A 57890-nucleotide genomic window follows, 5' to 3' on the forward strand; every position below is an offset into this window, starting at 1 on the left:
AAATCCACTCTGGAGGCCGTTTCAAAAGTTTGTATTTTAGGTCAGCTAAAACAGAATTTATGCTTAAACGAGAGGCCGAAATGCAACAATACTTCTGTGTTTCCTCCTTAAACTGTTGTCAGCCCCTTATACCATTTGCTTTCGGCGTATTGCAAGTAATGTTTTGTATAAGTCTCGACATTATAAATGTTACCTATTAAAACCTCATGCACAGGTTGAAGGACATTTGCCAAAGGTTCTGAACATTATTTTTCCAACAGTTCTGTTAATTTTTTTTTTCCATGTAGTAAGTGACTGGAAAAAAAAGGGAGATTCATCAAGATTTCCAGAATCTGTACTCTTGTTTGTGAATAACATCTTTGTGTGATGGGTGGTGTTGTCAATCTTGTTACTCTCCACACTCTGTAACAGGGGTCTGCAACTATCAAAGGAGCCATTTTGCTTCATCTCACTTGGATTCATGTCATTCTGGGGTCACAGAACCTACTTTATCTTCCCCAAAAGCCATAGACGTATAAAATTTTAAAACAAGTTAAAATATAGCAAATAATTCTCCAAACAAGAAGTGTTTTGAATTTCTGAAATTGTAGAACTACAAAAAGAAGACTTTAATTTGATAAGGTAGCCTAGGCATGTTTTAGGGTTAGGGTTAGGGTTTGCAAGTTTTAGGGTTAGGGTTAGGGTTTGTGTGTTTCAGGGTTAGGGTTAGGGTTAGGGTTTGCGAGTCTCAGGTTTAGGGTTAGGGTTCGTGTGTTTTAGGAATAGGGTTAGGGTCAGGGTTTGCAAGTTTCAGGGTTAGGGTTAGGGTTAGGGTTTTCGTGTTTTAGGGTTAGACCTAGGGTTAGGGTTTGTTTCTATCAGGGTTAGACTTAAGGTTAGGGTTTGCGCGTTTCAGGGATAGGGTCAGGGTTTGAGTGTTTCAGGGATAGGGTTAGGGTAAGTCAAAGAAAAAGTAGGCTTGTGGCTCCAGAACGGCATGAATTCAAGTGAGTTGAAGTAAAATGGCTCCTTTGATAGTAAAGGTTGCAGACTCTTTGCGCATGAGGCCCCCGAGCCATGGGTTTTAGACCCCTGCTCTATAAGAACAGTATAAGTACAAGTCAGTCCATTATAAGGCTGAACTCCCAGTTATTAAAATTACGACTATTTGTCCTATTCCATGGTCTACCAACCTTGTGTGACATTAGCTACTATGAGTAAGCTGCAGAGGACTGAACAGTTTGTAAGTGAAGCATGCTGGCTTGCTGCCATAACTGCTGGTAGTTTTAGCAGCATACTGTCAGGTTATGACGGTAAAAAAATGAACATGATTTTCTGCAGGTTCTGAGTATGTTTGTGTGTTGGCCATTCTTAACTTTGTATCAAAGACATGTTCTTCTCTGTGTTAGGTAGGTCAAAGGATGTGACTCATGAAAAGTTTTGCATAACAAAGCCATTACTCATTGCGACCATTAGTAAGACTAGTGCAGCTAGATCATCAGTCATAGTGGCTGGACAACTGATTGTGCCATGACATCTGGATTAGGCTACCCATTCATGTCAGAAACATTAGATCATAGTTTAAGCACAATGGGTGAAAGGGTGAGTTATGTTGATAGGTTTCTGCTTTTTGCTTTGGTGGGGTATAAACAGCAGTGTGACCAACAGATGTCTGGAACTGCTCTGAGAGCATTATTTTTTAAAACAGTATGTACTTTTTTTTTAATCTTTGTGAGATCAGTGAGTCAACATTAACAGATATTGCAGTTGATCAGTAAAATTGGCTTAAAATTGTGGTCTGAAGTTTCTGTAAATGTGCAAGTTTTTTGTTCTCTTTAACCTCCAGAGGAAACAGAAACCATCTTGTCCAAGAATCTTATGAAAGATTGGGTCACAAGTCTCACCATATTCATACAATCTTTAAGGCCAGTCTTAGCCAAACATTAAGACAAAAAAAGGTGTGCAATGGTTCAGCAAGGAAAAGAAGAGATGTTCAGTCAGTGCTGGGAGTGCAACATAAAAATGTAACGAGGTAAAACAGGAGGCAGGTGCAGAATTTGGCTGAGGTGTGAAAAAAATGTACTAGGATGGCCCCATTTCAGTTTTTCAGGTAAGGCTTCCTTTACCATCCTACATGATTCTGTGACCATACAGCCAACATAGCAACTTTAAAATGTATCCAGACATTGCAGGGAAACTTAACAACTACATGGCTAGCAGCATGAAGGGCAAGCTTCAGGAGTTCATAAGTCCCCAACAGCTACTATGTTAAGAGCTTTTGATGAAAAAAACACAGGAGAGAAAATCAGCTGGGTTGTGAAGCACTCAGGTGACTGCAAAGAGTCCAGAACCTGCAATGTGGTTTGAAGGAGGCATTAGAAAAGGAGTGAGAGAGAATCAGGTGTTAGTTGCAGGGTCACAGGAATACAGCTTGAGGGGTGGGAGAAGTAAAAGTCATTAATTAAAGAGTTGTCCAGAATGAGCTTACATGATATCTAAGCTCTTTCCTCTGGACCATACCCCTCCCAGTCCACCAAGAACTGGAATCCCTGACCCTGGAGCCTTATGTCAGGAAAATTGGAAGTGGTGAAGGCAGGGTGGTCATCGATGATCCAGGGGTGGGGGAACGGCTGGAAGGCTGAGGTTACTGGTGGCAACAGGCTTGAGGAGTGAGATGTGGGAAGTGGGGTGTGTCTTCAGGGTGGCAGGTAATTTGAGCTTCACAAAGGAGGGGTTAAAAATCTTGAGAATGGGAAAGGGGCCTGTGAAACATGGTACAAGCTTATGAGATTCAGTCTGAAGGGGTTGGTCACAGGAGAAAAGCCACACAAGCTGTCCTGGCTGGTAGTCTGGAGCTGAGGAGTGGTGGAGGTCAGCTAGCCACTTGTTCCTGTTGGTAATTTGGAGTAGAGTCGCCCTAGATTGCGAGGGTGGTGCACGCTCACCGACAGCACAGCCACGGTATGCCCCTGCGCCGTGAGCACAGATAGAGCAGGCGAGGACAAAGTCCATGATGTCTTTTACCATACCCAGCCAGCAAAAGTGCTGCTGGAGAAACTTCAGGGTTGGAATCAATCTGGGGTGGCATGTCGGCTTCAAGGAGTGCCCCCACTGGTCCGTCGATCCCTCCAACCAGTGCCTCCATTCCTGCAGAGCCCACACGACAGCCAACAACTCTATTTCCGACTTCATTTTTCTCTACAGCTGAGAAGTAGCGGGAGAAGAATGCACATGGGTGTATCCTTGCAGTGAGGGGATCTCGCTGAGAGAGTACTGCCCCAGTTCCAGTGTCTGAGGTATCCACATCCCTGATGAACATGAACTAATGAGAGGGGTCCAGATGTCTGAGGACAGGAGCACTCGTGAAGAGGGTCTTGAGGTGTCCAAATGCCTCCGCAGCTTCAGGGGTCCATGAGAAGGGTGAGGCGGTGGAGGAGGGATGGGTGAGAGTGCTGGCAACTTTACTGTAGTCTTACATGAATCTTCAGCAAAAGTTGGCGAAGCCCAGGAAGCACTGTTGCTCTTTGAGGGTGGAGGGAGTGAGCCAGATTGCAACTGCCTTGATCTTAGCAGGATCTGCCTGCAACTGACCTTGCGGGATGATTTATCCTAGGAAGCTCACAAATGGGGCATGGAATTCACACTTCTCAGACTTCACAAAGAGGCCATTCTACAGCATTGAAGGACCCGTTGCATATACTTCTTACGCTCAGGGAGTGAGCAAGAGAAGATAAATATATTATCAAGGTAAACAAACCACAAGTGGTTGAGCCTGTCACGGAGGAGGTCGTTCATAGTGGACTGGAAGATTGGTGAGCCCAAAAGGCACCACCTGATACTCAAAGTGCCCCATTGGGTGTGTTAAATTCGGTCTTCCATTCATGCCCCTCTAAGATGGTAAGCATTCTGGAGATCCAACTTGGTGAACACCTGGGCAGCTGAGCTTGCAGCAGGAACAGCAGAGTGAAGACATGAGCGTGGCAGAAAGCACTCCAGCTGGTCATGGAGAAGGTAGACCAGTCAATCTGTGGGTTGTGTTTCTTCAGCCAGGGATAGCCTTAAACCATCGGGGTAACAAGTGAGGAGATGACAAATGGCTGTATGGTCTCTCTGTGGTTGTCAGAAATCATAAGGGTGAAGGGTCCTGTTTGGTGAGTAACCATAGAGATGAGGCACCCATCCAGGGCAGTAACCTTCTTGGGTTCCACTGGAGGTACAAGGGGGATGTTTAGTTCCTTGACCAGGCCCATATGGATGAAATTGTCATCCACTCCTGAATCAATAAGGGCCAGGAGAGGCACCAGCATGCGCAGAGGAGGGCTCGAGGGGGTAAAGGTCTGGCTTACCATAGTGTCCTCACTTAATGTTAACCCTTCCCTTTTGGTGAAGAGGGACAGGTGGCGATGTAGTGACCCGCCTCTCCACAGTCAATGCACAGTTGCTTTTCCATGCACCTCTAAGGCTCCTGAGGACTCACACGAGCTCTGCTCAACTGCATGTGCTCCTCTGAGGCGTGGGTGGAGGCAGGTGGCATGCTGGGAGGTGGAGTCAAGGGAGATGTGTGAGCCGGGGGAGATACAGGGGGAAGCTAGCCTATTGACTCTACCTGTACGTTCCCTAGCCCCCTCTCTCAAAGGGTTATCTATTCTAATGGTGAGAGAAATTAACACCTCCAAAGTGGAGGGCTTGTCCCTGGAAGCTAGAACGTCTTTGAGGTGTTCTGGAAGCCCCTTATCATAAATGCCCATGAGCACAGGCTCATCCCATCCACATTCACCAGACAAAATCCTAAACTCAACTGAATAGTTAGCAGTGGACTTAAAGCCCTGAGAAATGGCTAAGAGGTGGCGGGCCTCCCTCCCCTTGACCAGGTGATCAAAGGCCCTGTGGAGTTCAGCAGAAAACGTCTCAAAAGAAGATAACACAGGTGAGGTGCTGCTCCACAGAGTAGTGGCCCACTTAAACCCTTCAGCAAATCAACCATAAAAGCTTTGTGTCCATGTGTCCATGGTCCATGTGTGCCAAGGGTAACTTAAAGGCTGCAGATCAAAAATGAGAGAACAACTTAAAATAAACTGGCTGCAGGAACCAAATTCGCCGGAATATGACTCAGGTGGAGAAACCAAAAGGCTCTTTGCCAGGAGTTGGCGACTGAGGGTGGCTAAAAGGCTCAGAGGATTTACTCACGGCAGAGGGCGCTGTTATTGCTGGCCTGAGCCTCCACCGGAGGAATCTGAGCTGTGAGGTTAATCAGCTGCTGGTGAAGGGACTGTAGTGACTCCATTATGCCATGAAGCATCTTATCGTGGCTTCTGATGAGTATACCTTGGTTACTGAGGGCCTCCATAACAGCCTCCAGTGTTGGGTCCATGTTGGCCAGTGTATTCTGTGACTGTTCAGAGGGACCAACTTGTTTTTAGGTGACCCAGAAGCAGGTGAAGGCAAAGAAGGCAGTTTTAAGGGATTTTTAATGACAGGTGGTAGATGAATGAATGTGTTGGAGTCCAGAGGAAGAGAGTTGTGGCTGTGTAGATGTTAGTTCAGGCTGCTGCAGGTTGACGAGAAGGCATTGGAAAAGGGGTAAGACAGAAGCAGGCGTTAGTCGCAGGGTAACAGGAATACAGCTTTAGAAATTCACTGGCAATACTTGTCACAAGGTCGAGCACTACTGCTGTAGTAGCTTCAATACACTGGCACGGGTCTTTACTCAGGCCAGAGCTCAAGGCCATGTCCACATGTAGTCGGGTATTTTCAAAAATTAACCCCCCCTTCATTTTTTAAAAATACTTTCGTCCACATGAAGCGGGCAAATCCGCAGATGAGGGCGGCTTGTGGCATTTCAAACCCATATTTGTCAGTGCTTTTCAGACCTAAAACCCGTGCCAGCCAATCAGAACGAGCCCCTGACATTCAGCTGCGATGTTTGTCAATCGAAAACTCTGTTTACCGGCATCTTCTCGAAACCATGAAACCAGAGTTTTCCAAAATTTTCACTTTGGCTGAAGTTTTCAGAAAACATTGTTTTCAGTGACATAAAGCTGATATTTTGTGTGGATAACAGGCATAAACGTATAAAAATATGTTTGCTTTCTCTATATCTAGATACCTGGCTACGTGTGGACATAGCCTAAGAGCCAGCATGACTTGATTGCACATGAGGCTCAAGTGAGCAGGAGCTCATCAGAGAGGCGAGGAGGAAGAAAGGGAGCAACACTCCACACAGGAAACAGAAAGCTTGAGTTATTGCATTTAAATTTTACATTATTGAGAGATGAATTGTAACAATCAGCATTTTTTGTTTTTGTTTATGCTTTTCTCTTTCTCTTTTGTCTTAAATGATTGGGCTGTTGAACAGTGATAGGAAACATGGGAAGACAACCCTGTTCACTTTTCTAGTTCTCCAAACAGAGTAAATTTTCATGACAGAAAATTGATTTGTTTCTTTGTTGGGTACCATGATATCTCAAAAACAGTCTTTAACCAATTTCAGTGAAAATTGTTTCAAAAAGAAAATTGCCAAGAACCAAGTTATTATTTTTCTGTTCAGCTAGTGCCCCCTATGGCTACTCATGAATCCCTTTATAATTTGGCTTAGAAACTGATAACCACAAGGTTATTTGGTGAAAATTGGATGAGTCCAAAATGTTGAAATTGTTTTTGGTAAATTTAATTGTACCCTTCAGGTAACATTAAAACCCAAGTGGTCCTTGAAGAGTGTTAGAGTGTTTCTGCTTCGCATTCCAAGAAATCAACAACTATTTTCTTGGCTTTTAACCCTTTAAACCCTAGGGATTTTGAGTCTCTGCTAGAAAATACTCACCAAAAAAAAAAAAAACAAATTTGTAAAGGGTATATCTCTGCCTCTACAAGGTCTGTTTGAATCATGCTGATGTCAGTTAAGGGAACACGTGTGAAATTTGTTTATTTGGTCAGTATCCTTATTTATGTCACTGGCTCAGAGAATTAACTCAAGAATTTCTTTGCCTTTTGAGCGACCTCAAAGTCCCCCAATTCGGGGGCCTTAGAGTTTAATGGGTGAAATTTGGGGAATTCAAATGTTGTGTCACTTCATGTCAAGGAATGAGACCATCCTGTGGACTCAAAATGAACAATAGGTGAACAATAACCTCAAGGCAAAATGACCTGACACATCAAAACAACATAGACACTTAGAAGAGTATAAGGTGGACTGATTGTTTGCATTTAACTGTCACTGTGATGTCTGTCTTTCAACTAAGAGTTTAATATGGAAACCATGATGATGAAAGTAGCCAAACATTTGCCAAGGACACACATTTACGAACAGTGATAGGTGTGTTAACCAACAACACAATGTTTTACATAACTAAATACTTTCTGCAAATAATGTCTTTAGCTTTCCACATCGGGGTGGTTTTCTTGACAAGCCAGCTGAAATTTAACTTGTACACTTCAAACAACAGATCCCAGTCTTGGGTTAATTATAGTATAAACTAAACATGAACTAACCTTAAACAAAGCAATTCCAAAATAACGAAAATCCAGTAAACTTCTTTAAGCCAAATAAAGTCCTGCTGTTGGTCCTGTTGATATTGGTATACTAGTCACACTGAAATCAGAAGTAGACCCATAAGACATTGTTTGACATGGTACCCCAGCCCTATTAAAAATTATATGACAATTCTACAACGTCATTTGGCAGTTTTGTTCGAACATGCCTTGATTGATTGGTGTAAAGATGAAATGTACTTTTCCCCCAGTGTTCAATGAGTGTGATACCGTAAAAGCATGTACAATTATGTTTAAGACATGGTATTGGGCTCAAAGAGATACAATTTGAAAAGTTTCCTGCTCTGAGATGCTTTGAGTAATTATCAGAAACTTGTATGAAAATCAAAGGTATTCAATGTCATAATTAAGTAAAAGTTGAATGACTTAATTAGGCACACCTGTCCAACTGCTCGTTTACCCTAATTTCTGATCAGCCAATCACATGGCAGCAACTCAATGCATTTGGACATGTAGACATGGTCAAGATGATCTGCTGCAGTTCAAACCGAGCATCAGAATGAGGAAGAAAGGTGATTTAAGTGACTTTGAACGTGGCATGGTTGTTGGTGCCAGACGGGCTGGTCTGAGTATTTCAGGAACTGCTGATCTACTGGGATTTTAACCCACAACCATCTCTAGGGTTTACAGAGAATGGTCCCAAAAAGAGAAAATATCCAGTGAGCAGCAGTTCTGTGGGCCAAAATGCCTTGATGATGCCAGAGGTCAGAGGAGAATGGACAGACTGGTTGGAGCTGATAGAAAGGCAACAGTAACTCAAATAACCACTGGTTACAACCGAGGTCTGCAGAAGAGCATCTCTGAACACACAACACGTCCAACCTTGAGGCAGATGGGCTACAGCAGCAGAAGACCACGCCAGGTGACCCTCCTGTCAGCTAAGAACTGGAAACTGAGGCTACAATTCACACAGGCTCACCAAAACTGGACAATAGAAGATTGGAAAAACGTTGCCTGGTCTGATGAGTCTGGATTTCTGCTCCACATTCAGATGGTAGGGTCAGAATTTGGCGTCAACAACATGAAATCATGGATCCATCCTGCCTTGTATCAACAGTTCAGGTTGCTGCTGCTGGTGTAATGGTGTGGGGGATATTTTCTTGGCTCACTTTGGGCTCCTTAGTACCAACTGAGCATGGTTTAAAGTCCACAGCCTACCTGAGTATTGTTGCTGACCATGTCCATCCCTTTATGAGCACAGTGTACCCATCTTCTGATGGCTACTTCCAGCAGGATAACGCTCCATGTCATAAAGCTGGAATCATCTCAGACTGGTTTCTTGAACATGACAATGAGTTCCCTGTACTCAAATGGTCTCCACAGTCCCCAGATCTCAATCCAATAGAGCACCTTTGGGATGTGGTGGAACGGGAGATTCTCATCATGGATGTTCAGCCGACAAATCTGCAGCAACTACGTGATGCTATCATGTCAATATGGACCAAACTCTCTGAGGAATGTTTCCAGTACCTTGTTGAATCTATGCCACCAAGGATTAAGGCAGTTCTGAAGGCAAAAGAGGGTCCACACAGGTACTAGCAAGGTGTACCTAATAAACTGGCCAGTGAGCGATAACAGTGAGTATACATGTTAACTTTAATACATTCTATTGAGATTCACTTTATCTTCAATTTATTGTACTTATTAATTCATGGAGGCATTCTCGTTGTGCTAATGACAATTCTCATCTACCTTTTGCAATCTCATGTCTGGATTTAATCATGAACACTGCTGACCATGTTTCAAAGATTAAAAGGTGGAAACAGAAAATCTGTCTCACCTACTAATGTAAGATGCCAGTTTAAATCAACAGGCAAGTCACAGATGCACCTGTCACAAGAGATAAAAAAAGGAACTGACTCCTCACTAATGACAGAGGAAACATCACTGTCACTAAGGGAAAAGAAAGCATTCATTTCCCCTTTTCACACATGAGCAGTACCTGCATATTAGACTGTGCACTGCAGACAAGCGTGTGTCTGTGCTGTGTCTGAGCCATAGAGTGAAACTTGACTGAGAAACTTCGACCAGAGTTTGTTGTTTTATGGCAGATGAAAGCACATTTTCCCAATACCCTACTGTCTCCTGAACTTCAGCAAACTGCAATCCATCCAGACGACACTTCCTGTTTAGTCATTTCCTCATCCTTCCCTCATATCAACAGAGTAAACTTCTCTGCATTCACCAAACAGACCAAAGGTGCTGTTTGTTTTAGAGCACCAATGCGACAGCTTTGAAATGTATGATTTCTCACCCTGTAGCCATGTTAGTTTAGCACTGTTGAGGAAAGTTTTCTACTTATTTCCAGCACACTTTCCATCCTCAGCTTAATGCTGCGCACTTTCAAGTCTACATATTAATCTTTCAGTGGAACATCCAGCTCTGCCTCGAAACAGACACTCAGATAAAAGTTCTGCTGTTTAAAAAATACTGTTTTCCCCTTGAGTAGACAATAAAAATAAATCAATTGCTATTATTAGAAATTATGACTTCTGTGTAATAATTATGCATAATTATTCTGCTTTGGGGCTTAATGAGAAATCTACCTTGCAGATGAACCCCTGTGTTGTTTTGTATTTATAGATGTAGAAACAGAAAGCAAATTCTGCTCAAAGGACACTGAGATGACAGATGTAAAATCAACCTTATCCCAAAAAGTTCTGAAAACTTTATAACCTTTATTTCTGCATTAAGGGGCTGCATCAACATAAGGAGGGTGAAACATAACTACAATTTTTTTAATCTACACTTGGTTCTTTACAGAGCTGGTGCTGAAAAATGTTCAGTGCAGCATTTTATTTCCCCTGCAAGCGAGAATGAATCACGTTAATATTAAATAAAGGGCAAAACAAAGCAACATTTTATCTTTCTGCTGGGATATCAGAAAGATGCTTTTAGGGTTTCTATCAGAGAAAAAGAAACTCAAACTTTCTAAAGTGTTTGCTTTGACAGTAATAGGTCAAAGGTACGATCTAGTGTGGCCTGGAGAAAAGCTGAACATCACCTGCGATGAGCTCCTTTCACCCAGAGCTCATCAATATTATGAAACAGACTGAGCTTGTTTCAGATTCATGCTCCAAGCTCAGGGATGGATGCAGAATGACCTCACATTGTTTTATACTTTCTTCATGGTTGAAGTTCCATTTAAAGTAAGAAATGGTGACTGAAAGTTGCTTGGATTGAAGTGTTTGAGCCTGTGTAATGTGGTGTAATGAAATGTAAAAAAAAAATAAAATGATGAAAAGGAATACATTTAATGATAATTATCAAATGATCTTTGAACATTTATATGTCTAACATGAGTATCATGCAAATAAATAAAGGGGTTCACCCAAATGTTTTACGTCGACTTGATAAAATTAAAGCACTTCATACAATGGGCAAAAAGATCAAGCCTACTCCTCGATCATTGATCATTAACAATGTTATGCTATAGGTTTAAAATAGGAGATATTTTGTGCACTAATATGCTCCCTTTCTTGTTATTATGTTCTTACTTTCCTCCCATTCTCCTATGGGCTGTTTTAAAGGTGGTCGAAGAAGATAAGTCCAGAAGTAAAATAATAACTATAAATCTATGTATACAGCGCCACAAGGTATATATATATATATATATATATATATATATATATATATATATATATATATATATATATATATATATATATAGATATATAGATATATAGATATAGATATAGATATATAGATAGATATATAGATAGATATACATATATATATAATTGAAATTCAAATCACATATTTTATTCTACTTTAAAACTGCTTTATTCAACAAAAAGTATGTTGTTTATTGAATTTTAGTTATTAATTGTAAATGTCAGAGACATTGTTTTTGCCATAACATATGTAACCATGGTTTTGCAGCTTACAATTGTCAGCACACTCTTTTATCACAATTAGCTGGAGGATTTGGGGTCTTGAATCTGGATGATTAACTTTAAATTAAGGTTAAATAAGGTCTTAAACTGACAGTGAAGTGGACAGGCAGAGTGGGTCGCCGACAGAGAACTGTCTCAGCTGGTGTCTCTGAGCACATCTAGCATATCATCTCCCGTGGAGTTGTTGGATTGCACGCGAGCTGAGCGGAGCAGGGCGCGTGCAGACCATCAGGCTGTGCATTCTTAGCTCCGGTCTAATTTTCAGTCCTGCACTTGGGTCTGAGTAAACAGCACCGCCCCGATGGTTGTTTGTTTTATGTGTGGAGCGATCCATCGCACAGCGCCGGGCTCGATTGACACTGTCTGCTGATCTGCTACTGCGGATTGCTCAGAATAACAAGGCTGCTCGCTAATTCCCGTCTATCGGGGCTTTCGCCGAAACACCGAGAGAGTAGGGTCCAAAAAAAGCCAACAAGGCAGGCAAGACCGCCGCGCTGCCGGAGTCCGCACCCCACAATGGCTTCAGGAGACCTTTACGAGGTAGGACAAAAGCGTGTCCACGGAAAAGCCTGTGTAATATTGACGAATAATGGAATTAGGAAGTAAAGGGGAGGGCGTCGCGTATGTAAAAAGCGGTGTACTAAGCCCTTTAACAGGCGAAACTAACCCCTCTGAAGCTTCGCGAAGACGAGGTCGCTTAATTTATGCGTTTACTTTGTGCCGCTTCTGGTGTACTTTGATATAATTCTCGCGGCTGTCGGAAATAGATAAGATGTATTTACGGGCTTAACTCGCCGAGTTGAAAGTCGTGGTAAAGTGACAGCAGCGCGAGCGGACGGACATGGTGAATAGCTACAGACGGAGTGATGGTCCTGAAGGTGCGCTTACATGCCAAAAGATATTTAGTCATCACAGCATTTACAGCGGTGTGACTGTTTCACAGCCTATCTGGCACTTTAGATGAGACACAGGTTTATTTTTATCGAGCAGCGTAAACAAGTCTGTGAGAGCTTCTTTCGTGTGTGGATCTGGGAAATTGGGACTCCGGAGCAGCAGTGTTGGGCGTAAAAGTTGTCCATATGGGGGGCAGGAAGGTCACGCTGCCCTCGTGCGCAACATCACTCTGGAACCGGTGCCAGAATTTGCATGAAGCCTGGTTTCCACAGCAGCTTTACTTACTGTCATTAGCCCCTGTTATGCTGACCTAGCATGAGATGTGTCAGTCCGTGGTGCTGACAGAGAGAGCTCAGGGAGATGTGGTGTCACAAGTGTGAATTTTCAAAGTTATCAGTTAAATCATGCCACACATCAATCTGAAGACAAACTTGGGATCATCCCGCGAGTTTTAAAGTGACAGTAGGGCCTGTCTGCTCACAGCACAGAGAGGCTGGATATTTGCATCAGGATGCCTGCTCTTGTTTATTTGTCAGTTGATATGTATTTTTAAATTAATTTTGCTCTTGACTCTTGAACCATTTTAGATTTTAAAAAGGGATGCTCATAAGCAACACATTCACATAAATGTAGATCTCTTTCATCTCCTCTTGTGTTGCTGTGTTTTTGTCTCATCTTTCCAAACACACACACTCTCTTTCACAGTACAATGCTGCAAAAGTTGTGCTTATTTAACTTAATTTGTGATGATGAGCTCTTTTCTTTTGTTAGCTTAAGAGAAACGTGTCTAAATGCTTGAAGACACACATTTTGAGCATCTCAGTTTTAGTTTTTTAATCCCCCAGTTCCACGAATACATAATCTAGCACTGAGAAATATCTACACTTCATTTTTTCAGCCTGTGTATTAGATTTAGACAGCTGTTTGTTTCTCACAGGTTAAGTCTCAGAAAGCTTGCGTCAGTTGCAGCAGCCTCTACTATCACCCCAGTTGCTGGAGGTTGATTAATTTTCTGTGATTGGCTGATCAGGTGGCTGTTTAATTATGATTCACCTCTGTAATAACAAGGCTTATTTTTTTTAACACACAATGTGTCGGCACCTTTTGCAGTGTGGTTCCTGCTCACATGTCAACATCTCTGTATGTTCACCTCAGAGTGGCAAGCATCATGAAGCTGACCAGAGTGTGCCGAGTCTGTAAAGCTTAATTTAAGAACCGTTCTAAAACAAAACAACCAAATAAAAATGTAAACTATGGAGAATGGTGCCTCTTGTTGTCAGGGTTTATGGCAAGTAATAACTCTGCTGAGTTTGTGCCTGCCAGAATAAACAGCTGATAATGTTGATGTGGTTTGTTTGTAGCAGGCTAGAGGACATAGATTAATAACTTCTGCTGCTTGTATTGTCATCTGACTGCCAGTGAGTATTGGAAATGTTGTTTCTTTTTATGAATCATTTGATGCGTATAGTAATTTGGATTAAGAAAGGGATAAAGAGAAAATACAGAGATGTACTGATAAAATCATATTATTTTGCATTTTTTTAAAAACAATATTTAAAAGTGTCATGATGTGGAAATCAAATAAATGCATGAAATGTACTGTATGATCTTGGTTTTTAGATAATTAATCAAATATATTTTGCACTACTACACAGGGTGGAATACTGATTTGTAGGAGAGAGTTTCATAGTCCCTGCATTGTGAAATATCAGGTTTAGTGTGATTTTCAAAGCATCAACTAATACACATTAAGAAATATGTAAAAAATATGTATGCTGTGCAGTTATTCTGAGATAATTTCGAACTCAATGACATCCAGTCATTCATGAATAGTCTGGCATTTAAGAGCTTCATTTCTTTCTCTGTTTCTTTGTTTCTGTTTCATCCTCAGGTCTGTAACTACTAAAGATAGCACTCTGCCTCCTTTTGTGATGGGGCTGCACCTGAATGCTTAGTTCATGAATGGTAACTCAAGCTTAAAGCTTTAATAACAGTGACGTTTTAATCTGTTTTACTTAAAGTATATTTACTTTTGATGTGTTAGCTGAGCTGTCAGTTTCGGAAGTGAAATGTGCCAACCAAGAGTGTAATTTGTTGTTATTTCCCATCAACAGGAGACACTTCAGCAGCTTAACTGCGGTGTCACATAGCATGCAATTGAAAAAAGTTTAACATAGTGATGTCAGACGTCAAAAATACAACCAGCTATGGAGGAAGAACACTGACACTTCACATTGTGGTTGCTCTGGCATTACACTCTTACAATACACTGTTGTTGTTTCGTAATGATTTAACATTATTTTTAGGGGGGTAATTTGGTTTTGAGATTGAATATTGTTGTACTACTCAACAACACCCGCGTTGTAGATATTTTAGGCAGTATTGGAGACCAGCATTAATTTCCTTAGGCCACACATACTGTCTGTCTTTCAAGCATTTTTAGATTTTCTTTAATGAAGAACATCTTGACATCACTCATAGGTTTATAAAAAGCCCATCTGAAGCCTGCGTGTGAGCTACTGGTCGTTTTCCCAGGTAGAAAATCATTTTTTGAACGTAGACATGAGTGTGAATGAGGTCAGGCCTGGACTGAAAGACTTTAGTATGTTAATCCGGTGACCTTCAGGACTGAGTGAGAAACTGGTCCAGTGTTGAGATTCAGTACTGTATTTAAAGCAGTTCAAAAGTGTGTGAGAATTACCTCTCCGATTTCAGAGGTGAGTCTGTACCTCAGGCTCCAGATGCAGTATTTATTAAATGCAAGGTTGTATGCTGTATGGATCAGATTTTTACTTTTCTATGTGGCAGAAGGATTTAACTAGCAAGCTGTGTTGAACAGATATGATGATATTAAGACATCTGAGAAGTTGTGTGTGGAGGTACTTTTGCAAACTCTTGGTTAAAGGTCAGGCTTTCTGTTGACTTTTCAAATAATGATGAGGCAGCAGATACACCACAAAGAAGAGACAGTGTCAGCTCTAAAAGGGTTGTCGAGAAAACTTTATGTTTGGGTAAGTTACCGCAGAGATGCACACTGCTCGTCCTTGAATAACTCCGAACATTCAACTCTCAGTCACATAAAAAGATCCCTATACTTGAGCCTTTTCTTCTATTGAATCCTCATGGATAAAAATGAAGTTTGAGGACCAAAAATATGTAAAGACCATGGGTTTCCAACTGCACTCATGCAAACTGATACAAAGTAGCATCTGCACAATGTAATTAGGGACCATTTAAGACTTCAGGATAAAGAACTATTGTTCTGAAACTTGGCCTTTCACGCTAAGTGATAAATAAATGGTTTAGTTCTGCTTGCTTAATGCAGGACATTGACTAAAAACTGAATTTTCTTGAAAGTCTTGGACTCGTCATCTTTATTCCCATCTGTAGTGATGCCTGAAAATGTTCTCCTGCATCCTGAAGCCAATGTTTGTATTTTTTTAAAAGATGGGATAGCTGTGCATCAGAAAGGCAGAAATAACAACACAACAAAAAAGAAACTTGTCTTAAATATTTTATCCAAGGGGTTGAGTGCATTTTTACATCGTTCAGATATGAGGTCAATTGATGTGTGATGGAGAGAACACAATGATCCATCTGAAAATGTACTTTCCTCTAGTGACTGTGTTGTGCTAACATTGTACAAATCCTCTAACTCACAGTTTAATAACAAGGGCATATGGTTGAATGAGTAAATACTGCTCTTCATACCAAGTGAAGTTGAAGAGATTTACATAGTTGAAGTGGTGGTCTCAATTAGTCTTACTTTTTTCTGCGTCTGCCACAAAGGCCGTCACAATAAAAGCCCTTTCACACATGCACCATCCTCAGGAAAATTTCCAAACATTGTGCCAGTGGTTTGATTTTGTCAATACAAACAGACAAACTTTTTCCAGACTTTTTCCTGCACTCCTTCTGGAAAAAAAGTCAGAAAAAGTTGGGGTGAGCTGATGTGAGATTGCCGCAGATAACTGTTCATGTTGCGTGAAGTTTTTTTTTTTTTTTTTTTTTTTTTTACACTTTAACTCTCCTCTCATTTGTCATTGTATGATTTTCTACAGTCAAGATGCAAAAAAATTACTTGATACATAACAAAGTGTTGCTTATGCAACAGTCACTGTCACAGAGGACTTAGTCTTCTTCCCTACCTGTACACCCTCTTCCTGTACACTCCCTTCCACCTAAACCCTGTTGGGTGTCTAAGTGATATGAGCCTGACACAGAAACTATGCACACGTAAGATGCTGGTGCAAAAGTCAAGTTCCTGAAAATATCTGGGCCTCAATTCTGAAATGATCAAGAACTGGACTTCATGCGCAAAAATGGCTTCAGATTAGGCATAAAAATATTTTCATTACACTGCAGGAGGGAGTGGAAAATATGTGCATGCATTTGCCATCAATCAGCCAAAATGAGTTGGGAAATAGCCACATATTGGAAATGAGCAAAACTCTAGCATCCTGCTTCCATGTGCCTGCCTCAGTGTTGGTCTGTTGCAGACACTTTGAAGCTCTACTTGAAGCAGCTTCTCCTTCAGCTTAATATTCACAGTGCCAGAACATTTATCCAAATGGGGGTGTTGATCCCTTGCCTTTTATCTTGTGGCAACATCAGTACAAAGTTTATCAAGTAAAATAGTTTAACATCTCTTTGACAAGTTTCCAACTTAACATTTTCTCTCTGGATTTGATCCTTGTAACAACTTCAATTAGATGCCTTGGAGACAGTCACATATTCCTCTGAGGATGTGTCTCTCCGGTCTGACCGTGTGATGGGAATTGGTGTGGACACTTCAGGCCAGATTTATCAAGGAAACAGCATTGCACAAATGCGCTCTGCAATCTGAGTCTGTGGCTGCAGTCTGTGTTCATCAGCTGAATGTGTTAGACGTCAGCTTATTGCGTGGTTAGCTCCTGTCTGTGTGTGACCAACAGCAAGAGGTGGACTTCAGCAGAGGGATTCACAGAGATCAGTGGACTCAGCAGAAAGGAGATGATAATGTTGTGCCATTGTGGTCTGTCAGTGATGTCATGACAGGTGTGTAATACACTCAATCAGCACCACGACATCACTTTTGGGTTTGGTTACAGGTGCATTAGAAGAAACCTATCGCCCCGTGCTCCACCGCCCAGAAGTTATTCTTGTACACGTTACACAGCTGTAACCTCTAACAGACCATTTTAATGCATCCAGCTGAAGGAGGACATCAGTTGCGGGTTTGAAGTTTGCAAATGTAAATTTTAAAAATGCACCTGTCTGCTTGAATCGTTATACTGGTGTCATTTATTACATCAAAGGGTTGAATTTAAAATCCTTATGTGATTAAGAGGAGAAATCAAAATATCAAGACGCATATTGTGTATCCAGAGATAGCTTAAAGATATCGTGATATTGGTTTCAGGGGGGGGCACGGTGGCACAACGGTTAGCGCTGCAGCCTCACAGCAAGAAGGTCACAGGTTTGATTCCCAGCTTGGCCAGTGGGTCTTTCTGTGTGGAGTTTGCATGTTGTCCCCTGTGCATGAGTGGGTTCTCTCCAGATTCTCTGGCCTCCTCCGACAGTCCAAAAACATGCTCATCAAGTTAATTGAACATTCTAAATTTTTTGGGTGTGAATGGTTGTCTGTCTCTGTGTCAGCCCTGTGATTGACTGGCGACCAGTCCAGGGTGTACCCTGCCTCTCCCCCAATGACAGCTGGGATAGGATCCAGCCACCCGTGACCCTGAACAGAATAAGTGGTTCAGAAAATGAGTGAATGAGTGGTTTTAGGCCATATGCAGCCCTATGTTGCCTCCTTACATGGGGCACATGACTTTTTAAATAATGATGAATGAAGTTGAAACATCCTCCCATTCTGACTGAACAAGTGTTTTTAAAGAAGTCCACTGTTAAAAAAAATAGAGTATTATTTTTTCCAAAAAAATTCTCTTTAAATTTCCTTCAAAGGTGTAAATGGTGCAGAAAGACTTGATGAAACTTAAAATATGGAAAATATTTATCATTTTTCTTCACCTTTACTAGAATATAAACTGATAGCAGAAATAGAAACTAAATGGGGAAACTGAAGAAAGAATATTACTATGTTAATACATGGTATTGAGTTCTCCCTTTAACCAAAAACACAAATTTTCATATTTTATTCAGTTCAGTTAGCTTAAGGACGAAAGCAGAGGCTGTAAGAGTGAAGACTCTCAGTTTATTTCTGCTTCAGTACATTTCTAACTAAGCTTTTGATGTGATCTTATTTCTAATGCTTTCTCCATCCTGTCTCTATCAGGAGTTTTCAGCTAACTGGACTTAGGAGACAGCTCATTTTTGTCTTCTTGTGACAACCTGTGAAAACAGATGTATCCTGGTTCAGTTTATAGCAGTGATTGGCATCAAGGCCGGTCAATACAGCCGTGTGCACATTAATAACTGTGTGACAGTGCTACAGACAATGCCTTGAAAGCAGATAAACTACACTGACGTCACATGGCTTCATTAAAAAGATCCATATGAAGTATGATCCTTCACCCTAAACCTTATCAGTGATGAGCTCAATACAGCAGCCCTGAAAGGAAAAACATGGTGATCACTGGTATGAGTGTTTCAGTTACTGTAATGTTGACATGCTAATGTACCTGCTTGTCTCCAATAGACTTTCTGTAATGGTAAAGATGATGGGGATTCACCAATGTTACTGAACATAACAGATGCATTCGTGGTAAGAAAAATGAAAGCTGGAAAGTGTCTGAACTCAGAGAGGTTCATCAGCTACAAAACATATGTTAAACATTGCAGAGAATTCCCATCACTTTTTTTCCTCAAGCTCTCTCTGAGCCCTTACACTTGGTTTAACTGAACCAAAATATGTCCAGCCCTGTGAAACTGTGATAGTTAAGTAAATAAATGAAATGTGGTTTCTACACTGGTCATCTCTCATGTTAATACTCCCAACTGCTACCATACCAGGAACCAATCTGGCACTGTTATCGAAAAAGATAAGGGAGGTCAGAGCATTATATGGAGACCTTTTGTTATCAATACCCTCTGTTGTTTCTTCTCTGACAGTTTTATGAAGAACTGAGTGTTTTGCTGGACCAAAGGTGCTGGCTGCCTGCGCTTTGTCACCCAAAGGCTTTACTGACATCATTGACTTAGAGAGACATCAAATGTCAGCAGTCTCTGTTGTACTAACTGTCACTGTTTGACTTGCTGAAAAGTGTCCCAGGTATTTCTGTCTCTACCTGTGAGGCTAAATATTTGGTGAGCTGGCCAAAGTTGCTTGGAGAGGTCAGCTTATCACCAGTGTGTGGGACATGTATTGCATGCTGCTCTACCCACACTGAGGTGCAGAAATGTTAAAGTCAGATCAGCAGTTTTATGTACATAAACCGGACAGCCTATAATGGAATGGTGAGTTCTTCATAAAGAAACCAATCACACAACAGCAGTGATGGATCAGTTACCCCTAGTTACACCTTTTTTTACCATCCTTATATTAGGGGTGGAAGAAAAAATTTCAATAAATCTTAGTATCAGGATTTTTTATTTAACAATTTTAAATGAGTTTTGGTTCATTTTCCCCCCCTCAAACTGAAGTCCTTCGTTATAGTCTTTGTTTATAAGCTGGAAAAAAGTTGAGGTGTCAGATCCCCTGAATAAACCTAAAAAACTGACTCACATGTGATGTGCATTTTTTGGGGGAATACGATATAGTATGTAGACAGCATCATCATCAATCAACCTTTTCACTTGGTCTGGTGTTAGAAAAGCAAACATAAAAATTGCACAAATCGAGACTATTAAAAAAATCACAATTTAAACCAGAACGGCACCCCAAAAATCGTAAAAGAATCTTAACAGGAGAAAAGGATGTTGTCCAAGCCCTAGCATGTATGGTTATCATTAGGCCAACGCAGCATTAGTAACCTTTGTATTTGCAATAACATTGTGCACAGTACTGGGATCAAGATATGGTGTGAGATTTACAGATACTGAGCTGCACACATTATAAGTACATTTCTTTGTCCCCTCTGCTGTGCTGCATGCTAAATCTATTCCGAAAAGAAGTGTTTGTTTTCTCAATCCAATGTCTCACATTCACCACATCAACTTATCTGTGCGTAACCTCAGTGATGTCATTCATTGGTTTCTGGAGGCTGAAGCTTAACAACGGAGGCTGTTAAAATCGCTGACTCAGCTTAACTTTACCAGCAAGAGGTGGAGCTGAGGCAGCCTCAAGCACCCCGGCAGACAACAACAGCACACCCACTTATCAGTCACCCCCCCCCTCCCTAATGCATAGGTCTCAGCTTTGATGTGGAAGTGATGAGAATAGATCAGTTATGTAAGAACTCAACCCGTATTTAGAGTGAAAATGTACAATAATGAGCTAAACAGATAACAGTGTTTTAGTTCATATATATATATATATATATATATATATATATATATATATATATATATATATATATATATATATATATATATATATATATATATATACATATTCTTTGGTTTTTGCAACCGTTCTCAAGTGGACAGCCATTTTTGCACTTATCTATTTGCCGATTTTTTGCCACTTGATGAATAGCTGACTGCCAGCTGGGCTTCATCTGATTGGTTATAAATACAATAATGAGCTAAACAGATAACAGTGTTTTAGTTCATATATATATATATATATATATATATATATATATATATATATATATATATATATACATATATATATACATATTCTTTGGTTTTTGCAACCGTTCTCAAGTGGACAGCCATTTTTGCACTTATCTATTTGCCGATTTTTTGCCACTTGATGAATAGCTGACTGCCAGCTGGGCTTCATCTGATTGGTTATAAATACAATAATGAGCTAAACAGATAACAGTGTTTTAGTTCATATATATATATATATATATATATATATATATATATATATATATATATATATATATATATATATATATATATATATATACATATATATATATACATATTCTTTGGTTTTTGCAACCGTTCTCAAGTGGACAGCCATTTTTGCACTTATCTATTTGCCGATTTTTTGCCACTTGATGAATAGCTGACTGCCAGCTGGGCTTCATCTGATTGGTTGAATGGATGCCTCGGGTGAACTGGCGGCTCCATTTCTGAGAGCAGTGTTCCCATACTGATTGACTGCACTATGCTTTTGTATGAAACTGCTTTCTTATTTATTGCTAAGGTGGCAACATTTTGTGGTGTTTATTGCTTATTTTGCAATGACATTGAAAATTCCAATTTCTCACTAAACATATAGCTTTCAGTCTGCCCTTCATTCGCTGACCCAAACTATGAGCCTGGAACACTCTCTGCAGAGTTAACTCTCAGGTATAATGTGTTTATTTGGCCACAAAACTGAGGTATATATACTGTTCTTTTTGCATCATAAAATAGTGTGTACAGCTACACTTCAATGGCCCAGTGTTTGTGTTTTTTTTGATAGCAAAAGAATGAATCTGTCTGAAATCTGTCTCACTGTGCACTCACTCTTTTCATTCTGATGTTAAGCGTACTGTAGGACAGGAAATAGTCTTGTGCCTGCTGTAAATCTGCAGTGTATTAAAGCATGATGATGTTAAATTAAATTGGATATGGAGTATGACATTCACACTGTGGTGCAGATGATCATTGCATTGTACTGAGTGTTTCCAGGCTCTGGTTGTGCTATAGCTTGTAAGCCCAGCTTTGACGTCCTTTCAGTGGACTTTGTTGGGCCGTTCTGGCGTGATGGAGTGGGTGGATGAGTATGTCCACACAAAGCTGTAAAAGCATCTTTCTCCTCTTCATCTTAGTGTCCTGTCCACTCTAAAAACATGTCATCTTGCCAAAAAGAGAAACTTTTGAACCGTGTAAGCAGTGAGGGGCATGGTCTGAATGAAAGGAAGGTTAAGAGGACACCTTTTTCAACTTGATTCCTTTACAACAGGTTCTTTGCATTGTTGGGGGTGCATATGTGCTCAGATCCAACATTTTTGCTGAATTTTTGCACGTTTGATTGTATTTTCTTGTAAAAACTATGTCATCCTTCACTTTTTACACCTTGACTTTTGCCCATGATGCTTCTTTTTTATGGTTTACCAGCCTCAAAGAAGGAAGAAAAGTTTCACCATTTTTCAGTTGTGCTGAAAGGACCCTGAGAGATGCATCTGGCACAAGTTATTTCACCGAAAAGAAGCATTTTACTGCTCAACAGATTAGTGTTTGGTCCTCATGTCAACATCTCTGCTGACGGTTTGTCAGAGTTTATACACAGCATGTGTTGAACACAGTACCTCATGGCTGATGTTGGAGGATATCATGCCCAACATTCACTGATTCTCCGCCAGCTCATACTTGAGCATCAAGTGTTTCTAAAGCTCTGGGGTCTGTGTACACAACTTTACCCCACGCTTTCTCTTCTTTTCTCTGTGTGTGTCTTTCTCAGCAGGGCTGTTAGGCGAGGTATTGTGAGGAACTGTAAGCAAAACTAATCCTCTCTTCATTTCTGTGACACCCCTGTGGCTCACCCATCAAAGGCTGTTTATTCCTGTTAATGTGAGCAGCACATCTGAGAAGATGATGAGTGGTTATTACCACAGCTGTAAGAGAGCCTCTGACGACACCTTCCAGCGTTTTCCATCAGTCTCTTTGCCCAAAACCATGCCTCTTCTAAATGCGCTGAATGTTATTTAACAGATTCCCTCTAAACGGTGCCTTATTTCGCATTCAGAGTCGTCCTTAGAATGACTGAAACAGACCGTGTGAACCCATGAAAGCCTGAAGATGTTTTGTGTGATCACTTTATAGTGCTCGTCATATGTTTGTGGGGATAAATGCCGCCTAATGCCAGGCAGTAATCCTGGGGTATGAATATCAATCCAACATCCCTGGTGCAGAGCTTATTTGTGGATTTAGCGAATGGATGATTCTGAAAGAAAGTGTGATTTTTTTTTTTTGTTCTGATGCGGTGTTGGTCTCTTGTCATTAGCTCCAGAAAATCGTTGCATTTATCTTGACCAGCCATAAGCCTGTATCTGTGGAAGTACTTCAAGGAGCGAGGGTGGAGAACGATGATTGGAATTAGTCCAGTCATGATACCCCCGAGGCAGTCACCTTACATTGTTGTTGGCGAATGTGTGAAACGCTGTTATTACATACCGTGTTTATAGTCATCAACTGACAGCTAAGGCATGCCCATCTCCCAGAGGCACAAGTTGAGGGATCGAGAATGTAAGGAGAGAACGCATCACCTCTGCTTGCGAGCATGTATGGGTTCTTGTAACAGAAATTAGAGCCGAAATGTTCTCGGGGTAGAATTTCTGAGTGACTTTTGTGATTCATAGAAAATGTTCACATGATACGTCTTTAAAAACTAAGGTTCACCATCAGAGTTTTAATTGTGAGCAGGAGACTTAAGGTTTTAGCAGCTGGCAGTTAACTCTGTATTATTGTTGAAGCAACCCAACCGAGCCTCCAGGTTTTGCAAATAGATCTGCTCGTATCACCCAAAGCAGAGTCTGATTTCAGAAACTGCCTACTGTGTACGACTTGCAGTTTGCTTTGCTGATTTTTGGCTTTGGTAGCAGAAGAGAAACTGATCACAAAATTGTAGCATCAACTTATGAGTTAAAAAAGTTTAAAAGGGGGGTTTTAATAGGGATGGGTAGCTTTCACATTTGAAACGATACGGTACAGATGCCCGGTACCTGGCAATCAGTACCGGTACTCAACGGTACCAATTTTCTGTACTTTATTGTGTTTATGTGGTAAAAAATGTTTTTTTAATGATAAAGTATAAAAGTTTTTCAACTTAATAAATGTATTCTTCAATATGTAACCTTGCAATGCTGTGTTCGTGTCTAGCATGGAAAATCACCTACTCTTCCACTTCCTCACAGTCACAAGGATGCATTTAGGTACCTAAACATGGTACCTTTTGGTTTTACCTGAATAGATACTCGGTACTTTTGACAGAATTTGGTCAGTACCTATAAAAGTACCTAATTCGGTACCCATCCCTAGTTTTTAAGGACCTTATTGTTTTTTTTTTGAGGAAATTAAGTTATCTGTAAGAGAGGTATCACCTCTGTGCTGACTAGAGGTAACAAGATTCACCAACAGTTTCTTTCGCATTAATCACAGTTATTGTAACAGACCATTAAACTTTAGTGTTTTAAGGAAAAGAATGAGTCATGACTTTAGAATATTCATATAATTGTTTTTGATTGTAAAAATAGAGCAGTTCAGAGAACTGCTATTTCATATAGTATTTTTGTCATGCTTTTACCAGCCCCTGTTTGTAATATGATACAGCCTTCAGACAGTGGCTGTAGGGCATTTGAAAGCTGTTTACTTTTTTGCCCTTACATAACAAAAATCTCCCATGATAACACAGAAATTTTGTAGATGACATGAGAAAAAAAGCATCCAGTTTCTGGTAAAATAGACAAAAACAAAAAATCAGGTTACATGCAAACTTTGTGGGGTAAAAGTCTCGGTCACAATCATTCATATACAGTGGGGAAAATAAGTATTGAACACGTCAACTTTGTTCTCACTACATTTATTTCCAAAGCTGCAATTCAAAAGAAATTTCTACCAGACATTGGGTATTATCTCAAATTATCCACACATGAGAAGAAATATCAACGTTTAGGTCCATAAATAATGATTATGTGGAATTAAGTACAATAACACAGGAAAAAAGTATTGAACACACCATGGAAAGGCTGTATACTTTGGCAAGGAAATGCAACATACCACCTGAAATCTGTCAGTAATTATTACTTGAACATCCAATTAATGCAAACCAACATCAGTTGGGCTAGAGCAAATTGATGGTCCTATAAAAAAGGTCGTTTTTTTCACCAAGCAGTTAAATACGACACACTTCATGATGGGTCATTGGGGTCATTATTCACAAGTAGAAGAGGCACCACCTTACCATCAACAGGCCACGCACAGGAGCTCCTAGCAGATTTCTGACCAGGGAGTCAGAAAGATAGTCAAAAGAGTACTCAACGAGCCAAGGACCACCCTGAAAGTCCTCCAGAAAGACTTGGAGGCAGCAGGTACAATTGTTACAGAGAAAACAATAGGCAGTGCACTCCACCACCATGGCCTCTATGGACCTGAACATTGTGATTTCTTTTCATGCGTGGATTATTTGAGTTAATATCAATGTCTGATAGAAATTTTGTTTGAATTGCATCTTTGGAAATAAATGTGACGAGAAAAAAGTGGACGCGGTCAATACTTATTTCCCCCACTGTATTATGATTGAGCAGCATATCCACAGCTTTAAGTCTGTCTTTCTTTATGTCTGCAGGGCTGGGAACAGTCAGAATAATTGGAAAACAGTTTACTAGGATCATCAAGTAGGGATTATGGTTGAAATATCTGTAACTTGCTGTAATATTGTAATAAAACTGAGAAGTCACCCTACTAACTTAGGTGCAATCTGTCATAAGAAGAAAATGACAAAGAAGAACATATAAAGATATAACATAAAAAATGGATACATAAAATTCATTTTATTATTTCTAGATGGCACTTACACAACCAAACGTTTGTCTGACAGTCATGAGTTGATATGCACCAAACCTGTATTAAGTATTCAGTGGCACTTGAGCCAATGTATGTTTAGTCAAGATAAAACATAAAATTCCTCTTAGAGTCTTAAGGATATGAAAAATGACGGACTTATTTCCCGGACATGTCACCTTGAATTCTCCAAGCTCTTTTTGAATTGCAAATTGAGCTGATTTCATTCAAACTGAAAAGCAAATGAATGATTCACACTCCCATTATTTGATTGGTAATTCACACTCAGGGTTGCATAGTGATGCTGTGGTTAGTTAGCGCTGCTGCCTAAGAGCAAGAAGCTTCCTCTAGTGTATCTCGAGTGTGCTCTTTCTGTGCAACGTCTATATGCCCTCCCTGTGTATGTGTGGGTGTCCTATGGGTCCTCCAGCTTCCCCCCACAGTACAAAGACATGCTAGGGTTAACTGGTCACTCTTAACTGTCTGTAGGTGTGACTTTGAGGCTCTCTGTTAGTCTTTGTGTGAGGTTTGTGACCTTTTAGGATGTTTCCTACCTCTGAGCTAGTGACAGTTGAGAGAGGCTCCAGCCCCCAAGACCCCAAACAGGATAAGCAGCGCACATAATATGTTGATGGATGGATAAGAACACACAAACATCAGTTTTTAGTGGACATCATATTTGTCAAACTCAAAGCATTTATGTAATTCCACTAAACTAAACGTATATGATTTTGCTTCACTGTCTGCTACAGTTGAAGATCCTTGGTTATTTGTTAGTCATGTAATTTTATTTACTGTTTTTAGCTGAATATAACTCACTGACCATAAGAAGCTTCAATAGTGTTCATGTGACCTAAAAAAGCTGTTTCTTGAGGATTCGTTACAACACCCTGCAGCTCTTCTGAACTCCACCCTGGTCTCTTATCTTTTTCCTACAGGGCATTAGCCCTTATCTTAAACCTGACAAATGTCACAAAATGCACATTTTTAACAATTTAACAGCCTCTGGCCCTGTCTGAAAATAAATCAAATCCAACCTTTAAAAAAAAGCAGAGTAAAATAAATGTATGTATGTTAAAAAAGATCAGGGTTCATCCTCTGAAAAATGTTTCGTTACTTTCATAGAAATCTGTTAAACTTCTGTTTTGGAAGCTTTCCAACACAAAATGTACAGCCAAAGTTTACCAATCTGGTAGAAAAAAACTTCAAGATGTATCCTGAAGGAGATCTTGTATGTGTTTTTTCAAAGTTAATTTTTGGGCCTCCTGTGCTTTTATTCAGAGAGGACAGAGCAGCGGATAGAGCCCCCTGGTTTGACTCATCTTATAAAACCAGATGTGATTACTTCAGCGTTGTGATTGTGTTCGAAAGTTTGGCCTCATGAATCTTTCCTGCCTTTGGTGCAGGAAGAAAACAAACAGCCTTAAGGTCTGTCACCTACGTGGTATTTATTTTCATTGGGCGAAGCTTTCACAATTAAAGCCGCTCTGTTTAGAATTGGAAAACTGTGATCCTGTGTTTGGAGGGTGCAGGCAGAAAATAAAGCAGCAGACATTTTCATTTATAAAACCTCTGCCAGTCGATTACTGTGGCTGGACTGTTGAATTGTTAGATTCAACCATCCTGCTTGAAACAGACTGGAAATGAAAATGAAGGGGAGCTGCAGCCAAGATTTTTCAATTTCAAAAAAGGCATCTATCAAGAACAACTGTGCCTCATACTTTAAACCTTTTCCTCATCAGTTTCACACAGTTTTTAGCTTTTCTCCCATAACACCACGCTGCTTTTTGATCATAAAAACACAACAAGGCTGTTTCTCTTTTTGTCTGATTGGCTGTCCCTCTGTTTGCTCCCCTCAGGTGGAGCGGATTGTGGACAAAAGGCGGAACAAGAAGGGTAAGTGGGAGTACCTGATCAGGTGGAAAGGTTATGGAAGTAAGGAGGACACATGGGAGCCGGAGCACCACCTTCTGCACTGCGAAGAATTCATCGACCAGTTTAACAGCCTGAGACTGCACTCACACAAAAGACCCAAAGTTTCTAAAAATCGCCAGGAGGCCACCTTCACGAGTCACCAACCTGCTACAGAGAGCTCCAGAGCTCGCTCTGAAGCCCGGAAGAAGAAAAGGACTTTTGGCCCTGCTGTTGGGGTCAGAGTTGGATCTGTTTTAGGGATTGGAGGAGGAGGGTCGGGACACAGTCAGAAGCAGAAGAAGGCAAGTGTATCACCAGGGAAACATGCTTTAGGAGACAGACTGAGCAAAGCCGTGACATACAAAGGTCCTCCTCAGGGAGGGCCTCACTTGGTCCCACCTCTGAGGGTTTCTCATAACGGCCTCCAGAACGGAGAAATGGAGCCGGTTGTGTACAGATCAGCAGCCCGGCCACATCGACTGCCTGTGGACAGAGTGGATGAAGAGCTGGGAGACATGGATAACACTGGACAGCAGTACACCACTGAGCTGGGTAAGTGGGTTAACACATGAAATGAAATAGAAAAACTTTCAGAAATATATATTTTTAAGAAACCTCAATTCAAGATTGCAGCATTTATTTGGGATGCTGCAAATAAAAAAGCATTATTCAGCAGCACGTCATTCAGTTTACTCCCTATGATTAAATAGGCGAGATTCAAATCAAAGACACAGATCCTACAAAAAACAAGTTTTACAGTCTTACTGAAAATGTCATCACATGTCAACACAGCTCTCTGTATGACAGTCCCCCTGCTCAACACCATCAGGCATTCTGCTCTTGCATCCATCAAGTGTCACTCAGCTATGTCAGCATCACAGGGTTTTTCTACCTTTGCAAACAACTATCAATGACAGCTTGAAAACAAACATCAAACTGATCATTTCCAACCTTTTTCTTGGCTCCTAAAACAAACTATCGATCCAAAGTACAAGACAACACTGTGATTTCTGACACGCTGATGTTGGAACTGTGTTTTAGCCAGCACAGTCTAACCTGTTGTTTGGCCAGGGGCCTTGGTTCGTGCTCCCAGGAAGGTCTAGTTTTGCAATCGTTGTTTGGACATTTGCATAGCTGCACAGCAGAGACAACTGGAAGACTTAGATCACAGTTAAAAAGTTTTACAAGGTTACATTCAGAGACAGTAACATGATTTTATTCACCAAGGGCCTGATTGACTAAAGGATTGTGCAGCTTTTGCTCACTGAGCATGTGCAAATGAGTGGAAAAGACATTGTCTGATTCACTGATCATGAGAAAAGGGTTAAAAACTCTACAAATTACACTGCATATAGCGTCTCTGTGTGCCAGTATTGTTTGCACATTTAGTCAGCCGTTATGCATTCATTTGGAGCAAAATTGTCACGATTGTATTCAAATGAATTTCATATAAAATAACACCTTATTCACAAACACTAACACCCCTAAGCAGTTTGAGGAAGATATTTAACGTCTACTGAGAGCTGTTGGTAACTGTTCAGAAGTGTTTAGAAATGTTATGCTCAAACTATTCAGCAAACAAAGCAACAATTCCACGGCTGGGTGACAGTAGAATAAAATTTCAGTCCACAAAGTCTGTTGATGTCACCACTGTTGTAATAATCAAGGTTTAAATCTTTGCAAGTTCACCCTAAGAAGAAAGTTGGATATTAACTGATTAATTAGTGTCATGAATGGACTCATTGAGTGATAAGCTCTTACCCTCTCCATTCAGCTCATCATATAGAGGGATCATTTGTTTAACAACAATGCCAGATGGTCTGTCAACTGACGTGGAGGAGTTAACCACCAAAAAAATGCATTTTTAAACTAAATATCATCTCTTAGACGGATGGTGAAGGTTTGCAGGTTTGTGAAATAGCAGTGAGTGGACAGAAGTAGTAGTAGGGATGGGTACCTTTCACATTTAAAATGATATGGTACAGATGGCAATCGGTACCGGTACTCAAATGTACTAATTTTCATTACTCTTTATTATTATTAAACAAATATCAATTTGTTTAATAATAAAAAACATGGAAACATCTTTCAATTTAACATATTTATTCTCAAATATATAACCTCGAGGTGCTGTGTTCATGTCCACTATAGAAAATTGCCTACTGTTCCACTCCCTCACAGTCACAAGGATGCACTGAGGTAACTATACATGGTACCTTTTGATTTTGTGTGAATCGATACCTGGTACTTTTGACAGAATTTGGCCGGTAACTATGAAAGTATCTAATTCAGTATGCATCGCTAGACAGAAGAGATCAGCAGATATTAGGTGGACGGATGTTGATGATTGCGTTATCCGTGGACACTTACCAGACTGTGACAGACCAGGACGTAAACATGTGGCAATAAATCAGAAACCCTCCTGCTGAGTCTGAAACCCGGTTCATAATAGAAGAACCAGAAAACTACGTCCAGAGAACTTTACCAAGACGACACATTTAATTATTAACCCACAGACATCATTGGTGTTTTAGTGTTAAGTGTGACCCTGTTAACTGGTGACTCTCGGCCGTTAATCACAAAGACTAAAAAATATGGACGTCATCTTGCTTAGCTCAAAGTGAGGTTACCAGGAAAACTGCTCCCCCTGGTGGCTGGCTGCAGTATAAGTCAAAATATGCAGCTCTCCAATCATTCCAGATGGGCTGTGGTCAATCTTTAAAAACTTAATACACCTCATAGTTTTCTTACATCCGATTGCTGTGGTGATGTGAAGATATTATTTGGCTGCCTTGTATTCAAGTCCTCTTTTTTTCTGAAATGTTTTGTTGTCATTAGTTATAAGATTTTAGGTTTTACGTCACGTTTAACGATGATTGACAGCCGCCGTTCTTGTGTATTATTTTCGGGGATTGTAAAATATATCGAGACATAGAGTCAAAAAGTGATTTGACTCTTGAAAGAAAAAATATATATTATTTTTGTCACCCGGCTCCACTCAGATTCTCCCAGAATCCCTCACAGTCTCAACTGCGCAGACTCTGGCTGCACAACTGCTACAATGGCTGTGCCTTTGATGGAGGAATTTTGGCTTCAAAACCGTACAATGATAAATGGCGGAGCCACACTGTCCACTCTATATATATTCTATGGTTAATCACTAGCCAGGGTTACATGAGGAGTTTTTCGTCTTTCCGAATGGAATCTTCCCCAATGACTTTTCCGAAAACAACAGTATACATAGAAAGGAATATTCCAATCTCTGGTCTACATGCGCTGCTATAATGAAACAGAATAGTCAATTGGGCATGCGCAGAAAAACGTAAACATCACAAGATTTATCAAAGCTGGAGGACGATAGTTTGTTTACCACGGTTTTGCAATACTCCGTATTGCGAGTTTGTCATCCGTCCAGTCTTGAAATTATGTTAATTTCTTTCAAAGTTTGGATCAAAAACAAACTTTCCAGCAGTCCAGTGCTGATGGCTCGCTGCCATTTTTAAAGTTGAGGAATGTCTCTAGTTGCATCTTACGTCACATATGAGCATGCGCTGAAAGATCGTACCCTAACAACTTTCTGTTTGAGTGGATACATGATACCTCAATCAGTTTGGGGGAAGGAATATTCAACCCCTGTGAAACCGATTAAATGTTCATTCAGATTGGCACTTTTCTTTGGGAATGAGGTGTATACAAAGGTTAAATTCTTTCCGTTAGACCAAATTAACCGAATGCAAGCGGGATATTTGAGTCCATGTATACGTGGCCGTTGATACTGTCGGCTTAGGGTCACCAGTTAGCATGGTGGCTATTAACTCCATAACACCGGTTGCTCTGTGACGGCCAAAACTTGATAGACGTTACCTCTCTTATATAGTATCGTTTGTAAAAACTCACCACAGAACAACCGTAGATTTTTATGCTGATAACAGGTCAAATTTACTGTTTAAAAAGCGCTAACTTGTCTGAATGAAAGGAGCTTAACACTGCCTCTGCGGTCCAGATGCGTGCGCATCTTTATGATGACGTAGACTGATAGTCCCTCGAAAGGTGGATAGTTATCCCTCTCTGGGGAACCACTAAGCGTGTTTCCAGTGAGCGTCACTGACAGCAGGCCTCCAACACAATCTCAGGCTCAGATGTTTCACTTTATTCAGTGTTAGATTTTACCTCAATGGCCAAGTAATGCTTTCAGACGGGAAACTTAATGCTGCTTCACGTTGAACAACTTGTGATAAACACGCTGGGCATTTTTCTAAATGACCATTACACAGTTTTTCCTTTTTTATCTGTTGTGCTGCTTTATTTATCTTATGCTTGCTTTCATACAGGCCAATGACAGAACTGTGATAAGCTAAAATAGCTAATGGTGTATGTCAGCGGTGTAAATGTATCTGTTTGAGTCTAATGGAAAAAGTACTGGAGTGTGAACTTTTCTTCATGAATATGAATGATACAGGTACTGGAAGGTTCCTGTCACGCCGGGCTGTAACTCACACAGGAGTGTTTCTGTTCAGGTATCTCAGCGTTATCTTTTTATGAGGTTTATAAAATCATTTCCACATGAGGAATATTTCCTCTTACATGATGCATTACGTGTCTTGGAAAAATAAACACAGTTTATTTTAACAGGCTGTGGAGGCACGTCGTGGCACACAGCTCTTTAACCTCTGACTGTGGCTTTTTACTGCAGGAGCAGCTGATAACACCTCGAAAGTTCCCTCCTGGGTCACAGTCCAGTCCTCAATCTCTGTGGTTAATTATTACATTAAAAAGTAATGTCTGCAATCTATTTAAGCAAACCGAGGTGGTTTTGTTAACCAAATTTCGATAATGGCATTACACCAGCTGTAATATTAAAGGTTTAATACACACTGTTTATTCTTACTGTCCATTAAACCTGTCAGAGGTAAAGTGTCCCTCTAAGGGTTCCCAAGACATTACAGCTCTGTTATAAAAAATAACTCTATTACATGTACTCATTATGTGCTTATTGGACCATCTTACTTACTATACAACCACCGCTGCATGTGTTGTTACACAGCTCCAATTGACTTCTATTATGATGCTTATCATCATTCACCCTTTATTCAACCTTTAGATATCATTGTTTTTCCTCATTTAAATGAAGATGAAATAAAATTAAACAAACCAAAACAACCTAAAAAGAGTCACACTCCCTGAAAACAATCACACTCTGAGCTCAAACGGTTTGAGATAATCGACTCCGTTGGTGAAATGAGAGTATTGATCTTTAGAGAAAGTTGTAAATATTGCCACATGTTGGGAGCACAAAAACTTGAGGCAGATTTTCCAATTTAAACCCAGAGTGAACCCAAAGTGTAAGTGCAGCAAGTCTGATTCCAGCACAGCTGGTATATAGAGTGGTGGATGCCTAGTAAGTGATCCAAAATAAAAGAGACAAGTGTTTATCATGCCTCCGTGCCAGAAAGGGCTAAGCAGCTCTCCAATACAGATTATATAACACTGTATGCAATTCAGATTTCCATTTTGATTGTTTTATATATAATTTAAGCTCCATATTTAACTGATTATAATGTAAAGATGCCTTGTCAAATGATGAAACTGGAAATATATCATGAAAGATATGCTAATTTTACGTATGCAGCCAGCGGCACATTTCAAAGATGTTGGTGAGGAGACGTGATTACTGTTGTGTTGCATTACGACACTGAATGTTTGAAAACTGAAGAGACCAGTTTCTTGGTTTTAAAGGACATGTCCCATCCTTGCCTGGCAGGATACTAGCTGGCGCAGTGTAGACGCTCCTTTCTTGTTGTTTTTTTCATGAAGTGCAAAGTGATTACCTGAGGGGCCAAGTCGGAACTGCAGGCAGGCCAGTTTAGCACCAGGGGTGCATTAACTTTGTGCTTCCTCCGTCCTATCTCCTCCAAGACATCAGAAGTACTTTCCCAGTCACCATTTTGAAGACTGTCCCAAAGCAATAATTGTGCTCAGAGGAGATAGGAGAGAGGATGGAGGGGACTGATCGGAGGAGCTATGATCGAGGAGACACGAGAGCTGGCTTTGCGGAAGTCTTTTCACTGAACGACACGCCCCCATATGGAATATCACTCTCTGATTGGACGCTGCAGCGGCCAAGACTTTACATGAAACTTCACAAACACAACAGAGTTTAAGTAAAGAAAAGACGAGCTGAAAACAGGCACAGAGGATCGTTCGGACACTGATCATAAATCTGGTAATAAAGTGTTAGCTGTTATTTCAAAGCACAAAACACTGAACACAACCATCATCAAATTAATATAACAGAGGATTAATACAGAAAACTGGCTGATAGATAATATCTTCCTGTGACACAATAAACTGGGATATATTAATAAGCTTCACAGAGTTCATGATCAGATGGGCTCTAGATAAAGGCTAAATAATTCATAAATAATCTCAAAATTATGCATTTTACCGGAAAAGTGATCCATATGAGCTTCTAAACAGCACACAGAATAAACAGAGAGCAGGTTTTCTTCATGGTAACGTGTGTGTTTAACTGGTTAAAGGAACAGACAAATCTCTGTTACTGTTTCGGTTTGATCAGAGTTATTACAGCGTACATGTGCAGACACACAAACAGCTGTTAGAGCTGACTGAGAGATGATCCAGAGGTGATCAGCTGATGCCGTCATCACTGAAACACGTCGCTTCATGTGACGCTCCGAAGGAGAGGATGTCCCATTGCTCTAAAAACGAATCTCCTCCATCCTCTCTCCTCTCTTCATTTCTTTGCGTCTCTTCTATGCATCTCTGGTGGGAGGGACTAAGACGCAAGTGAACGACGCAAGTGGAGGAAGGAAGGATGGAACTTTGGAGCACCCCAGGACTCTTCTCCTACAGAGCCATGCTGTTGAGCAGTCTGGCCTCTTATATGAGGTCTTGTGGGTCATGTACCGCTTCCACCCAAATGTATAAGCTGGACTCATGCCATGGACTTTATGCATTCACATAGCATTATGGATGCCAGCTTTTATACTGTGAACTGATAGCTTCAGTTGGTCCCTCTCTTCTTTTGGGTAGAAGATGCGGCATCCATGATTTTCTTAGACCATGAGGCAGTTTTTCATTTTGTCTCAGCCTGCCTTGGTGGGCTCTGGCACAGAGAAGTTACTAGCATTTGTGGATAAGGCAACACACTGTGTCGTAGACAGGGGTTTGAGGATATGATTTTGAGCTGATGCGTTGATTTTCATTTCAGTCATGACTGTTTTTCCGATGCTGTGCTTCCTGAGGGCCTGGAAATCACAGATATTCAAAGTCTTGATTTTGAGCCTTCCTCCAGATTCCCTGATCCTCTGATAATACTTTATACTATAGATAACGAAATTCTCTAATCCTTTGGATTTTTACATTGATAAAAATTATTCTGAAAGTGTTCAACTCTTTGCTCACGCAGTCTCTCACAGAGTGGTGAACCATTTTCTGTCTTTCCAGCGGAGCGACTGAGCCCCTCTGGAATGCTTGTGTATAGTTTTAAGTGTCTTCACTAGTTTCAGAGATGTTGCTGGTGTTAAATTCAAACTGAGCTTACTTCTTCATAAAACCATAAAATTTCACAGTTGATAAACAATTTGCAAACCATCTATAGCATTTCTTATCAGCATTTAGCACAGTGTCATGATTTTGGGGGAAGATATGAGTTTTTAGACAGGCACCAGTCATCCCTGATTAATATTTCTTTATTGCTGCTGTTACTGCTGACTGAAAGCAAGAAAGGTAAAATCCAAGTTAAATGATTCATTGATTCATCACAAAAAGACTGTATTGAGTACAGAAACATTAGAAAATTAGTGCTTGTATAACAGCTACAGGAATGTTTCAGGAGCATCTCAATGCCCGTTTGATTAACCTTCATTCATTTATCATTCCTTTCATGGTCTTTTTCACTGTAGAAAAGAATGACTCATGAGTGATAAGTCATTATTCCTGCCTCAAATGTATCTTTGTTTGGCGTATGAACAAATTAAATCCAGCAGCAGCATGAAAGCTTCTCATTATGTTTGGCGCAGAGACAGGAGGTTGGAGGCTAATTGTTCAACAGTGAATGATACAGAAGCATGTCTGTCAAATTCAGCTGACTAATTGAATTGACATCGCCTCCTGTCCCAAAAACTGAAACGGTGTCAGTGAGATAAAAGCCTCAGCCTCTCATCCTACAAGCACTGCTCGCAGAAACCAATCTATTCAGGCTGATGTCTGTGTTTGGTCTTCTTCTGCAGAGCCCGATTGGATCAGACGCTAAATTTGGAAATCAGCGTTAATCAGATTTTGATTCGCTGACTCCAGAAGACTCTGACAGCAGAACTTCCCCAAATGTATCAGGTGTAATTTGATTTGTGAAACTCTTGGGTCTTAGAGAAAACTCTGATGCATTTTTATCTTTATCAGCCTCAATTACTGTTACCTAAATGTGTTTTTATAGTACCCCAGAACATTACAAACAATTCTATTCCTTTGTTTACTTCCTGTAGCTGATTCTGTTGGTGACTGTCTTGATGTTTTCAAACTTTTAAAGCACTGACTGAATCACAACTTAAGTCCTTTGGGTTTCTCTAAACACTTTAAAGCTGACAGTGAAAAGCCTCTTTTTCCAAAAATTCTGGTTGTTATCCTGGATTGGGAAGTTTGTGTTTGGACCCAAAGTTAACTTTGTCCGAACTGAGTGTGAAGCATCACACCACTTCCTGTTGGAGAAAGTTTGTGCGCTTGTATCTAAGTGATGAACAGTTTATTTGTGTTTTTGTGTCCTTGTACTTCATCACTAGATGTTGGATAGGGGACTAATGCAATACTTCAGTAATGGCTCTTTTGTCTTTCATCAATTCAACTGATAAAACTGAGACTGTGACTCAGCTGGTTCAGACACCTTTTGTTTAGTAACACACTGGTGTTAAGATGAGAGTAGCTCTTTATAGACCACTGTGATAGATTAAGGTCAGTTTTAATGTGGGGATATAATCTCCTAAATAGTCAATGCCATAGTAAATTGTCATGCAATAATGACCAAAGACACAGTGGCAATGATTATGACCTTTATTCATACACAAAATAAAATGTTTTATGCTCAGTAACTAAGGAATGCCATACAGTGAACACACTGGTGTGTGTGGGTATATATATATATATATATATATATATATATATATATATATATATATATATATATATATATATATATATATATATATATATATATATATATATATATATATATATATATATATATACACATATATATATATATATATATATATATATATATATATATATATATATATATATATATATATATTTATATATATATATATATATATATATACCGCATTTACCTCTGATTACCGCACACATTCCTTGTGGCATTGTTTTGTTGTTTTGCTCATTTCCATCCACTTTTGTATTAATTTTTCACCAAGATGGTAGAGTCTGACCGCTGTCAGTCAGCAATCAGTGAGGCTAACTGGAAAAAAAAAAGGCTTCAGTTTGCTAGGAAGCATTAAGACTGGACTATGTAGCAACGGAAGAAGGTCATGTGGTCTGATGAGTCCATATTGATCCTGTTCTAGAGTGATGGGCCATCAGGGTAAGAAGAGAGGCAGATGAAGTGATCACCCATCATGCCTTGTGCCCACCGTCCAAGCCTGTGGGGGCAGTGCTATGATCTGGGGTTGCTGCAGTTGGTCAGGTCTAGGTTCAGCAACAGTCGGTGCTCAAAAAATGAGGTCAGCTGACTACCTGAATATACTGAATGACCAGGTTATTCCATCAACAGATTTTTTCTTCCCTGATGGCACGGCCATATTCCAAGATGACAATGCCAGGATTCATTGGGCTCAAATTGTGAAAGAGTGGTTCAGGGAGCACAAGACATCATTTTCACATGGATTGGCCACAACAGAGTCCAGACCTTAACCCCATAGAGAATCTTTGTGATGCGCTGGAGAAGGCTTTGCACAGCAGTCAGAATCTACCATCATCAATGCAGATCTTGGTGAAAAATTAATGTAACACTGGATGGAAATACATCTTGTGACATTGCAGAAGCTTATCGAAACAAGCAAATGCAAATGTGTGCCATAAGCAAAGCTAAAGGCGGTCCACGAAATATCAGAGCGTGTGACCTTTTTTTTGGTGCCTTCTTTTTTTTGGCTAGGCAGTGTATAAACCCTCACCCTTGGAGGTATGGTGTCTCCATCAAGCTCAGTCTGACGGTTCTTAGCAGGGTCTTAGCTTTTTCTAGGAGTGTGCACTTATGGACTGAGATCTCATATGTTGTTTCCTATATCTGCTGGGGCATCCACCCAGCTTGGGTGTTACAATCCCATTCACAACAGGCACCACTGTTCCCCTCACACCGCACATCTTCTCTAGCTTTTCTCTTAGCCCCTGGTATTTTTTGAGCATCCATCCATCCATCCATCTATCCATCTATCTATCTATCTATCTATCTATCTATCTATCTATCTATCTATCTATCTATCTATCTATCTATCTATCTATCTATCTATCTATCTATCTATCTATCTATCTATCTATCTATCTATCTATCTATCTATCTATCTATCTATCTCCTAATTTAAGTGTTGTCTTCAGACATACAGATGTCAGGAAATGAGATAAGATTTAATGTACAGTGATTTTACTTTAGTCTTGAAGTACCGACTGTGCCCTGGATCTGTAAGGAGCAGCTGTATGCCTGATCCTACAATCAATGAGACATTACACTCCAGGCAGACTCTCCCCTTCCCTCATCAGACATGCAAATAATATGTTTTTCTACGCCAATCAAGCTTTATTTATAGGTCCCCTTTCACAAGTCTGTCTGAAGAATTACAAGTTATCTATCACAGCCTCCAGAACCTCCACTTTTATAAAGATGGCCTCTTCAACCCTACCTTTATCACATTTACCTTCTTTTTGTCTTGATTTCAGAGTGATTTTTTTTTAATCTGGCTTCTTTCACCTTCTTTTGACTGTTGCTTTATTAATGTTTTGTTTCTCATAATGGTTTTCCCTTTTAGTCTTGATCAGTGTCATCACTTTGTCTCACTATGTACGTGCTGCTTATTGTGTGCATATTACCATATCTATCCAGCTACTTCTTATGACCCCACTTCCATAGGACTTGTTAGAGTCTTGAGTTTGATGGTCCGGGGACTAGTATTCAAAGAAATAAACTGGCTTTGATTGTTTTTCAATCTGCAAACCCACCTTTCTTTTACAGACATACTGTGTTGTTTCTTTGCCTTGTCCCTTTTGTAAAGAGATTTTACTAGCTTCTCTGAATTACTCTAGAAAACAAAAAATTCCCCAACTTTGAACTTCTGTTAAACACCTTAGCACTCAGGGGGAAACAGTATTTCTGGCTTTTTTTCCCCTCCCACTCTTACATTATTTCCCATTGCTGCCTGTTTTCTCTGACTTTTGTCTGTGAAAAGCCCTTTTTAAATCAAGTTAACTTACTTCCTTTAGTTATTTTGAGACTGTTGAACTATAAGATCTCATAGTCTCTCACAGAGTGGTGGACCTCTTGCAGTCCTTGATGGACTCATTTAATATCAATGTAATTTAATCGTATTATCCTTGATTTATCAGGGGTTTTTTTTTAACATTAAGGGTTTCATTGTCGGTGTCTCAACTATTTGAAGTGTGCCTCTGCTCTAGAATTTAATCTGAGCATATATATTTTTTATAAACCAATAAAATGTGATCTTTTTTAAACTTATTTCAGTGAAATATTGCAAACCAACTTCTTCTGTTTTTCAACAATTTGCAAAGCATCCCAGTTTCTCTAAAATTGGGAATGTGCAAAGTAACCCAGCCTAACGAAGTCAAACTTGACCTGATACTTAATCCCTCAATGTTTATTGGAAGGATCTGTTACAATCCTTAAACAAACTCGTCTAATTCTGAGGGTCATGTAAACTGATATTACTAGCATCATGTTATATCCCTAGAAGAGCAGTTAAATAAGTGTTATAAGTCTTATTTTAAACAGTGTTCATCTTTATGGAGGTCTTCTGAATTAACAGTTTGAATGGCAGGTGTCTAATATCAAACTGACTGTTTTGTCCACCCCTCTGTGTCAGGCTCCCCTCTGCCAAATGGAAACATGCATCTTCACAGCTCAGTGAAGAGGAAATTGGGCGAGGAGAAAGGATACGTGTTCGACAAGCGGCTCAGGTACAACGTGCGACAGAACGAGAGCAACTGTCGATTCCGAGACATCGTGGTCAGGAAGGAGGAAGGCTTCACACACGTCCTGCTCTCAAGCCAAACCACGGACAACAACGCTCTGACACCGGAGGTAAAATACTGGAGTTTGCTCACATTTACATTAACTGTTTAGTCGGTGTGTTTCACTTATCTGTTCTTTTGTTTTCTGATATGTATTGATAACCTAAATCCTGATTCATTGATGCTGCTCTGTATCCCAGCTGAAGTAGAGCTCTGTATGAGGCTGAATAAAAAAGCAACACTTTTTCAGTAAATGCTGTAGAAATGCCCTGAAGCTATGCACTAACTCTACAACTGCTGCAGGGGAGCTTTTCAGGACACGGCTTTCACAAACTGTGGTTTTATTTGACAACTCGCAGGTTTGGCTATGTTTAGCTTCGGCTTCATTAATCTTCTACAGGGCATTGCTGAACAGACCTTGTATACTCAGGCGTAAAAGGTTAGGAAACAGCTCTTTAGGCTCTGTCTTTAGAACTGACGTATTGTTTCCTTATAACTGCCTCCTGCCAGACAAGGTTTCAACAAGTAGATTAATTAGAGGCACTTATAATCCAGCGTTATGCCATCTGTTGTTATTGCAGCAAAATGTCAGCTGAACTAGAGAGGAAAATATGCAGCAAGTTCAGAGAGAGCATTACATATTTATACTTCAGGAGAGCCGGAGAACCCGAGGAAAACTTCCAAGAAGTGTTTAGTCTGACATTTCTGTCACAGTTTCTATGACGGAGCAACTTTTCTGTTTTTGCAATGAAGTTACCGTCAGGTTATTTGTTTCAAACAGAGAGCCCAGTGATGATAAATGAAACTCTTATTTGCCATTACGTTGAACACATTGAAATAGAATCTGTCTATTTTTAGGGCAAACACTTCAGGTTGCTCAATGATATTCAAGCTGAGTCTCTCTGCAGGCGTTTAAAGGTGCATAATCTATGTCAAGCTGTGCTCAGTGGCTTTTCAAGATGTTTTCCCACAATCTCCTCAGCAATTTGTCAATCATATGCTAATGTGATGCCAATCAAATCCCCCATATAATCAATTTCTGACAGCAGAAAAACAGATTTTCAGTCCTCCTCCAACCTGTATTGAAAAGGCGGCAATTCATGATAAGTGTCATCTCAAGAAAAGAGCAGGTCTGGATTACAGTCTTTGTCAAATTTTCTAAAAGAATATGGGACACTGTAGCACTCTGCAAAATGTAACAAGTTAGAGTAGTAAAAAGAACTTCCTAATGGGCAGAAACCTTGAGCAGAACCAGACTCATGTGGAACAACCACCTGCTGAGATCTGACCATCTGTTGAGTGTGGGAGGGGGATAGAGGGAGATGTGGAGAGAAAGAGGTGGATACAGACAGAGGATGACGACAGCAACATTAAGCTCATATAGACTTATGACTGTAAAGCAAATAATGATGTTAAAAACATGAACAGAGCAGTTACAGTAAGATACTGGCAACAGACTGGTCTTAATGTTAACGGTCTGACATTAGCACTCAAACTGGTAAGGGATACTGTATAGTAGGTACATAGAACCACAAGACCTCTTGTTCACCCTAGACGAGTTTTATTATCCATAACTACCAACTAACGATATAGTATCCCCTCTATGACCTAGCTGTAACTTAACACCCTGTGAAAAATACTGATGAAAATATTATTGCATTGATTTGAATTAATTAGGTTTTAAAAATCAGTCCCAGTGGTTGTACGACAGGTGGCATCCCTTGGCTCCAATTGGTTCTTATCTGCCTGCTGTTGTTTAGCTAACTTAGGGTAAACAAGGTACAACTTTAACCTAGTGATGTCCCGATCCGATTACATGATTGGAAAAAGGGGAATTGGGGCTGCTCACATGGTTCCAGACCTGATCAGAATAGGGCTTTACACCTTTATCAGGGACCATAAACTGCTTTGTTTTACTATCTGTTTTACTATCATTATGTGGTGGTACAGAGTCAGACTGTCTCAACTCCACAAAGAATCAATACAGGGCATGACATCACTCTGTTGTGGTGACACAGTGAAGCTGAGCAGAACATGGCAGGGGCTTTAAGCTGAGAGCGTAATGTATCGTAGTCAAAGAAACGGATCAGGGCACAGTATCGGCAGATAGTCAAAATGAAATGACTTGACTCAGGCCCCGTTTACATGACGCCAAAAACGGTTGATTCCGCAAACATTTCGTTGTGTTTTGGCCTTCCGTTTACATGAGACCACGTTGCGTTTTCAGTGAAAACGCAAACTTTCGAAAATGCTCCCCAGAGTGGAAAGATCTGAATCCGCTCCTCCATCCAGCTTCGTGTAAACACAGAGTGGAGCGTTTCAGTCCTTGTCCTACTGGAGTCGTATGAATGCGGATCGTTTTCACGCCGTCCCCATGTAAACGCGGGTGGCTTTTGGAAACGCAAAGGAAGAATCTTTGCGGGAGTCTCCGAGTAAACAGAGCCTCAGACTCGGGGGCAAAAAACCCTGGTTGGGACATTCCTACCTTTAACGCTGCTGCTATGTTCACCACTCATGGTTTGAGTTTCTTCTTAGTGACAGGTAACCTTAAGTTTCTCTCACCTGCTCCTCTGCTCATGCTAGGATTGCTGGACAGGATCCAGTCTAAAAAAATTGAAGTTGTTTAGCTTGCCAAATTAGTATGCTAATCAAAACCATCATCATAGTCTCATTGTTTACTAGTATGACGCCATCATGAACGAACAGATTTTCTTTAACCTTTGGTTCATGGTGTCAACAAGCAGAAACAAAATGTGCCAGAACTCTCTGATTGCCTTTGACATTGCTTGTGTTAATTATTGTGATCATAGGCTTGTCAAGGGGTTTTAACCAATCAGAATAAAGCATCTTTCAGAGCCGGTAGATCAATAAGAAAGCCAGGAAATAATAATGATTATTTTAGAGACAGAAGTAAGAACACCAATGATTGCAGCTGGAGTTTAGTTGGTTTCAGACTTACATTAGGCTCAGATTGATAATAAAGATAAGACTAGTACAAATAGCCACAGCAGCAAGACTTCTGCTGCAAAGATACAGAGGAACCTTTGAGACAAGGGATCTCATGAATTCCAGAAAGATCTCTAGTCAGTAACTTTAATGAGACATGAGGATTTCAAGTTAGTGACTTGCAGACAGATGTAGAAAAGAGAGGGGAAGAAGCTTGGTGTGTTAAGTCTCCAGGTAGTTCGAGCTTACTGCAGCATTACTAAGAACTGGTCCAAGCTTGAGTCAGCCATGTGAGCCTTTTATAATAATGTCACCAAACAAACAGATGAACTGTATCTTTGGACAGATTCCTCTGAAGGATTCAATAACTGTACCATCTGTTTTTATATCTGTACTGTCAGGGTATGAGAGTGTGTAGCTCTGCGGTTCACCGGCTCTCTGCTCTGATGCTGGAGCCTCTTGCATTGTGATGATCCACTTGTAGATTTGACCGCCTGCGTGATTGGTCGCTCATGTTCACACTCCAATCAGCAACAAGCTGCTCTGCTCAAAGTCCCCCTGGGTGAATTCAGCAGCCAGCCTTTGCAGTTCAGCATAAGCTCTCCACAGCTCCACTTTTGAATGTCTGTCAGTCTGTTTCTTTTTGTCTCATCTGTTGTTACATTTTGTAGCTTTCCATTTTATAAAGGTGTAATTTATGGAATACAATGCTTCCAGTGCATTAATTCATATTTAATCTATTTGAAAATCAAGCTAGCCAGGGCTTATTCCTAAATGCTTTAGATTAATTTAGAAAAGATGAGAAAACTTTAAGGTAATCATGCATTTATGGTAAATTTGCTCTCCACAAATGATGTTGACCTAGCACAAATAAACCAGAGGCCACATCACATTCTGTTTTGACTTTATTGTTAGATAATTTGCCGTGAGTCGACAGTTTTTGAATAAATGAAGAGCTTTCACTTTGTTTTCCTCTCGGCTTCCGTGGACCTTTATTCCTCTGAGAGTGAGTTAAACTTCAGATGACGTCCCGTATCACTGTCAGCCACCTCTGGCTCATGAATTCAAGCAAACAGGATTTTCCTCTCCTCAGATTGAGGGATTGCGGGTTGTGTCTCAGATCTTCCGCAGAGGGTGGTTCTGGCTTTGATACAGCACCCGTGTGCACAGCAGCTTGCACTTCATACACACTGAAGTGGCCTTAACTGTGTGTGCACATGTGTGTGTGTGTGTGTGTACTTTCATGTGTGACAGTAAGCCCGTAAGCTGTGGGCTTATCAAACAGCTCTGATAGCTCCTTTTCTGCCTTTGAGTCTTTGAAGCTACAGTACGGGAGCAGGAGAATCAGCCCATGTGTTCGCTGAATGGCTAAAAATCTCCTAAAATATCCCGGCACATTTTTCATCTGAACCCTCGGAGCCTGATTTAAGTGAGGAAGTCCCTGAGCAGTGAACTGCTGCTCTGCTTGTCACCTCTTTTCTTTTACACGGTGGCTTTCTGTTGGCAGTCTTTAAATGACTGTGCGTTTTTTTTTTTTTAACAGCATGACTGAGTAAAATAGTAAATAAATCCACCATTCCATTACATTACAATCTAAGGTATCTGAATATTTTTAGATCTAGCATATGATTTAAACATTTTTACTGCTGTCAATAAGCATCTGGAGCCGTGGCACACTGTGTGTAAGTACTTTCTATGAAGGCATGTTCCAGTCCAGTTCACTGGAGTAAACTTTAAACCTGGCTCTTGGGTGAAGAAGGTATTTAGTTACAAAAACAGATTGATCTTCAAGCTCTTCTAAAGGAATTCTGTTTTCTGAAAGTCACCTGGTGGCTAGGGAAATGGGCTTTATAGCAACTGTATGAAAATAATCCATCTTAATACTGATGGTCTCTTTTGCTTTTGTTGGTCATATGGATTTGTCAGTAGTAATTTGCATAAAATGCTAAGTAGTTCTTAAAGAAGCATTAAGCATAACCAAAGGAATGATGCTTTGTGGTGCTTTGGGGTCCTGCTTAAATCAATGATAACAAAGAGGACAGTAAAACTAGACCTACTAATTCAGCATGCTTAAAGAGGAGTTATTATACTTTTCTTTAAAGCTTTCAACTGCCCCTTTGGTACTGCCGGAGTGGTTTATATGATTTCCCCCCCAATTTTTTTTTTTTTTCTCAAACTAGTGTTTTTAGGAAATTCTTTTATATCAGCCTCTGTCTTAAACTCTGCATTTTAACTGCTGTCTTTTTAAAGCTCTCTTCCCTCTTATTGGCAGCCCTCTAGAAACCTGTCAGGGCAGACCTTGGTGTCTGAGGCCTGCCCCTCCAAGGTGTAGTAAGTGTAGAGCTGCAGCTAACGATTATTTTAGTAATCGATTTCTCTGACAATTATATTTACAATTAATCGATGAATCAGAAAAAAAAAGGATGGGAATGCATAATAGTACAGTTCGCAAGACCAAACGTGTTGTTATTTTTGTTGATGACTTTTGTTTGCTTAATGATATACACAAAGAAACAATATATTTGAACATAATTAAACTGACCAGATGCTACATTTATAAAGTATAAAAAGTGATATGAATGTATTGTCACTAAAAGAATCAACAGTTTAGGAAAAATAAACAAAAGTATATTGCTATGTCACCAGATTAAGAACTTAGTGGGCCAAAAAGGCAAATAAATAAAAATATGTCCTCAATCTTTTCACCTGTTTGCTGTGTTTAAACATGGGCAAGCATAATAATCCCTCTTTAAAAAGAAAAAAAATTGAGAAAAGAAATTCAACCATCATTTAAAAAAATATAGATTTTGATGGTTTACAAAACATTTACACCCTTCAATTTATTGACAAAAGTACAAAGACACTATTGAAGCAATAACACGTAATTGTTTAATGAAAAACATGTGGAAATTATAGATTTGTTTTTGGTATTTAAAATAAAGTTGGGGGCAATAAAACACTGAAAAAGTTCTGTTATGCTGAGAAAAAACACCTATCAAGAAAAGCTGACTTACTCTGTTAGATTCAAGTGCAGAGTTTAACAGTTTCAGAGGTGAGTCTCACTGCATACATTTGAGAAGCATTAAAATAAGATTTTCGTTACAGGAACAGAGAATCTAGAAACATCTCTGTATAAAAAGGAAAAGGCTGAAAACAATTACTGGGTGGCCCCAGAATTTGGACCCTTTGGAGACACCCAGTTAAAAACAGACATGACTCTGGAGTGGAAACCAGAGCATGGGGCTCAGATCACTTCAATCACTTCCTTGGCAAAATAAAACCTACAACTCAACTTTCTTGACTCTGAAGTCAAACAAAATACAAATAAAAAATTATCCAACTCTTGTAGTTGCTGTAAACAATACCAAGTCAAGAGATGTTTTCAAATTAATGTTCAGATTTCAGGTACTTTATTAGTGCCAGCTTCTGTTACAAAGCATAGAAAGGAAAAACCAATACTTGTGCTCTAAAACTTCACTGTTCAAACCACAGCACACACGATCAATATGAGAGGCTCAGCTCAACCCAAACTGGCTCGACTGAGGAACTGACCCTCTTGAGGAGTTCACTTTCTGATTGTGTCGTTGTGATTGGTGTGGTTGCTTTCGTGCTTCAACAATCACAATCATCGATCGAGCAGCAAATGGCTGGTAGGGCATTTAACCTAGAGCCACACACTCACTCTCACCCACACAGGAAACTGAAAAAGAGTGGACATGAGTTTGTGTGTTTGTACCGTGGATATGCTGACTTTTCATTTATCAAAGAAATTAAGGTTCTCTTTAAAACATCAACTGTTAAAATGCTCATCAGGAGTCCCAGAGGCCAGGACAGAGTAACAGCATGCACAAAAAGATCCTGACACCACAACTTCATAAACTTCAGTATAAATGGATACCGTATTTATTATTTCTTTCTTTATACTAAACACTTGTTGTATGTTTTTAGATAGTGTTGCACTTTGTTATATTATATCATATTGAATCATCTATCACATCTAACCCATGCATCCTCTCATGTTATATCGTATCTTTTTGTATTGTATTCTTTCCTTTCATGTCTTAATATTTTGTATTGATTTGAACAGCGGATTGCTGGCTTGAAGTGAGGTCACCACAAAAACTGCTCCCCCTGGTGGCTGGCTGCAGTATAGGTCAAAAAATCCATCTCTCCAGTCATTCCAGATGGGCTGTGGTCAAACTTTAAAAAATTAATACACCTCGTAGAAATGTTTCTCACGTCCGATTGTTGTGGTGATTTGAAGATATCATTTGGCTGCTTTGTATACAAGTCCTCTTTTTTCTAAGAACTTTGGCTGTCATTAGTTATAAGAGGTTAAAAACAAGGCTTTACGTCATGTTTCATGATGATTGACAGCTGCAGATCTTGTTTATTATTTTCAGGGATTGAAAAATAAATCGGGAGGTAGAGTCAAGAAGTGATCAGACTTTCGAAAGAAAAAAACTATGTTTTTGTCACACAGTTCCACTCAGATTTTCCCAAACTCTGGCTGCACAATGGCTGCACAATGGCTGCCACTAGCGGCACCTGTGATGGGGGTTTTTTCCTTTAAAACCGCCTTTACAATGGTAAATGGCGTAGCCATGCTGTTCACTCTATATACAGTCTAACTATCCAGTAATCCAGTATCTTTGGAAAAGGCCTCTTTGGTTATCAAAAAAGAAAGATTGGTGTAAATGTTTAGAGTATCTCAAAATTCAGAGTGTTTTCATTTTTCATATTCACACATGTAATGTGACTCTCTCTGTGTCAGGGATGATCCCGACCCAGTGCCCCCTTCAGTAAACTTATCTGTTCTTCAGAGAGTAGTGAATGAGTGGGTGAAGGATGGTTGTTGAATGCAGCCCCTGAAAAAGAAAAGCTATTTCTGCTCTCAGAAATAATAAAAATGCCCTGCAGGAAAATGCAAAATAAATAAAAAATAAAATAATGAATAAATCTTGCTTCATACAGCATGTGGAAACTGGAGTGTGCTGAAAACAACCTGTCAGACCTGCTGAATTCTAAAAAGGCTCAAAAACACATGATTGATTGACTTCCACACACCCTGCAGGCACTGCTTTCATTTCGAGGGAGCTGATGCTTAGTGTTGCCCATCTCTTTGTTGTGGATACCACCTGTGTGTGTCTACAGATGTCCTTAAGGCTTCTGCTCACTGCACATGAATGTCACTTTGACCGCTGTCCTCTCCTCCTCCGTGTCTCACAGAGTGGAACCAGCATCTGCCCGTCTCTGCTTCTTGTTTCTGAGCAGGATTTTAATTCAACTTGCTCGAATAACGTCATTGTCATCGCGCACACACACACACACACACACACACACACACACACACACACACACACACACACACACACACACACACACACACACACACACACACACACACACACACACACACACACACAGACGCGTGCAGAAAGAGGGAGGAGAGACAGAGGGAGAGCCAGTAAAAACAGGGGACAGATCATGTGCTTGAGGAAACAGAGAGAATTAAGTTCTCTTTGAGGTTGAATGGCTAATGTGGGTCAAGGGTGATAATCTGATTAAAAGCAGCATTAAAGTGTGCAGATAGGCTGCAGACACTGATGTGGGTGTGGGGTTTTCGGTGACGTCTTATCGGATACAGGCTCAAACCCTGATCCACCGCACAAAAGAGAGGCCTAAAACTTGTCATAGCCAAGGGATATCCTTATTTTTGTATTTTTTCACTTTTTCTATCTAGATTTATGATTTTCATCTATGATTTTCAGTCCAATGGTGTGACTCTGAATCAGTAGCTTTTGTCAGCTCTTAGTCAAGTTGTTTACAGCTGGCAGAGAGGCTGCTCAGGAAGGAGGCCACCCACGATCATTTCATGTCAGCACAATATTCATACTCTGTTGTTCTTTTTGTAAAGTTATTGTTACAAGGTTTACGCAACGATATGGGATTAAAGTACATTTTTGTATTATGTATTTGACATTGTGTGATCATTTCAGCAGTTAAATCTGGCCAAGCAACAGTCCCCAACCTCAAAATATCACTAATTCTCACAAGCGAAGAGATGACTCTTGTTAGGCACAGCTTCCATCAAATTACCAGATTCAAGCTTCTGTGAAACCATGCACCTACAGCCTGAAACATCTGAAATTTAGTAGATACATTGAGTAGTTTTTTCAGCAAATGAAGAATTCTGAAGTTAAGAAATAGTCAGATGATGGGATAACTACTTTCACAAAGCCTTTTTTTTAATTTTACGGTTTTTTATTCATTTCTTCAATTTAAGTTATGTCATGGTACCTCAGTTTCTGTGTAAAATAGGAACAACTATACTGCTCCTACATTGTACATGGCTGCTTAGTTTTAGTGATGAAAAAACTGAAAAAGAGCTGTGATAGAGAAAGATAAACAGATGATAGATAGAAATCTGAAATAGATTTCAGTGGATTATACACTAACTGGCCACTTTATTAAGTACACCTTGCTAGTACCGGTTTGGACCCTCTTTTGCCTTCAGAACTGCCTTAATCCTTGGTGGCATAGATTCAACAAGGTTCTGGAAACATTCCTCACAGAGTTTGGTCCATATTAACATGATAGCTTCACACAGTTGCTGCAGATTTGTCGGCTGAACATCCATGATGAGAATCTACCGTTCCACCACATCCCAAAGGAGCTCTATTGGATTGAGATCCGGGGACTGTGGAGGACATTTGAGTACAGTGAGCTTATTGTCATGTTGAAGAAACCAGTCTGAGATGATTCCAGCTTTATGACATGGAGCGTTATCCTGCTGGAAGTAGCCATCAGAAGATGGGTACACTGTGCTCATAAAGGGATGGACATTGTCAGCAACAATACTCAGGTAGGCTGTGGACTTTAAACCATGCTCAGTTGGTACTAAGGGGCCCAAAGTGAGCCAAGAAAATATCCCCCACACCATTACACCAGCAGCAGCAGCCTGAACTGTTGATACAAGGCAGGATGGATCCATGCTTTCATGTTGTTGATGCCAAATTCTGACCCTACCATCTGAATGTGGAGCAGAAATCCAGACTCATCAGACCAGGAAATGTTTTTCCAATCTTCTATTGTCCAGTTTTGGTGAGCCTGTGTGAATTGTAGCCTCAGTTTCCTGTTCTTAGCTGACAGGAGGGTCACCCGGTGTGGTCTTCTGCTGCTGTAGCCCATCTGCCTCAAGGTTGGACGTGTTGTGTGTTCAGAGATGCTCTTCTGCAGACCTCGGTTGTAACCAGTGGTTATTTGAGTTACTGTTGCCTTTCTATCACCTCCAACCAGTCTGTTCATTCTCCTCTGACCTCTGGCATCAACAAGACATTTTGACCCACAGAACTGCTGCTCACTGGATATTTTCTCTTTTTGGGACCATTCTCTGTAAACCCTAGAGGTGGTTGTGGGTTAAAATCCCAGTAGATCAGCAGTTTCTGAAATACTCAGACCAGCCCGTCTGGCACCAACAACCATACCACATTCAAAGTCACTTAAATCACCTTTCTTCTCCATTCTGATGCTCGGTTTGAACTGCAGCAGATCGTCTTGACCATGTCTACATGCCTAAATACAATGAGTTGCTGCCATGTGATTGGATGATTAGAAATTTGTGTTAAGGAGCAGTTGGACAGGTGTGTCTAATAAAGTGGCCGGTGAGTGTATCTTGGACGCATGTTGCTATATTACACTACAAGATTTGCACTTTTCTAAGTTTGTCAGTTTTCTTTCATTCAGTGTAAGTCATATTTTGTGCCTGTCTGTAGAAAAATATTCACTCAGTGTTTCAGCCTGTCCACAGGTGACAGATGAGGAATTAACACACATCTTCTCCTCCTCTTCTTTTTCTTCAGATTATGAAGGAAGTGTGTCGAGCTCTTGGTAATGCGGCTGCTGATGACAGCAAATTATTGTTGCTGAGCTCCGTGGGGACTGTTTTCTGCAGCGGCCTGGAGCCATCGTACCTGATTGGGCGTCTGTCCACTGACCGCAGGAAAGAGAGCAGCCGCATCGCAGATGCTGTTCGGTAATGAAAAAATCTGTCCACTTAAAACAGGGAATCTTTCATCACTCGCCTTCAGAGCTGACTGAGTTGGGACTAATTGTTCTGTGACCCCTACAGGGATTTTGTGTTAGCATTCATCCACTTCAAGAAACCCATTGTGGTGGCCATAAACGGACCTGCACTGGGCTTAGGGGCCTCCATCCTGCCGCTGTGTGACGTGGTGTGGGCCAGCGAGAGAGCCTGGTTCCAGACTCCATGTGCAGCCCTCCACCTCACACCATCCGGATGCTCCTCGTACACCTTCCCCCAGATCCTGGGTGTAGCTTTGGTATGTCCCAGATATCAAGACTGATCTCACTCGACCTTATTTGATTCCTCCAATTACCTTATGTCTGCTTGTTGACTCTAAGTGTTTTGATATAACTGATAGCAGCATGTTGGTAATCTTACTCTTCTTTTTGTCTGATTGACAGGCCAATGAGATGCTGTTCTGTGGGAGGAAACTTACGGCACAGGAAGCATGTAGTCGAGGTCTAGTGTCACAGGTCTTCTGGCCAACCACATTCAACCAGGAAGTGATGCTGCGTGTGAAGGAAATGGCATCATGCAACGCAGTGGTAGGTTCTCATGTAGACAACATTGAGGGCAGGAACTTATCTAAGTTCTGGTAAAGATAGTAAATGAATGGATGGATGTGCAATGTAATGTGTGTAATGCACCCCCTCATGGTAGGAATATGTCACTGCAATTCTAAATAAAGTGTATGATTTTGTAGCTCTATATTTCTCATAGGTTATAAAGAAGTCTGCTCGTTCTCTAAAGCAGACTGCAGTTATGAAGCACAGAGTGTTTTGGGGCTACAACTTTAACTGATCTGGAGGAGAAGTTATAAACATATTAGTTAGCAGAGAGAGCCTTTCAATCTACTGCAGCCAGAGTCTGTGTAATAGAGGATATGAGGGACTGAGAGATTCTGAGTGAAGCCAGGTGACAGAAATAATATTTCTGCAAAAAAATACACAAGAACGGCAGCTGTCAATCATCGTTAAACGTGACGTAAAGCCTTGTATTAACCTCTTATTACTAATGAAGATGAAACTTTTCAGAGAAAAGAGGACATGATTACAAGGTAGCCAAATAATATCTACAAACACAACAATCAGATTCATTTTTTAAGGTTTGACCACAGCCCATCTGGAATGACTGGGGAGATTAAGTTTTTTTTTTTTTTAACCTATACTGCAGCCAGCCACCAGGGGGAGCACTTTTTGTGGAAACATCACTCCCAGCTAAGCAAGATAACATCCTTTTTTTTTTTTTTTTTTTTTTAAATCTATGGTCAAATCCAAAAAGTCTCCTGAATCTCTAATTTCACTAAGAGTACACACTGTATGGGGGGACTTTTTAATAGTAGTTTTGAAGATATTAAGACCATAAGTTTGCCCAACCAGAGGCACAGCTCAGCTCACGAGACTGACGAGCTTTCTAGATTATCAGTCTGCGTCAACATAAAGATGTGCACGCATCTTGACCGCAGAAGTAGTGTTAAGCTCCATTTATTCAGACGAGTTAGCGTTTTAAACACAGTATCAAAATGTATGGTTGTTCTGTGGTCAGTTTTTAGAAAAGATACCATACAACAAGTTTTGACTGTCACAGAGGAACCGGTGTTTTTGAGTTTATAGCAACCATGCCCATTGGTGACTCTCAGCGACAGTATCAGTGATTAACCGCTGAGTCACCAGTTAACAGGGTCACACTTTACACTGAAACTCCAGCAACGTCTGAGGGGGTGAATAATTAAATGTGCCATCTTTACCTGATATGGTGCAGTTCTCTGGATGTAGTTTTCTGGTTCTTCTATTGTAAACCGGGTCTCAGACCTAGCAGTCTGTGTGCTTTCTTTGGTCTGGGAGGGTTTCTGATTTATTACACTTCGCTCTAATTCAACTGGTGAGATTATGTAGCTTGTCTCTTGAGTTGTAAACATACTGTAAGATTTATCCATCATGTCCCAGTAAATCTCTACCATTTGTTTGTGCCTTGAAGGTTTTGGAAGAATCCAAATGCCTGGTGAGAAGTATCATCATGTCAGTCCTGGAGGAAGTCAACGAGAAGGAGTGTCAGATGTTGAAGCAGCTTTGGTGTTCAACCAAAGGACTAGAGGCACTGTTCAGCTACCTACACAACAAGACGTATGAGAAGTAATCATCATGCTCAGAGAATGAGGGTCAGAGATTATCCACAGATGAACGTCCAGGATGAATGTGCTACGATCCTAAACTGAAGGAGAAAATTGTGTTGCAGTCTTTGATCCATCCATCAGCAGAGAGGGTTCTCTTAAACCTCGACCAACAAATCATCTTTTGTTGAGTTTTTGTTGAACCCTTCACTGTCCAATCATTTTCTCTCCAGGGGACGAAGAGCAAAGGGCCAAGTGTGCATTGCTTTAATGGTCACTGAGAGTTGTTATTCAGGGAGGTACAGAGTGCTTCTGTATGTGTCAGTGAAATCATCAAGATCTATGAAATCATTGTTTGTCTGATTGCACATGATAAATTAACAATAATATGTTAATATATATTTATTTAGCAGTGTAAAGAAGAGGTTCCTTCTGTATATAAGATGCATTTTTCAGGACTTTCTTTGGTTGCTTATTGTTTGAAGTGTAAGCCAAAGTTTGCATGAGACACCGTTTCCTGCTCTGTACATGCACATTCCTTCCTCTAACCCGAAGACTCTTACACATAAACACCCACGTGATTATATTTATTCCAGGAAAATACATTTAACCTCTAGATAATTGGAAGAAATTTGATTCAGTTTTCCTACTGTAAAAGTCTCCACCAGGCTGAGCAGACGGCTTATTTTCCAGTAACTTTGCTGTCATAATTATAACCACCGTCAACTTGCTTCTGGTCCATGAAATGAAGATTAATGCATTTGAAGGCTACTAATGAGCCCGTCTGGTGCATAAATACTTTTAATATCATCCTCATACTGTCAACATCCATCCGTCTAAACTTAGTCTCACATGCAATTACAAGTTTTACTCATATTTATACAAACAATATTTCCTCCTTGAGTTGAGAAAAATCCAAACTGAATGCACTTAGTTTCTGTCTGACAAATAAATGTAGATGGTAAACACTGGAAGTCTGATGCACATGCCAGCCCTTCATATAAAGATGTGTCTGTTTTGAATCTAGTGGTGTAGTGACTGAGAAGTAGCACAGATCACATGGAAGGATTAGCTTCATACAAGCCATGCTGTGAGGGTTTATATTTAAGAAATGGCTTCCAGTTATCAGTGCAGACATAATTGTGTGTGAAATGCATTTTTTTTAACTTGTTGATTGTGACAACAAAAACTGTAAAGTGATCTTTATTGTGAAACGCAACAGTCACGTAGCTGGAGTCGACCTTGTCCTTAACTGCATGTGATGATTTCAGATTTAAAGACATATTTTTATTGCAATGTGTAGATTATATACAGGCATCTATTTTGGTTTACCAAAAAAACAACAAAAAAAGGAAACCTATGAGATGAGAAGTGTTTCTTAAGATGTGTGTTCGTTTTGCAGTCGTACACATGTTGTACAGTACAGAATAATATATGGATAAAGTAGACTGTTTGGTGTAACAGCTTGCATGTAATATACTGTACATATAAATGTGTGGCCTGTCTGGATACCTTGTATTGCGGGGTATGTTTTGTACCAATAATGTAAGTATTGTTAGAAATTGTGCAGTTTATTTTTGTATTTATTTGAGATAATTGTGAGTGCCATGTGGGTTCCTTTGCTCGAGAAGCAGCCGACTCCTAAAATCAGATAATCAAAGTCATCTATTAAAATCTGATAAAAAGGAACATATAACTCATTCCTCAAACACCAGGATATAAAACAGTTTTTCACTTGAATATTTAATTTCCGGGTTGACATTATTAAATTAAGATTATGTGGTGAATTATCGGAGCATGTCAGATAATCTAAAAGTGTGATGCTTTTGTTTTCTGGGCGATCAAAGTATGAACCTATCATCAATTTATTCTAATTCAGAATTTTCCTCTTCAGTCATGTGAAGCTTGATGCTTGATGTGTGGTTGTTGAACCATTTTAAGTTATCCGTCTCGTAATTAGCCTCAGCAGTTTGATTTCAGATGATGATTAATGGTTCCATTAAGCTTCTTTCAACTTAGATAAAGCAAGACAACGGCACAGATTGTTTTAGGCTGATGGAAAATTATAACCTGTGCAGTGCACCTGCATTCTCCCTTCATTTTGAATGAAAAAGTTTCCTGCATTCACTTTAATGGCAATATCCTCCATCTGCAGGAACTACCTTTGTGATGTGGATACTGTACAGCACCACTAAATGCAGACCACTGATTATTAACCACATGATCTGTGTATTTATTCATTAATTTATTGTAGTTTGTCAAATTTTATGCATCCTTTAAAGTGTGGCCCTGAGACTAAAGCTTTTTTTGACTTATGAAGAAATGTTTTAAATAATCTTTCAGGTATGTGATCTGGATTCATGTCCTTAAAAGGGCTTCAAAGAAACAAAATTGTGTTAAATTCCACATTTGTTCTATTATTTATTATAAATACCATTGAAGACAAGGTCTTTCAGAGAAACAGTATCATCTTTCATCCTTTTGGTGTGTATTCTTTTATTGATGTGTTCCCCACACTTTCTCCAAGCACACCTTCGGGTGCCTTACAGTTAAATATCAGTCAGATGTGGATCCATACATTATGATGGGTAGAGAAAGCTGCTTTAATAAACAAACAGTACTTCCACTCTGTGTTTTGTGTTACACATTTCACTGTTTTTTTCAGCAATGCTGGTCAACCAAATGTCAGATAGAATAGAATAGAATAGAATAGAATAGAATAGAATAGAATAGAATTGAATAGAATAGAAAATACGTATTATCCCCAAGGGGAAATTCAGGAGGAGTCACAGCAGCAATCAAGAAAACAAAATTAAGAAAGTGTATAGAAAGTACAAAAAGGTCCATAAGAAAATAGATGATGACAGCTTGTCCATCATTGTCCAGTTCAGCCAGCCTCCACCTCCACAGGGTCCAGGACTGAGCTTCTTCAGCAGTCTGATCAGTCTCTGTCTCCTGGATCCTGTCTGCTCTCAGCAGGTGAAGTTCCTTTGATGTGGCAACTGTGTCTGGTGTTAGCACTGTTAGCCATGTCTGGATGGAAGGACAGGTCCATGTCTTCACTTCTTAGCTCACACCTGAGAACCAGCACGTCGTCCTCACCTCCTTCTCCTCACCTTGTGGAAAACATCAGGCCTTGCACCAGTTAGCACTGACATGCTATAGAAAGCTAAAAGCTGATTTTACATGTAAACAATGTGTCTAGGTTACATGTAGGATCACAAGACAAACACAGGAGAAAAAGTAGTAAAAATATCACTGAAGACACAAAAAGTTTGGTGTCCATGACCAACAAATAAGCCATACAAAGTAATGATCCACTCCAAATGCATTAATGACGAGAAGCAGACTAAAAAATTACATAAAAAAGGACTAAGAAGACAGGGCTGCTGTAACAACAACTATTTAAACATATATATATATATATATATATATATATATATATATATATATATATATATATATATATATATATATATATATATATATATATATATATATATATATATATATATATATATATATATATACTGCATTTACACATCACTCCGTCTAAATGAGTTCAGGTTCAGTTAGAAATTCATGTTCTTGCAGCTGTTATTTTCTGCTGCAGTATTTTAAGTTTTTAGTTATGAGGGAGATGGGGAGATGAGCAGTGGTCAGTGCTGCTGACTTCATGTCCTGTTGTTGCAAAGTGAGATACCTCTCATTTTGTGCATTGTGAGAAAGTATGAGTGATGTCCACTAACATAACTAACCAAAGCAAAATAAACAGGGAGTAAAGGTACTCCACCTTTTGGTTTCGAGCTGAAAGATCTGGCTACAGCTGGTTCTGAGCCCACATTTCATGGTATTCACTCAACAAATGGAGGCTCAGGTGTCATTTTCTGACCCTATTATGAACTTTCAGCTGCATGAACAATAAGCCAGTGACTTAGAGCCAGGTGTCAGCCAATGAATGATCTGGAAGGTCAACCAGAGCCCATTTTTAAACAAAGAGAGGAGGTTACATGACCATGAGTTAACATGTGAAAGAAGCATCCTTGTGAGGCCACATAATGACACCTTTACCAGCTCCAGTTGCTGCATACAGCCAAGGAGAACTAAATTATTAATCACAGATTCCTGAGCTTATACTCCCTTTACATTGAGGGGGAGAGTTTTTCTATGTTTAAGAAGCATACTGGACCCAAATACAGTGTAAATTTGATACTAAATAGGTAAAAAGATCAAGGTAGCATCTAAAGGTACAAATGTGCCTTACCCTTATCTAAAAGATATACTTTTCCTGTATGAAGGACACTTTAAGTTCTAAGACTGAACATTTTCTGGAGTTCAATTCATCCTAAATGTAGTCAATAAAAGAAGATCTTGTGAAACCCCATAATGGAGACAAAACTAAGTATGCAGGTGCATTTCCTGCCGTACAAACACTGTGGAAGATGATTTGTCATGCACATCAAAAGACCGGTTTCTTTTAACAACACAATATCACTTTATTTGAAAGAACTTATCGAATCAACGTGATTCCCCATTCACATCAACTCTCAAACAAGAATGAGTACATCACAGTTTCTTATCCGCTGGTCAGGCTTTGAATGTTTTTTTTTTCTGTTCATGCATCCCTGAAACAGACTCTCCCTGACTGAATCATTAATAATTCAGGTGCCAGAATATTCCTGAGGAGTCCTGCTGGATAAAATGA

At 40.0% G+C, this 57890-nt stretch overlaps 1 protein-coding gene across 1 annotated transcript; it reads left to right on the forward strand.

Annotated features, from left to right (window-relative positions):
- The first annotated feature begins 11570 nt into the window (after positions 1 to 11570).
- Positions 11571 to 55796, forward strand: LOC141788321 (chromodomain Y-like protein 2). Its single transcript, XM_074667230.1, has 7 exons — positions 11571 to 11963; positions 27722 to 28328; positions 39896 to 40113; positions 50852 to 51024; positions 51121 to 51331; positions 51477 to 51620; positions 53053 to 55796. Exons 1-7 carry the CDS (start codon positions 11940 to 11942, stop codon positions 53209 to 53211), a joined length of 1536 nt encoding a protein of 511 aa, XP_074523331.1. The 5' UTR covers positions 11571 to 11939; the 3' UTR covers positions 53212 to 55796.
- The last annotated feature ends 2094 nt before the right edge of the window (positions 55797 to 57890 follow it).

This window comes from Halichoeres trimaculatus, unplaced genomic scaffold (genome assembly GCF_033239565.1).
Source record: "Halichoeres trimaculatus isolate MK-OKI-2021-1 unplaced genomic scaffold, fHalTri1.1 fHalTri1_scaffold_3, whole genome shotgun sequence".
Classification (NCBI taxonomy): Eukaryota; Metazoa; Chordata; class Actinopteri; order Labriformes; family Labridae; genus Halichoeres; species Halichoeres trimaculatus.

Bases quoted from the DNA above. Each gene is read 5' to 3' on its own strand.
- LOC141788321 (XM_074667230.1), top strand. From the start codon at position 11,940: ATGGCTTCAGGAGACCTTTACGAG. The intron at 28,329-39,895 runs GTAAGTGGGTTA...CCTCTGTGTCAG, and splicing joins GCAGTACACCACTGAGCTGG to GCTCCCCTCTGCCAAATGGA. The intron at 51,621-53,052 runs GTAGGTTCTCAT...TGTGCCTTGAAG, and splicing joins TGGCATCATGCAACGCAGTG to GTTTTGGAAGAATCCAAATG.